General features: G+C 36.1%; 1 protein-coding gene and 1 long non-coding RNA gene across 2 annotated transcripts; one reads left to right on the plus strand and one right to left on the minus strand.

The window, feature by feature from the left end:
- Nucleotides 1-21,855: 21,855 nt before the first annotated feature.
- Nucleotides 21,856-22,560, minus strand: LOC115921478. The gene is made up of 2 exons (XR_004062891.1): nt 22,312-22,560; nt 21,856-21,972 (listed from the first exon to the last, which is right to left on the minus strand). It is a non-coding gene; the product is annotated as an uncharacterized LOC115921478 (long non-coding RNA).
- Nucleotides 22,561-25,217: 2,657 nt separating this feature from the next.
- On the plus strand, nt 25,218-51,736 carry LOC105446637 (centrosome-associated protein CEP250-like). The gene is made up of 11 exons (XM_030978624.1): nt 25,218-25,267; nt 29,021-29,998; nt 30,361-30,433; nt 31,097-31,386; nt 31,787-32,050; nt 32,381-32,662; nt 47,792-48,820; nt 49,213-49,285; nt 49,998-50,287; nt 50,716-50,982; nt 51,327-51,736. Exons 2-11 carry the CDS (start codon nt 29,212-29,214, stop codon nt 51,734-51,736), a joined length of 3,765 nt encoding a protein of 1,254 aa, XP_030834484.1. The 5' UTR covers nt 25,218-25,267; nt 29,021-29,211.
- The last annotated feature ends 11,258 nt before the right edge of the window (nt 51,737-62,994 follow it).

Raw genomic sequence — 62,994 nt, forward strand, 5'->3', positions numbered from 1 at the left:
GACGAAAGATATAGCCGCTCGTTTTTAAGACGTGTACCTCATTAGGTTGGTTAAGAAAATAAGAAGACAAACAAAAACGTGAAAAAACGTTTGCTAAAATATTCATTTTCATAAAAGGTTTATATCGCAATATATATTTCTTTTTAGATATGAACTTCTTTACTGCCATGAATTCTTTTTCATTCATTTCATTCAAAGTGACAGTAAAATTATAGTCTCAGGTATAGAGACCATATCTTACATAATATACTATATAGTAAGATTTGTAACATATATTCCCCTCTCCTATGTGTTGAATGTTAATTGTGTCGAGCTATGATGCATAAGAAGGAATAGTCACATCTATACTATAGAATTAACCATGATGGTATGCTTAAGCATTAACCGAATGGGCAAAAACTACTGGCGTGGAAAAAATAATGCCTCTAACATTAACGTGGAGAAAATCATTGTAACACTTGTCATGAATTCTTTTTCATTTATTTCATTCAAAGTGACAGTAAAATTATAGCCTCAGGTATAGAGACAATACCATACATACCATACCATATAGTAAGATTTGAAACATTTGTTTCCCTCTCTTATATTATGTGTTGATTGCTAATTGTGTCCAACTATGATGTATACGAAGGAATAGCCACATCTATATTGTAGGATTAGGTATGCTGGTAGGCTCAAACATTCACAGAATGGACAGAAACTAACGCGTCACGTTGTGCTTCTACCATTAACATGGAGATAATTATTGTAACATTTTTTTCGCATCGCGATCCAAAAATCTTTGTGTTGGTTGCGTGTCTGGTCATAAACAAATCACTAATCTTTGCGATTCGCATCGCGATCCAATTCGCAGTAAGTCTTGCGATTTTTGAGATTAATCGAAGTAGTTTGCAGGGCGCTGTGTGAGTGAATGGTATTGAAAATCGAAAATCGGTTTATTTAAACCAAGGATTCCAAGCGCGCACACATGTATTTACATCATGTCAGTTGTTCATTTCACCATGTGTTTTATCATGCTTTTTTCTTTGTAAATATGTTTTTTGTAACTATATAACCTTGCCATGTCCTTGTAATCAGTTTTGTAGATTATCATTTTTGTTTTGGTCGTAAATGTACTTTGTTTCTTGAACTTTCTTGTTTTGGAGGCTCTGCGCGCGTGAGACTGAATCGTATCCATGATGGTATCCTACTATCTTCCATTTTTTGAGCATGCGCAGATCCTTGAAACACGTTGGGCTCTTTGCCGATCATGATTGGTACATGTATGTCTCGTGTTTTTATAATAAACTGAATTGAACTGATTCACGCATGCGCAGTTCGGACGTTTTTGCCGTCGAGCGAGAATTCTTCCTGTGTATAAATGATCGCCAAAAAATCTATCTCTGCATCGCGATCCAATTTGCACTAAATTGACATGTGTGAATGATCGCCCAAAAAATAATTGATCTTTGCATCGCGATCCAAATCGCACTAAATTTTATATGTGAACGGGCCTATTGATTGAACCTCCTCATCCATGTCTCCTTTTGTGCATGATATGTGTGTGTATAGTTGACGTATTTCTTACACTAGATGCAATAACTAGACCTTTCACGTTACACGCTTACCTAGAAAGAATACGACAAATGCTATTTAGCGTGTAGTGTGGTTTTTCGAGTTTTCAGGGAGAAGTTTGTGAAAAATGGCTTCTTCAAACACGGATTTGCAGAGGAGAATCGGTACATTACGAAGTTACATATTATCGTACACACCAGGCAAAAATGTACCTTGTCATGATCAACGAATTGTGCTTCCCAATAAGGTTGCCATTGGTATAATTGATGAGACTGGGAATGCGCCTGACGTAGTCCATGCCATGAGCCGTGCTCTTACTATAAACGGCAGGCCAAGCAGGGACGATGGCAAATGTCAAACACCTACTGGGGGTCAGAAGGAAAACTTGACCAATTCTATATCTGTCATCACGAAAAAGGGTTTGTATATTTGTTTGGACATGGATATTGAAGATGTTATATATTTTTATTGTTCGCTTTAATTCAAATAAAGCAATATGCACCTCCAAGATGAATTTTTAACTATGGGATGTTTTTTTTTTCCTCATCCTGTGCTCATAAAGTCGAAGGTATATGTTTTTCGGCAAAATTATGAATTGAATGTATGGGCAAATTATACTTTTGCCTAAATAAGCTAGCATTGTGAAGAATGTCAATACACCTGCGGGGGGGGGGGGGGGTGCGGGGGGCATGTCCCCCTGGAAAATGTTTAATTCCCCCCAAAAATGCATACCATGTACTCTTGATCTCATTTTTTTTATTTACTCAAATTCATGTATTATATGTGTGTGTCTTTTTGTGTATGAATGTCTACTTGTGTGTTTTAATTTATGCATGTGTGTATGCCCTGTATGTGTGCATGTTTGGTAGGTTCACCTTAAGTAGTCTTTTACAAGAATTTTATGTGAATAGAGTTTATTCAGGTCCAAAGAACGTTATATACCCCCTGCCAGTCAATAACTGTTATATCAAATAGCGTTGGTTCGATTTTTTTTTTTGGAGGGGGAGGGGGGTCCATATTTTTTTAGGAAAAAGAAGTGCAAGAAAAATAATTGACTGAAAAAAAATATTTTAAGATAATTCAAGAAAGAAAAAAAACCTGAACAAAAAAAAATTGGGGAAAACATTTTTTTTTAGAAAAAAAAAAAAATCGAAAAAAATAATTTTTACCCGATAAAAACATTTTTGAAAAAAGAATTTCAAGTAAACAAAAATTCATGAAAAAAAAAATGAAAAAAAAAAGACCCTCAGTAATGGTTTAATGTGTGCAATTGGTGACATAAAGTCCTCAAGAGGGCGACATGCATTGATTAAAAATATATTCATTTCACCAGCTGGTAAAATACTACACTGAAAAGTGACCGGCCAGGAAATATAACAATTTGGATCCTCGCAATTGATATCACGTGACGAGCTCTTGGCCAATCACATCTCGGTATCTGTCTAAGCTATCTAATATATATATATATATATATGTATATGTAAACTTTACATTCTTTATATTCACCTATTCACCTTGCCATATTGTTAGTGTATGTATTGTGTTGACTATAGGGCTCCGCTCACAAGCTTAGCCTCCAAAGGGGTCCTTTTATGATGTATTAAATCAAGTTAATATTTGTTGATTAATGTACTGTTGCCAGTCTCTTTCTTATGTTAAACATTATATCATGTTTGGCGTGGTTTTGAATAAAAGGAGCTTGAAATATGTAAAATACAGAAACAGGACTGGTTTTCAAACATGGTCAAAAGTCAGATCACCACATTGGGATTGTTCAAAAGGAACTGTGAATAATTATATTATTAATCCTTTTCTCTCTCAAGAGCATATAGGTTTACAAATAAGAAGCCCTAACAAACATTTCTCAAATACACTTTCAACATCATTTAGCTTATACATTTGATATATACATGTAAATGCTCAATTTCATTAAATGGAGTGAATGCTTGGGATTTTCAAACATCCCCATTTTGTTGATGTTGTTATGGTATTTATATTTCTGGTTTTGGAACTGTACCTTTACTACCAACTGGAATTCTTACGAAATTCTCACATGATATTATACTAATATAGGCCTGTATTGATAAATGCATTATCATTATTTTGGCTCTCTCTTCGAAAGTTATTCCTAACCTTGGCGTCACTGTTGATCATATCGAACAACATACCAAGAATACTTGTCGTTAGTCATCTCCAGGATATGTAGACTTCCACAATATTTACACAGACAGTCTCCATAACTATTGATCCATTCTTTGTGACTTCTCATCTAGATTACTGTAACGGATTGTACTTTGGCTTTCTCCACTCTAACATATTCAGAACATGGCATACCATCTCATCACCAAAACCAGAAAATATGAACACATAGCTCCTATTCTCAGATCTCTTCATTGGCTTCATATTTTAGCTCGCATTCAGTTTATGCTCCATCATATTTAATACTCCCTTCACATACACAAACTTTTCTTACGAGTCCTTACGGATCGCACAAATTCACGGATCTTATGATTGGGCCACTTTTACGACCGATTTAAGAGGTGTTACAAGTTATTACAAGCTATTTACGATTTATAATGGATAATTAGGAGTTATTACGATGTACTAACGGCAAAATTCCACGATTTGTTACGAGTTGTCACGGATAACTACGAGCAACTTACGGGTATTTTACAACATGTTACGAGTTAGTTACAAGTATTTACGATTCCTTACGATTTTGCAGCTTTTATACCTTTCCCCACATCGTAAACAATATGTAAGAATACGTAAAGTATGCGTATCTATTTGTAAAATACTCATAACTACACGTACACAAATCGTAAACTAACCGTAACAAATCGTTAACAGAAATATTACGAGTCATTTACGGATTCTCTCAAGCAGTTTACAAATGGTTACAGATTGTTACGAGCAATTTATAGAAAAAGCAAGTAGTGGACAATTGTAAGAAGATTTTTGACACGTCAACAAATGTACTTCTTTTTTCACGGATCCTTAACAGTTTGTGCGAGTTGTGACGAGTTATTTACGGATACCAACGATTTATTTACGGATGTTTGCGATAGACTTCGAGTTGGCGATCCCAAAGGACTCGTAAGAAAACTGTGTGTATGTGAACAGGGTAAAAACGATCTTCTCAAATGTAATGTTCCATCATGTTCAATATACCTCCTTTACATACACAGATTTTTTCTTACAAGTTTTTACGGATCGCCAACTCTTAGTCAATCGCAAGCATCCGTACATATATTGCTGGTATTCGTAAATAACTCGTCACAACTTGCAACAACTCGCAGACACTTTTAAGGATCTGGGAAAGGAGAGATAAATTTGTCGACATGTCAAAAATCTTCTTACGATTGTCCAGGATTGATTGTTCCGTAAATAGCTCGTTGCAATCCTTAAGTATTATAAATCAATCGTAAACCGCTCGCAACAACACATAACCACCTGTAACATGCCCGCAAGAATCCGTAATCGACTCGTAACTATTTTGTTAACGATTTGGTACGGTTAATTTACGAATTGTTTACGGATTATTTACAAATTATTATGAGTGCTTACGTGTTGTTTATGATTTCACTCGGATCATGTAACGATGGCTTTACAGATTATTACAAGTTATTACAAGTACTTTACGAACGTATACTTTACGTATTTTTACGTATTGTTTACGATTTGGGGAATGAATAATAGCTGCAAAATCGTAAGAACTCATAAATAGTCGTAACTAACTCGTAACTATTCGTAACGATCCGTAGAAAGCTCGTAAAATACCCATACGTGGCTTGTAGTTATCCGTGACATCTTGTAACAAATCGTGAAATTTGTCGGTAAGTACATCGTAATAAGTCTTAATAATCCGTAACAAATCGTAAATAGGTCGTTATAACTCGTAACAACTCTTAAATTGGCCATTAAATTTGCCAAATCGTATGGATCCGTGAAAGATCCGTAAATTTGTGCGATCTGTAAGGACTCGTAAGAAAAAAAATCCATGTATGTGAACTTGGGGTATTAAAGTCAACTACACGTGCTAATTTCGAACGCGCCCCTGAGATGGTCCCCGAACAAATACCCTATACGGAATAGTCGTTTTTAGGAAAGTTTGAATTATTACTTGTTTGATAGTTATTTATAGGGCAGTTTTGTAAGATGTAAGATGCTAATTATCTGTAATTGTAATTATCATAATTATTGATGCATGTTAAGTATGTCGTTCCTTGATTCATTCAGCGATTATAAACATTGAATTAAGCGCTTTATAAATGTAATTTAGTATTATTATTAACATTACATAACATGATTCCACGACTTTCAAACCATTGTAAGTTTCTTTTCATGAAACGAATTATGTTCACTGTTTTTATTATCACAAAATATTGTTTTCAGTGGTTTCCTGAAATTTTATTGCACAAGCGATTCATTCGTTTGTGTTATTCTGACATTTTGCATGCAATTTATAGAACTACACACGCTTTTCTACTTTGTTCTTTCTCTACGTATGCATGTAGGCTATTTCATGTTGATTGTATCTAACCGATTTATCATGCATAATGTATCAAACACGTTCTCTCTTACCATCTTAACAGGTGCAGACGTATCAGATGTAAGTGACCTTGCTGGGAAGGCTAAGTGTGTTGTGCTGTTAGTTAATCTGTGAGTATCATTTTTTTTCGCTCTCCATACTCACATGTTTATTTTCTGGGTGATTTTGGGGTGATTTTAATATAAATTTTCTTTCTTTACCCCATAATAGTAGAAACTCGAATTGAATTGAATTGAATTGAATTGATTTATTGTCCATAATATGGAAATTCATTGTTCACTGGTACAATTGTATGTTACAAGGAAATGTACAAAATTGAACAGATTATAAAACATAATAACAACATAACATCAATGGCGTTTCATCTAAAAATAAGATCTGACTACTTGTATAGGAATGGAGGAAAGCAATAAAATAAAAAGGGTACAGTGTCTACATTGATTGCCCTCGTTTTACCATACTGTTGAACATGTGAGTTGAATCCGGTACAAATGAGCGTCTGAAGCGTTCCCGCCTAGTGCGGGGAACGCAGAGGCGAATTCCTGAACGGTTGAAATTATAATTATGGAACAAAGGATGTGACGGGTCTTTCATAATACGAGTAATCTTCAGCAATGTACGATCAACATAATATACTTTCTAAACTGAGCAATTCCAAACCGGTGATGCGCTGAGCAATTTTCCTTATTCTTTCTGTTTTCCTTTTGCTAGCACGTGTTCCATTACGAAAGTAACAAATGAGATTGAATGTCAAGATAGACTGAATGATTGATTTATAGAACAGAACAAGAAGTGTATTATCTATGTGGAGTTTCTTAAGTTGTCTAAGGAAATAAAGCCTTTGATTTGCTTTCTTCTGGATAATGTTGACATTTTTTGACCAATCCAATTTACATGATATAGTAGTGCCAAGATATTTGTACTCGCTAACCTGCTCGACTAAGGAATCGTGAATACAAAGGGGTGCATGATCCACTACAGTTCTCTTACGAAAATCTATTACGATCTCCTTCGTTTTTGCTACATTTAGTTGTAAGTGGTGCCTGTCACACCATTCAACAAACTGTTGGATCAATGAAAAATAACGTTCAGTATTATCATCTGAAATTTACCCTGTAATCACCGTATCATCGGCATATTTAATCATAGAACAATTGTCGTCAGTGCTCACGAAATCATTGGTGTAAATGTAAAAGAGCACCGGGGAAAGTACGCATCCCTGAGGTACACCAGTACTGATAGAACGAACACATGAGATTAGCTTTCCTATTTTCACCTGCTGACATCTACACAACAGAAAGTCTTGTAGGTGTACATTTAAATTACTTAACTTCCTAGTTATCAGGTGTGGTATCAAGGTATTAAATGCGCTAGAGAAATCTATGAAAACTGATCTCGTGTACGTTTTCATTGTGTCTAAGTGGGAATACAGTTTGTGCAAGAGTATCAAAACTGCATCTTCTACGCCCCTATTTTTCCTGTAAGCAAATTGCATGGGATCTAAGAAGGGGGAGACTTGATTCAGCAAACGTTTCAGTACAATTTTCTCAAGACATTTCATAATACTACATGTTAGGGCTATAGGACGATAGTCATTCATTTCTAATGGGTTTTTCACTTTAGGAAGTGGTACAACAGTTGACATTTTCCACAATTTAGGAATTGTTCCTCGATCGATAGAAAGCTGGAAAAGCTTTTGAAAAACACTGGCCAATTGAGCCTTGCACGTTTTTAATACCTTATTGCAAATACGATCAGGGCCCGGGGTTTTATTCACATTAACATCACCTAGCACCATTCTAACTTCGTGTTCAGATACCGTAATTACTTCAAAATCCCGGGTGAGGCTCTCTCTAAGGTTTTGCATGGTTTCAACATTCTTCGTTGCAAAATCACGATGGTCAAATCGACAATAAAAATCATTTAAGCTATCAACAAATGTTTGATTCACTACAGACTCATTAACAGATGACTTCCTTTTATAACCTGTAACATCTTGTAAGGTCTTCCATGCAGCTTTAGGATTGTTTTCCTGAAAGCCTCTTTCAATCTTCTCTTTATACAACTGTTTTGATGTTATAACCTGTCGTTTAATTTGTTTCTGTAGATTTCTTACTTCTGAATTATCACCGGCAACAAGTGCCCGGTTTTTTGCTTTCAACAAGTCCCTCAGTTCTTTTGAAACCCATGGTTTATTATTCTGAAAAACCTTCGACGTTTTACGCGGAATGTTCAAGTCCACACAAAAGTTGATGTATGCGCTGATCACCTCCGTTGCCTCATCAAGCGTGTCCGTGGAATTGAATAGGACATCCCAGTCAGTGCAATCTAAACAAGCTCGCAGTCGTTCTGATGCGTCATCCGACCAGTCGTATCGTTGCCTAGAAACTGGGGACACTTTCTTTAGTTTCTGTCTGTAGGTAGGTACAAGATGAAAATTCAGATGATCGGAATTCCCGAGTTGATGACATGCTTTACTTGTGTATGCATGAGGGATGTTTCCATAACAAAGATCAAGAAAAGCGTCGTTTCTGGAAGGAATGTTAATATATTGTTCGAAATTAGGCATAACGTTATCTAGTCGACATTGATTGAAGTCACCTGCGATAAAGATTGGCGCGTCTGGTGACAATGCCTGAAGATTGTTTACTTTCTCAGCAATAGCGTCACTAGCAACGGCCACGTCTGCTCTTGGATGTATGTATGTAGTGATTACAAAAAATTGCGGAAATTCCTTGGGAAGGTAAAATGGCCGAAGACCGACAGCTAGTAATTCAATATCTGGCTGACACACTAAATGTTTAATTGACCAGTTTGTGCACCATCTCTTATTGACATAAATACACAATCCCCAACCTCGTGATTTTCCCGATGCAGTCGTTCTATCACTTCTTATTAACGAAAAGTTAGGCAATTCAACAGCACTGTCTGGTACATTTTCATTAAGCCAGGTTTCGGTAAAACACATCAAACAAGCCTCTCTGTATTCGTGCATGTATTTAGATAAGGTTTCGAGTTCAGTCATTTTATTCGGTAAGGAGCGAACATTACCAAGGATGATTGTAGGAAGTGGTGGTTTGTTGCCCCTTCTTCTGATACGTGACCTGACACCCCCTTTCCTACCTCTCTTCCGTGGTTTACATTCCTTCGGGAAGTCGTCAAAGCCGGTCGGTCGAGTTGCCGCTGAAGTGTCCCGTAACTTTAGCAGCTCATCCCGTGAGTACACAAGACTGGTAGGGTGTGGTCGGGTCTCGATTGCTTGTCCTGGTCGTATTTCCACAGATATCACCAGAACCGCAACGAAAACAACTATGATTATCCTTGAATGTGCAAACGCCATTGTGCTTTCAGACAGCCACAAATTACAAGAAGATGATCCACAAAATTGACAAATTTACACAAATATGAGACAAACAAAATAACCAGTGACGGTCGCCACAGAGCAACCTCTGACAGGTTTATTCATTTGATGCGTTCATATGGATATTTTTCATACATTAGTAAACCCACTAGAATAAACGTACACTCCTCAACGCTTATTGATAATAGTTTTTCTAATGCCTTTACTAAAAAAATAACTGGAGGATTATTATGCTCAGAAGTTTCTGACCATTTACCTATTTTTGTAATATGTGAACATGAAATTTCCCAATTGAAACCACTTAATAATATTATGTATCGAAAAGTAACCCCTCATAATATTGAATTATTAAAGCAGAATTTAGCTGTAGAGGAATGGGTGGACGTATATAATGTAAACGATGTAAATATTTCCTATGCAAATTTTCATAATAAATTACAAAATTATTATGATAGTAATATTCCTTTAGCGAAAGTTAAACGTAAAAATAATAAACCAATAACCCTTGGATAACGAGAGGTATACTAAAATCAATACAAACTAGAAATCGAATGTATAAAATATATATACGTAACAAAACTGATGTAAATTTAACAACTTCTAAAAAATACCGTAATAAATTAACATTTATTCGAATATCCCAGAAACTACACTTTTCAAATAAATTAAAGAGGGCTAGTTGTAACACATATGCTACTTGGAAAGTTATTAAAGAAATTATGGGGGGAAAATAGACCCTTAACCAAAAGATGAGCTCACCTTAAATAATGTTAGAATTGAGGATTCTAGCAATTATGCTAATTATTTTAATTCATTTTTCACTAATATTGGGCCCCAACTTGCAAGTAAAATTGATAGTCCTCCAAACATTCATTATACCGACATTTTATCAGATCGAATCCAACAATCACTTTTTTTAAGTCCAACAAACCCTAATGAAATTATTACCGTTACTAAAGCATTAAGCATGTCCAACGCTCAAGGTTGTGATAGAATTAGTACATCACTTTTAAAACAAATAATACATGTTATTGCTAATCCACTAACCCATATTATTAATCAGTCTTTATTGCAAGGTGTTTTTCCAGATTTACTTAAGATAGCGAAAGTAATTCCGATCTTTAAAACAGATGATTCGCATGAAATTAGTAATTATCGTCCAATATCTATTCTTCCTAGTATATTTAAAGTTTTAGAGAAAATTGTCTATAATAGGTTAATCCATTTTTTAAATACTCACCAAATATTAAATCTTAATCAATAGGGTTTTAGGAAGAATCACTCCACTGACTTGGCCTTAGTACACATTTATGATAAGATTACCAATGCCATAGCAAATAAAGAACACGTGATTGGTATTTTTTTAGATCTCAGTGTTTGATACGCTCGATCAAGATATTTTACTCCAAGATTCTCTTTTTATGGTATCCGGGGCCAAGTCCTCTCATATCTTAAGGAATATTTAACAAATAGAAAACAATATGTTAATTTTAACTGTCTTAATTCGGATTTACTTTCCGTTAATTGTGGCGTTCCCCAAGGCTCCATTTAAGCCCACCTTTATTTCTTTTATACATTAATGATTTATCAAACACATCTTCTTTATTGTCATATATTCTTTTTGCAGATGACACAAATATTTGTCGCTCTCATATGAAATTAGATTCATTAGTGAATGTTTTTAATCGTGAAGTACTTAAAGTTTCGAACTGGTTTAAGTGTAATAAGCTCTCATTAAACATAAGAAAAACACATTTTATGCACTTTAAACACTATAATTCTCATTTAACTAATTTCCGTATTTATATTAAAATTGATAATATGGCAATCGAACAAAAAAAGACATCAAAGTTTTTGGGAGTATTTATTGACGACAATTTAACATGGAATGATCACTTATATTTATGTATCTATGTGTATATCCAGAAGTGTTGGAATCATAAATAAATTAAAATGTCTTTTGCCACATACTACGTTATTTGTATTGTATAACACACTAGTACTTCCATATATAACATATTGTAATATTGTTTGGGCAAATTGTGGTGTAACCAAACTTAATTCAATTCTTTTATTACAAACAAGGGCATTGCGTATTTGTACTGGATGTCCTTTTTTAGCCCATACAGACCCATTATTTCTTAAATTAAAAACCATAAAAGTCACTGACTTACATACTTTCCAAGTTGCAATTTTTATGTTCAAGTACATGAATAAGCAAAAATGCCACCATCATTCGATATTTTTTTTGGTTCATAATAATACAATTCATTCTTATCCAACTCGTATTTCTGAGAATGTTCATTTAACTAACCCCAGATTGTTGATTACACATAAATCAATCAGACACCATGGTCCCGACTTATGGAACAATTTGTTCATTTACCAGACATGAAAAGGGGCACTAGTAGGAGAATGAAAAAGGACTATTTTCATAGGTGAAAAGGGGATATTTATGAAAAGGCGAAGGGCTCTTTGTTAAATGAGGGCACTTATCATAAGGAAAAGGGGCACTTATTAGAAAGGAAAGGGTGTACATGTGAAAATATAAGGTGTGCTTATCCGAGTTAAAAAAAAGTAGTTATTAAAAGGGAAAGGGGCACTTCTTACAAAGGAAAAAGGGCACTTGTCAAAGTAAAAGGGACACCTCTAAGATTTGAATAGGGCAATTATCAGAGGTGAAGGAGGCGCTTAACAGGGCACTCATGAGAATGGAAAATAGACACTTATTGCAAAGGAAACTGGGAACTTGTCAAGGAAAAGAGGTACGTGTCAAAAAAAAAATCAAAGTAATAGGGGCACTTTTTATGTAAAAAGGGGCGCTTCTTACAAAGTTAAAGGGGCACTTTTCCTATGGGAAAAGGGGCACTTTTTGGGTACTTTAAAAAGTGGCTCTAGTCAACATGATACTTGATGGGGCAAACATCAAGCATCAGACCCAGCTGGTCCACACAACCACCACAAAACCTGCCCTTGCAATCTCCCAATTAATGGTGTTCAACAGTGTGAAGCATACACGGAACGTGAAGTCAAGCTCAGCACGTCATAGCCGCAGCCAAGAAACTCCACTCCCAATCTATTCATCCCTGAAGATCCATGCGGTAACACGAAGTAGAGGGCTGGTTGACAAACTGTTCAACCTGGGAATGTGTGTCTCCTATGACAGGCTGTTGCAACTCACATCTGACATTGCCGATGGTGTCTGCAAGCGCTTTAGGATGGAAGATGTAGTGTGCCCGCCAAAGTTGCGTCTTGGATTGTTTACAACAGGAGCTGTGGACAACATTGACCCCAATCCAAGCTCTGTAACTGCAAAAGATTCCTTCCACGGCACCGGAATCTCACTTATGCAGCATCCGTCACATACACATAGTGGAACTGAACGTAGTGTACCAGTGATTAGTCAGAGTGGCTCTTCTACAAAGTCAGTGACACCTCTGCCATCGGCCTACACAATTGTGCCACCAGCTGCCTTCAAGACAAAAGACTTTAGTGCGCCGGCTGTACAAGGTCCCGTGAGACCTCCCAACCTCTTGGCTGCTGCATCTGCTACAGAAGATGAGTACGTGTGGCTCAACACAGTCAAGACGGCTGTTGAAAAGGCTACCATTGATGGCTGGATATCGTGGTCTGCCTACCACGCTGACACACAACGAGCTGTAATCCCACCTGCAGCAATCAACGCACTGTTGCCTCTGTTTCTTGACAATGCACACTCCGTGGCAATGATACGGCACTCCATGAACATCGTCAAGGCAGCAGTTCATCACTTGAACCCAGGTCAAATTCCTGTCCTTGCCGCTGACCAACCCCTGTATGCTCTTGCCAAGGAAATTCAGTGGACCTGGCCAGACACTCACGGAGAGGATCACTTTGTGATCATGTTTGGTGGTCTACACATCGAGATGGCCATGTTGAAGTTGTTGGGAGACTGGTTGGAAGACAGTGGCTGGACAAACGCCATGGTACAGGCCGACATTGCAAGTTCCGGGACAGCAAATTCCTTCATACATGCCAGCCATGTCACCAAGACCCGCCATGCCCACCAGGTCACAGCTGCGAGCCTTTTTACTCTCCTCCAACAAGCTTACATTGACGAATGCACATTAGATGATACTGATGCCATTCAACCAGATAGTCCGCCTTTTGAGGAGTGGTGCGTACGGAGAGCAAAGGCCTGTGTTCACTTTGACTTCTGGCTTAAGATCCTGTCATTAGAGCTTCTGTTGCTGCGGTACATCAGGTCTCTTCGTGAAGGTAACTTCAAGCTGTACGTGGAATCCCTGACGCAGATTATGCCCTGGATGTTCGCCCTAGATCACACGCACTACTCCAGATGGCTTTCCGTACACATCCGTAACATGACAACTCTCGCTGTAAAACACCCAGATGTACTAGCAGAATTCATGTCTGGAAATTTTGTAGTGCACAAAACCAGCAACAAATTTTCTGCCATGGCAATTGGCCAGTGTAATGAGCAGAACAACGCAACAGTGAAAGGTTCTGGAGGAGCTATTGGACTTACTGGCAATCCAGGAGCACTCCGACGCTGGATGGTAGCAGGGCCAGAAATTGCCAGGATGACTACAGAATTTGAGGAACAGGCCATAGAGCAAAATAATGGTTCTGCTCACACTGGACAACATCACCATGACCAGCAACCTGGAGTGCAGGCAGCATTCCTGAGGGATGTTACGGCACGTCTGAAAGTACTGGAAGAGATGGGGAATCCATTTCTAGAACAAAGTCAAGACCTGCTAGTCATTGACACAAGCGACATCATGGACCCCCAAGTGGCTGAAACGGTGAGAAGGATTGAGACCCTCGGTGAGGAGCAGTACACAAAGTTTGTGACAGAAAGGCTTAGAGCAGTGTACAACACCTATTACACAAACAATTCCTAAGAACAAGTTGCCACTTTTCAGTCGGCAGCCGGCCAAGGTTATGTCAAAACAGAAGGCACAGCTCGCAGCACTTAAGAGTGATTGTGGTCTATTTTCGAGGCTGTACATCTCGTGTCAGACACGGGATGGAGACATGGACAATTTCTTCTCCCATGAAAACCAGGCAGCCCCGCCAGCTCTGGCAACTGGAGGAAAAATGCGGTTTGGAGTTAAAGCAGATCTACTTCGCTGCCTGGAATCAAATCTGCTCGAAAACAATAGTGCACCTGTGGCCCAAGCAATAATTCTTGATGGTGCAGCTGTGGTTCAAATGCTCAATCCTAGAACATCAAGAACATTTCAAGAGTATGGAGAAAGAGTGTTTGCCCCATACATCTTTTCTCAACTAGAGAAAAGCATCCGCATTGACCTTGTCTGGGATGTATACTTACCTGCTAGCCTGAAAGCCTCAACAAGACAGAAAAGGGAAAAGGGCACCAGGAAAAGGGTGGCTCCTTCTACTGTGCTGCCAAAAAACTGGAAGGACTTCCTCCGAGTCGATGAGAACAAAACTGAATTATTTGCTTTCCTGTCACGCGAAGCCGTTAATCTTCCTCTACCACAGGACAAGGAACTATACGCAACAGATGGAAGTGGAGTACTCTGTTCTCCTGCTGAGTCACACTTGGCAGGCCTTGCCCCATGCTCGCACGAGGAGGCTGACACTCGTCTACTTTTGCATGTGGAAGATGCTGTGCAAAAAGGGTGCAAAAAGGTAACCATACGTACCGTTGATACTGATGTGGTTGTACTTGCCGTGGCTTCATTCAGCAAGGCAGCTCCTGATGAGCTGTGGATCGCTTTCGGTGTCGGATCAAGCTTTCGGTATATAGCTGTTCACGAAATGGTTGCCACCATGACTCCGACACAGTGTATGACTCTCCCAGTCTTTCATGCGTTCACCGGGTGTGACACTGTTTCTGCATTCGCTGGCAGAGGAAAGAAGACTGCCTGGGAAACTTGGAAGTCTTTCCCAGAGGTGAATGATGCTTTTAGTGAACTCCTGTGCATGCGAAGTGAGGTCAGTGAAGGATCAATGTTACTGCTAGAGCGATTTGTAGTGCTGATGTACGACCGAACCAGTGAGAGCATGGAAGTGAATGATGCCAGGAAACAGCTCTTCGCACAGAAATCTAGAAACCTTGAGAACATTCCTCCAACCCAGGCAGCACTTAAGCAGCACATCAAGCGCACTTGCTACCAGGCCAACTGTTGGAACCAGACATTGGCCAAGAATCCAGAGATGCCAGAGCCATCTGACTGGGGCTGGACAAATGAAACAACTGGGTGGCAGCCTCTTTGGACCACTCTCCCGGAGGCATCAAAATCGTGTCATGAATTGATACACTGTCGCTGCAAGAAAGGGTGCACTGGACGTTGCAAATGTGCCAAAGCTGCACTCAAGTGCACTGCACTGTGCTCTTGTTCTGGAGACTGTTAGATTTTGATTTTGTGGACATGCAGTGCTAAATTTATGTGGATAATTATAGCTGTGGTAATGAGCAGGTTCGTATTTGGATAGCTTTTTTTGTCTTCTGGGCCCAGGTTCATAAAGCTGCTTACCGGTAAGCTAATTTTCGTGCTAACTGTAACAGACAAATTTGCTCAAGCAGGTTAGCATATAGGTCTCACATGTTATCTAGAAAACAAGGTGTCCACCTTGCGCGTTCACAATGGATTTGCATTGTTAAAAAATTCATTTTCCTGCAGTAAGCACCGTTAGGTTTATAGTATGCATTTTCGTGTGCTTATACGGTTAGCAGCGCTATGAAGTAGTAACTCGTACGTAAGCACATAATTGGCCGTTAAGCAGCTCTATGAAATTTTGCCCTGGGTAGTCAAAGTGGTGGTACATGTGTCCTTTTTATTTATTTTTTGTAAATAATGACTCCTTTATTGTCAAAATAGAGGCAAAGTTTAAACAACAACAAAAAATAAAAAAAATTGGGCCTAATTTGACCTTGACCTTGACCTTATTGCAAATCCCTGATTTCAAATGATCTCAAAAGTATTACCAAATGAATTGGCATCCCCAATTTAGTTAGAAATGACACCTCAATCGTTTTTCTAGAGTATTTAGTTCAAAAGTTAAGTGTATTAGAATAGGCGGGACTGGCGGTCATTTTTTATTTGACCTCTCAGGGTCATCAGAGGTCAAATCTGACTTCCCTCCACATCTGAAAATGAATCTAATGGTCTGCAGGGGAACCACTCTTAAAAAAAATTGAGATCATAGGGATAAACAAATGACAAATAAATTGGATTTTGTTGTTGTTGTAAACATTCAAAACTCAATTTTGACCTTGACCTTGACCTTAATGCAAAACCCTGAATTCTGGCGATCTCAAAAGTATTACTAAATGAATTGGCATCCCCGATTTTGTTGGAAATGACACCTTGAATGTGTTTCTGGACTATATGGTTAAAAAACTAAGCGTGTTTGTACATTAGACCATGCGGACTGGCGGCCATTTTGAATTTGACCTCTCAGGGTCATCAGAGGTCAAATCTCATTTCCCTCCACATCTGAAAATAAATCTTATGATGAAAACTAACAATGCTAGAAGTTTCATGCTTTTATCAAAAAGTGCACAATTTTCTTGCTAAGCTGCTGCACTATCCGAAACATATGGCTCCGAATAGTCTCATTGGACAACGCCTCCTATCGTAAGAGTCCAGCAGTCAAAACCGTTTTAAAACGAAAATCACATCCACCCCGACGTACGCTGCCAATAGCTCTTTCATTGGAACCCTCATGTCCCATTGACTTTTGAAATTTCACACACCGTAATTTGGTCAAAAAAGGTCGCTAGCTCGCCATTGCCTATATAACACATGTGAAACAAGTCGAACTTTGGACGCAATTTGCCACGCGATTGCAAGGTTATAGGTCAAGCACACGAAGGAAAACAAGCATGAATTATCATAGATCGGTTCTGATCGGTTCATCATGTCCATTTCAGCCAACCCCCACCGTAATTTGTCCATTTAGTTTAGGCAAGCATTTTGCCGAGGTAAGCAAAAACATGAATATTCATGATCGCCATGGACTATTCGATTATTTACAGAGGGGTGCAATTGTGCACCACATCAAACTCCTCTACTTTAAGTCAAGTATTCTATTGTATTATGTAGTTTGGTAGGTTTATTTTAATAACTGTTTAATTATCAGATATCAATGATAGTTTAAAGATATGGAAAATGTTCTTGTATTTTATATTTAGCAAAGCAATATCACATACAAAATCACTACCAAGTGTCGTATAATCCGCCAATTGCCGTCTGCTATATACGTTCAAGGCACACTTATCTGTGAACTATGATGTAGATCGACAGTTTACTCGTCATTGTAGAAATATGATTAGCCATCTGTCATTATTAGTCTTTAATTGTTGACACACATACAATTACCACACACACTCTCACTCTCACTTCCCCCTCCCCAACACACCATTTTCGCACACCCGGTTCACCCAATGGCATACACCCTGCAACAGAGTGGAACATTCTAGTTTGGTAGTGCCGTCGAACTAGCTACGTTTGTGCTGTCAATGGTCTGCGAGCGAAAATGTGACAACAGGAGCAATATGTACCCGCTCATCATCATCCATCTGGCTCACTCATGTCTCTCTAAGAAACGTGCTGGTGAATTGTCTTTCCCATAGGTTGCTGCAAAACTGTGGAGCCAGCTACCTACTGCTGTGCAGACGGCCTAATCTGTTGAACAGTTCAAGAAATTACTGAAGTCACCTTTATTTTCTGTGAAGTGACTTACTTTTGTTTTTAATACCCCATTCACAGTGGTTTTGAAATTTGTAGCGGCGTTGTAGCGGAGCGGCGACACCGCCATAACGCCGCTACAAATGCATTCACAGTAGAAAAGTTATCCCGCTGCAGCAGCGGGATAAATATCATGTACCCATTCACGCTGCAGCGGGTGATTTTTATTACCTCCGTAACAAACACGTGTATGCATGGCTCATGACCCGCGAGTGACCCCGATATGACCGGAAATACTTCAGCGCGGGGTTTTCGATTGCTTGAAATTGCGCGCGCTAGCTGTACTTTACACACTCTTCCTCATGTAGCTAGCTCGATCATATTACTTTTTAAAAAACTAGCATTTTTATTGCTTCCAGTCAGAATATTTTAATTTTTTGAAGTGTGAAATATTTTTATTTGGATAATTATAATATCTACATAATAATAAAATCAATTTGAATCCACTGGTTACTTTATTTCTATTTCACTTTATGTTCCCCATTGCTGGAGAAAAGAGGTCAGTGATAGGTAAGTAAACAAATCACACGTGTTTGTCGCGGTGTTATAGCGGAGAGCCTTCACACTGAGTAAACACCGCGACAGCAGCGGGACTGTCCCGCTGCTGTAGCTAGGCGAACCTAGCGATAGTTTGTCACGGCGTTATCGCGAGGCGGTGTTATCCCGCGATAGTTTATAACGGGTCCGAGCCTTCACACTGAAGACAACACCGCGACAGCAGCGGGACAGTCCCGCTGCTGTCGCGGTGTTTGAGGCCACTGTGAATGGGGTATAAGTGGCCCAAACAGTGTGGAGCGGTGTGTATCCGAAATGAAAAGCCGCTATATAAAATATTTTTTGGATTGGATTGGATAAGAATCCATGTTCTCTGTACACCTATGTGCATTACCGTACCTCACTGTGTAGCTTTTGTGTATTGTTTGCTTTAACGAACTTGAATGCTTAGACTCAGATCAAGCACAATGCAGCTTCTTCTTCCAGGACTATTCATCATTCTGTGCTGCTATGCCAGTGCTATTGACTCCATTGAGTGACCTTTGTCCATCCTTTGGGTTGTAAACCTTTCAACAGGAAACATTTCCTTAAAAGAAGGACCGCATACAGTGTTAACAGCAATGCCTCCTTCTAGCTAGAACTACTTCATGCCGGTGATGTCCACAATCAGTCCCAATTTTAAACAAACCAATGTGTTCAGTAACTTGAGTACAACATGATTTCATTTTAACAAGGAAATGTGCTTGGTCCCGAGCACCTCGTTATAATGGCAGTGGACTGTAACAAACAAAAAGAATAAAAGGAAATGTGTCAAATAAAATACATGTACTTTATTTTCGAGAGGTAAACACAATGACATGAGTTTAGTATAGTATGTGTGTTCATATAAGCAAATAAATAACAGAACTAAACTGATATTTACAATCTTTGGTTAAGTACTGTAGTGTACATGTAATAGTAATAGAGTTGTTCATGGTTTGCTATGATTATACTCTAAAAATATTTAAAAAAAACAAGACAAATGCGACTGCGTCTCCTATATGCCTCCGCCTAAAAAAAATATCATCCACCTAGAATGTAGCTTTCTATTTTTTTTCAAATAAAGTATTCAGGTGAGTTTCAGGACTATTACTGAGCCGATGCGGATATGCCAGGCGGTCACAAGCTCTCTCCCTCACTAGTAACCAAATAAGCAGTATTCTGGACATGAGAGTGTTGTTTTCTGTCTCTTTTATTACAATTTAATTACAAAGTGCTCTTAATAATGTAATAACATTTTCAAACATCAAGAAAATCATGACAAATAATATTTTTTCTCGTTATTTACAAAGATAACAAAATAAAATAAATCATAAAACGGATTTTTCAACAATGCACGCATGCTTTATAGTACAGTTGACATGTTACATAATTTTCTCAATCTCAATGGAACTGTCTTAATACAATCATCATAATCTAGAAACACTTACTACAAAATCAATGACATGTCATGTCATTGAGATATACCGTGTGAGTCAAAAAAAAGTTTACACCTAGAAGATTGCTAATTTTTTTTAAAATCATCTATGAACAGTAAATTATTATACATCTTATGAAAGAGTGTTTTATCCCAAATCATTTGGTACCATTTTTGTGTGGTATGTGTTCACGCTTAGATGAACAGGTGGCATTGTTTGCGAGAGTGCAAAAATCGACTTGCGCCAAAGTGATGCCTTCAGTATGTATTATGTTGGGATTAGCGGAGTGAGAGAATGGATTGAATGTATCAAATGAAATGCATTGCATGTTTTTTGCAAAGGGCAAAGTCACAGACACCCACAACCACGCGCACAAATGTTCGTTGATATTTGATATTCGATATTTGATATGTGTGGCATGATTAATTTTGTTAACGGTGTTATTTGGATCTGCAAAGACCGAATTAATACCCAAATCCCAATTGTTTTATTCAAACATCACATAGGCAACTTTTGCGCCATTCAATTTTTGCACTATCGCAAACAATGTCTCCTATTCATCCATGCGTGAACACATACCACACAAAAATTGAACCAAATGATTTGGGATAAAACACTCTTTCATAAGACATATAACAGTTTAATGTTCATTGATGATTTTTTTTTAATAATTAGCAATTTTATAGGTGTAAACTTTTTTTTGACTCACACTGTATATATAAACAAGAAAATGCAGACTTACATGCTACTATTTTCAAATAGTTTTACAAAGTATACCATCATTACCATGTATCACAAGTAATGGTCTTATGGTCCTTTATCTTCACAATATGCAGGCACTCATTGGCCCGAATTCACAAAGGAGGTTTGTTGATAAACCAAGGTTTGTCGACAAACCTCCTTTTGTTTCGCCAAACCTCCTTTTGTTCTTTACAAACCAGGTTTGTAAAAAACGCGTAAAAACGCGTCATATGACGTACGAAAACCAAGGTTTGACGACAAACCTCCTTTGTGAATTTGGGCCCTTGTGTACACATACATGTTGTACTTGCCTATGAATCTCAATGATTAGACATAAGAATTACATAATAAAATGGAAACAAATACTAATGTAAAGGATACAGATGTTGGTCATGCTGTTCACAGGCATCTAATCAAATGGTGGTTGTACGTTACATTGTAGCTTGATTAGTTTCAATGGATCTGTAAAGATATAAATGAAATGTGAGTTAGGGGTTAGAATAATCATGCATTGGTACATTTATAAACATGCAATTAATACTTAGTACAAGTATTTATGTATTTCATAATGAAAAATTCAAAGGCACAGAACATGTGTGTACAAAAGTATGATGGCAAAAAAGATGCCAGGCTGACGACGAACGGATGGTGAAACGACAGAGTCATCAAAGAGCTGTCAAGGTGCATGAAATGTAAACCACTCAGGTAGGCAATTAATTAGAGTTATTTTATTCTTAGATATATTGGGTGTACATACATAAAATAAAACATAAAAACACAGAAAAGAAAATAGTAAAGGAACAATTTTTTGAAGAAAAAAATAAAAAGGAAAGAGAAAAATAATGTAGATCTAGGTAGAACTTGTGCCACCTGCAAATTATTGTTCTAGCATAATGATGAGGTAAACTACTCTAATATTTTGATGTCAGATCTTTACTAACAAACATGAAATAAATATACCAAAAAAAATTATCAACAATAGATTTAGATTTCTACTTAGTAAGGACATACCTCGCAGACACATTCTCGGACTTGGAAGACTTGCTCTTCTTCTTGCGTGTTGCTTCAGCAGGTTGTGTTTTCTGATTCCTAGAAAAATAATTTGAGATACAATTTAGCCTAAAACCACATCAAAACATTATATCATGCAAGGCAATATAATTGACAGACGTAAGGTTAAAAAATCTGAAATTTCTACGTGGATTTATTGTAATCACGTTTGTTTACATTCACTCATTCACTAACGTACAGACACTAGCCTACACTGCACTTGGGGATTCACTACACCTCACTCAGAAGTTGTGTAGTCGCTACAACCTCAACACTACATGGGAATATTGATACGTAAAATAACATTCTATACTATGAAGTAGCATTATATTCAACAACAGACATCATAATATAATTAAGTTTTAGAAATAAACGTACCTTTTCAGCTGTTTTCTGGGGCCAGTTCCGCTCGTCGATGGTCCGTTATTCGACAACAAACTCGTATCTCTACGAGTGGGACTAATTAATATTTTGAAAATTTGTCGGGCTCATTTTCTTGGGAAGAATCACTAAAATGGGATAAGGAGGCATCGGAGTATGAGGAGTCACTATCTATTGATGAAATTTCATCGCTAGAATAATTGCTGGAAGACATTTTGGTGTGATTTGGAGACGTTTGATGAACGAAAATCAACAAAAGTCGATGCGCACAGCAGTGGGGAAAAAAATAACGGGTCTTTTTCAAATTACGTAGGGGTACAAAGAGATTCGATCATACACAGTATGTCCTCCGTAGAAACTTTATACACACATAGAACGGGAATACTCGATCGAATGCTTTTTTTTCCTATTAATAAAGGGGGGGGGGGGAGAATGGAATTTCTATGTGTACATTTTCTTTTTACACATGGTTTATGTATGGTTATCTTTGAGTGCACTAGTCAGTACTATAGTTTGTAAATAAAATCAAAAATACTAATAAAGGAACAAAATTGAAATTTCGTACATTTTCTTTTTACACATAGTTTATTTATGGTTATCTTTGAGCTCACTATTCAATATGTGACCCCACAACTAAAAAACACCAATAAGTCGCAAAATGAACAACAGAGATAATCGCAGGAGAAGCGGACTTTTGTAATAGGATGCCAGTCATAAACAATGAAAATATGCAAGTTTAGAAAATAGACAAAAAATAGTTTAAAAATTTGTATCATGAAATAAAAAATTAAAGTGCAAAAAATAGGAAGAAAATAGTACTCGCAAATAGGTAAAAAGAAGTCTGAAAAAGATAAAGGTGAACAAATAGTGAAAAAATAGTCTGAAAAAGATTAATGTGAAAAAATAGGAAAAAATAGTCTGAAAAAAATTAAGATGAAAAAATTGGGAAAAAATAGTTTTAAAGTTGAAAAGAGAAGAAAAAAAAATCCTATTTGTTTCATATTTTTTTTGAGAAAATAGGGAAAAAATAGTATGAAAAAGATAAAGGTGAAAAAATAGGGAAAAAATAGTTTGGTACTCGAAAATGGGAAAAAATAGAACTATTTTTTCCTATTTTCTTATACAAAAATAGGAAAAAAATAGTCCACAAAAGTTGAAGGTGAAAAAAAATAAGAAAAAAATAGTTTGTGCTTGAAAATAGAAAAAAAATAGCCCTATTTTCCTATCTTCTTGAAGGAAATAGGAACAAAATAGTCTGCATTTCCAGAAAATAGGGAAAAAATAGGAAAAAAATAGGGAAAAAATATATTTTCGCAACACACAAAACTACTAGCCTAAGGGTACTCAGGATCAAGTGTGATATTCTGATGGCAATGGACAAACAGAAAATCACTCTCCTGCTGCTTTTTGACTTGAGTAGTGGCTTTAACACTACTGAGCACTCCAGCTAGACTACTAGAAACTTTGAAGATATGTTTCGGTATCGACATCAAAAAGTTAAAGTTGATGGTATTGTCTCCGAATCTTTCCAGGTGCCCTTTGGTGTGCCACAGGGCTCTCAGCTCGGCCCTTTGCTGTTTACGTTGTACACATACGAGTAATCTAATTAAGAGCACTACAAAAATCCTCTGGACTGCCATGCATTATGGCTCAAGGCATGGGCACAAAGGGGATTTTTTATGTTGGGAACCGGGGTAAAATGCAATACAATTTATTGCATTTTCTTTGTTTTTTTTTATTTATGGAAAGTGCCCCCTACCCTAGCCCCCGCTGCGTACAGTCATGGTTCAGTGACAAAGCAATGGCCTCGTTACTGTGAGGCCCCAGGATCAAAACCGTGTCGATGTGCTATATTAGTGCCCTTTTGTGGGGCATCAATCCTCATTACTATTCGTTATACTGCAAAGGGGGCAGATCGACGGTTTAGCCCTTCCCTTTATCATTTTCATGATGGGTAACATAATGGCCTTCGCGTGTAACGCCTCTGGAAGACAGAGTATATGCAACACACGACTTTGTTTCCCTTTTTAGGAATCGAGCATCTTTTTAAAGGAGCAAATATATATATATATATATATATATATATACAATATATAACTATATATATATATATAAGTGGAAAGGTTTTCACCTTAGGAAGTCTGAAACAAATATTTCAGATATGTTGTATACTTCATTTCGTAGTAAAAATAGGCGATTGTAGCATGTCCATGAAACTCATTTAATTGTAAATGTCTGCTTGTGGTCAAATATGTATTTTTTAGGGAAAACACATGACAAGTTTCACTTTTTGTAGATCATGAGCTTCCATTAGACATGCAATACGAAAAGAAGGGCGAAACCGCATTTGTTACAAGTGAAAGCTTTACTGAAAATTATTTAATGTCTTTCCCCATCAATTGATAAATGGAAGAACCTGCCCCATTGTCCGAAACATATTAGACACATAGGCCCGAATTCACAAAGGAGGTTTGTCGACAAACCTTGGTTTTCGTACGTCATATGACGCGTTTTACGCGTTTTTTTTACAAACCTGGTTTGTAAAGAACAAAAGGAGGTTTGGCGAAACAAAAGGAGGTTTGTCGACAAACCTCCTTTGTGAATTCGGGCCATTATGTTTCTAGTGCCAAACAACACTGCATATTTTAACATTCGATGGAGCGTAGTGATAGAGCGGGAAAAAAGCTCACTTTGATATGCAGAAGGTTTTCATGTTAGAACACTATAGAGCGATTATTATAATCGGTGTAGTGCATACGAAATGCATACACTTTCTTTTCCTTGAGGTGGCCATCGGTAGGGGGCGGGTTGAAATGTTATTGTCATCAACCCTTTTATCATCACCACGTGGATAATAATGATTCTGAATCAGTGCATTTTCTCGTTTTTATCTTCAGCACGAGACGGGTTGAACGTTACCAACAATGGATTGATTTAATAAAGAATGTTACAGGTAAGTTTGCCTCTAATCATTAATGGTAATCGTTACTTAGGACAACATACTGAAGAAAAACGAAGGTGTATCTTAATTTGAATATTGGGAATTACTAAACAAAACTACACTACTGATACGCATCATATACACCACAATGCGATGATATACACCACCGAATTGATTAAAAGAATGGATAAATGAAGAGATGAATAGTTAAACAACATTACGAGCCAGTCTACGTTCACGCATGAAACTTTTATATATGCAGGATGGCCAGATTTTGTTTAAATGTATGATGATTTGTGTTATTTTCTGTGCTATTAAATGGGTAAGTATCTAACGACAATGAAACCTGCAAGACAATAATCTTTCATCAGTTATGCCTAAGACATGAAACGATCGAGGAACAACAATTATTCATGTTGCATTATATGCACATTTCTACAAGCAATATTACCTTGACATCAAGTACTTATCTTTTGTTATTTATTCCATTTTGTCATATTATCAAGCACCTCATTAATTCCGATCACGTTGATATCGTAGACTCTAACATGCCCTTCGTCCAATCAATTTAAAAACCCTTTCCTTCCTTTGTCAATTGTATTTTAATTCTTACCTGTTGTTATACAGGCCTATATTACATACTAAATCTATATGATTACAATATTTCCTCATTAAAATAATAATCATATAGCATCTATTAAAATATTTCATTTTTAAAAATAGATTTGATATGCATGCACATATCATATCATGATCATGTCCTCATTTAACAATTAAAGAAGCATGGTGTTTATTATGTACCATTCCCTCAACATATCTACACTGCCCCCGTGTTGACATGGTTGACTTTAATCATCTGACCATAGACCTATACGTTTGAGACACAATGCCATGATCTGACAATCCACAGCCAACAATTTGAACATAAAACGTATGAAACGATTGTGACGTTATATTTCGATGAAACATAAATTAGCATAAGGTAGAATAATATCTTCCTCTTATCTACTGGTAACACATACCATATAATATAATGTTGTGCTTTATATCCATATTCCAGCTATGGGACACAGATTACTAACTTTTAGCCGAGGCATGGGGGTGGTTAAAGTTAAACATAATAAAGACAATGCTCACACCGAATACCAGGTATTATACCAAATGAACACAACGTGACCATTATTTTATTCATTGTTTATTTCAAAATCATTTTTAACACGTAATCACTGGTCTTTACACTGACGACCGATCTTTCGACTTCCCAATATGTTTTTTTTAATTCAATCGCAGTGGTTGTAACTGAAATCCATAAACAATATCAATAGGCTCTGTTATATTAATTGTCCCAACTCTTCTCGCTACCATGAATATTAAACTTCATTTGCATTGTCATAGTTGTAAATGTATTAGTATTTCCTAATTGTCTACGTTTATAAGGGTGCGTTCAACCGATTTTTCGAAGCTAAAATCACAAACATGAATCACATATCAAAACGCCGTTACAAAACAAGGTCACTGCGGGAAAGCGTTCAAGCGATTTTCCTTTAGACTGATTCTAGCTCATTTCGAGCCCAGCCACTGCGCATAACACTGCGCAATTTGACCCAGGAAGTATAGGTCAACTTCGGCGCGCACTTTCTAGAATTGTTTACGGCCGACTGTCGACAGCTGTTTTGAACATAGATCGCAATAATAAAACAAAGAATGAGAAGGTGATAGAAGGAAGAAACAAAGAAAAACATAAGGAAAGACAAATAGAGAAAGTCGATAGAGTGATTAGACCAAAGAATAACATAAGAGAAAGTGATAGAATGATAAAAACAAAGAATAACATAAGAGAAGGTAAAAGAAAGAAGAATCAAAGAATAACATAAAGAAAGACAGAAAGAGAAAGCGATATAATGATTAAAACAAAGAATAACATAAGATAAAGTGATAGAATGATTACAACACAGAATAAAATAAGAGAAAGTGATAAAAGGAAAAACAAAGAATAACATAAGGAAAGACAGACAGAAAAAGTGATAGAATAATACAAAAAAGAATAACATACGAGAAATTGATAGAATTATAAAACAAAGAATAACATAAGAGAAGGTGATAGAAGGAAGAAACAAAAAATAACATAAGGAAAGACAGAAAGAGAAATTGATAGAATGATTAAAACAAAGAATTTCATAAGAAAAGGTGATAGAAGGAAAAAACTAAGAATAACATAAGAATAGAAGGAAAAAACAAAGAATAACAAAAGAAAAAGTGATAGAAGGAAGAAATGAAGAATAACATAAGGAAACACAGAAAGAGAAAGTAATAGAATGATTAAAACAAAGAATTACATAAGAAAAGGTGATAGAAGGAAAAAACAAAGAATAACAAAAGAAAAAGTGATAGAAGGAAGAAACAAAGAATAACATAAGGAAACACAGAAAGAGAAAGTATTAGAATGATTAAAACAAAGAATTGCATAAGAAAAGGTGATAGAAGGAAAAAAACAAAGAATAACATAAGAATAGAAGGAAGAAACAAAGAATAATATAAGAAAAAGTGATAGAAGCAAAAAACAAAGAATAACATAAGAATAGGAGGAAGAAACAAAAGAATTACATAAGAAAAGACAGAAAGAGAAAGCGATAGAATGATTAAAACAAAAAATAGCATAAGAGAAAGTGAAGGAATCATTAAAACAAAGAATAACATAAGAGAAAGTGATAGAAGGAAGAAACAAAGAATAACATAAGGAAAGACAGAAAGAGAAAATGATAGAATGATTAAAACAAAGAATAACAAAAGAAAAAGTGATAGATTTATCAAAACAAAGAATAACATAAGAGAAGGTGATAGAAGGAAGAAAGAAAGAATAATATAAGGAAAGACAGAAAAAGAAAGTGATAGAATGATTAAAACAAAGAATTACATTTTAAAAAAAGGTGATAGAAGGAAAAAAAACAAATATTAACATAAGAATAGAAGGAAGAAACAAAGAATAACAAAAGAGAAAGCGATAGAATGATTAAAACAAAGAATAACATAAGAGAAAGTGATCGAATGATTATAACAAAGAATAACATAAGAGAAAGTGATAGAAGGAAGAAACAAAGAATAACATAATGAAAGACAGAAAGAGAAAATGATAAAATGATTAAAACAAAGAATAACATGAGAGAAAGTGATAGAATGATTAAAACAAAGAATAACATGAGAGAAAGTGATATAATTATAAACAATTATAATATATTATTATCATTATTATATTCATAATAAATTATAAAGACTAACCTAAGAGAAGGTGACAGAAGGAAGAAACAAAGAATAACATAAGGAAAGACAGAAAGAGAAAGTGAAAGAATGATTAAAACAAAGAATTTCATAAGAAAAGGTGATAGAAGGAAGAAACAAAGAATAACATAAGGAAACACAGAAAGAGAAAGTATTAGATTGATTAAAACAAAGAATTACATAAGAAAAGGTGATAGAAGGAAAAAAAAAACAAAGAATAACATAAGAATAGAAGGAAAAAACAAAGAATAACAAAAGAAAAAGTGATAGATTTATAAAAACAAAGAATAACATAAGAGAAGGTGATAGAAGGAAGAAACAAAGAATTAAAAAAATTATAATAATTATAATAATAATGATAATAATACTACTAACAATTAGTACCCCAAAAGATGATTGGTTGATGTATGTGTAGTAAAGAGAAGCCATTTAATGATCATAACTTTTAGTGTACTCTCTATAAATTTGAATATTTTTGGGAATGTATAGGTCGCGACCCTCTCTGCTGCGTCTTTACTAGCAATGGAAGTGCAACCCATGAGAGGGCAAAACAGGAACTAAAGCATCACAGCGCCACTGACATCTACGAGGTACCTTACCATAATGACCATTTCTCAGATGGGGAACAGTTGCAGTGGCTTGATCTCCTACATGGATGCCTCTGTAAAGCTGACGAAGTGATGCTATTCAGCAATCCATCATTTCTTAAGAGTCGTGAACAAGAGAGTAAACAAGAAAGAGAAGCACGGAAGAGGCACGAAGAAGAAATCAGAGAGCGAGAAGAAGAAAAGAGGTTCCTTCAAACAAGAATTGCGAACTTAACGCAGTTACTCAACGAGTCCCGTGCAAGTTGCCAAAGCAAAGTAAGCGAAAATGCAAGCCTAACATATTATATGAGGGTTGAACAAGAAAGCCGTGAACAAAGTGATAGGGCTATGATGGAAAATGAGAAAAGAGCAAAGCAGGTTATGGAGAAGTACAGGCAGAGGGAGATACAATTCGATGAAAAACTAAAATCGAAGGATCTGCGTATCAAAACAATGGCAGAAAACTTCCAAAGAACAGAAAGCACGACAACCCTTAAAATTCAACGACTAGAGACCAACAATGAAGATATGACAAAGAAATTAAAGTCCAAGCAACAACACGTAGACACTTTGACAGAAATCGTAGGGGAGAAAGAGCGAAACGAGACGACTCTAAGGCAGCACGTTGAAGAATTAAAGAAAGGAAGAGAGGAAGACAGAGCGGGAATTGAGATGGAAAAACTGTCAGTAGAATTAAGCTGGAAGAAGGAGCTTGACTATAAGGAACAGATTATAGGGCAACTTGAGCGTGAGACCTGGAAGCTGAGAACCAAACTTCAACTAGAAAGTGAGATACGATCAGCAAAGCAGAAGAAGAAAGCAGAGACACGTCAATGGAATTTCATTCGCTGGATGACTCCTGGAAAACAAGCTCTGGGGGGTAAGACTGTTTTGCACTATTTTTCTTGAGTCTCCTTACCCTACCAAATCAATCTATTTATATTATACTCTCTGCATTACCTTAAGCCTTCGGATTTTATTGTTTATTAATGTGTATATATTATATCTTATCACACTGTTATATTGTCTATGAAGGGAAGAAAATAGCCAGTGGGCTTGAAAATGTAATTAGCATATGTATGGCATTGTTATGTGATGATACGATTCTATTATTTTTGTTTACTTATGTTTTAAAAAGAAATTTAAATTTACTGCAGCAATACCACAACCGATCTGGGAATATATTTTTATTAGTAAACTGAATTATTTCAATCTAATCAATTCGTTCTACATTCATGACAGGAATAACGTCCTCTGGAGATAATTCCATTGGAGAATTAGATCAATCAGAAAAGAGCAATGCATCACAACCAGAGTAAGTTGAAACACTTGGAGATTTACATTTTTTAAAAACTTTTCTGATAGCTTTAAGATATCTAAACATCAGCAGTTGTCGATTTACTTCACTGGTTTATAAAAATAGCTTAGAATTTCGATCATCTGTGGTGTATTTATCTTCAAATTCGAACAACAACTTCATCATTTCTTCCTATTTGTCTTCATCTCCTTATTCTCATCAATATTCTTCTTCATCTCCTTCAACTCCATCTTATTGTTCATCATGATTTTCTTTTTCTTTTCTCGTCTTCTTCTCATGTTTTTTTTCTCCTCCACCTCCTCTTTTTCCTTCTTTAACCTTCTCCTCCTTATCATCTATTTCTTCTCCGTTTCCTTCATCTTCCACTACTACTTTTTCTTCTACTTGTTTTTCTACTTGATCTTCTTCTTCTATGTCTTCTTGTTACAAGTGTTAACTCATATTACTTCCTTGATATTTTGTGACATCCTTCTGCAACCAAAACAAGGTATTGAGCTACATTTATTTCTTTCGATGTTTCTAGCATGCATATTGCGGGTGGTTCTGCGTTTTTCTATCATGACACGTTTATAATACATATATACCTGTATTTGCCAACACAAAAAGGAAAATAGCCATTTGATTTTTTTCTAATATACTGTTTTTGGTTGAACATCTCAGGGAGGAACCAACCAATGATGAGTTTGCAGATATCTTGAAGCAGATAGCTCACGATCTTTCCGATGAGACCCAGATCGACAGCTTGGGTAGTCAGTTAGGAATCCTACAGGGTGACATAGCTAGAGCTCTCAAGACCAACATGACATACGAACAGGTTACCAGTAGAGGAACCCATCTCATGTTGAAGCATTGGAGAGAAGGTGTGTCCAAGGAAGACGAGCGGATCGAAATGAGGAGAGCGCTTGAGGCTGCCAAGTTGTTAGGACTTGCTCAACATTATTTCCCACAAGGTAAGGTCATAATACAATTGGCTTACTAATTTTGATTTAATTCGTGATATATTAATAAAAACGGTAATAAATTTATACTCTCCCTGCGTTCCACATAACTATATAGAACCATGGACAACATATCGTGAAGCCGTCATAATCATGCTAATTCTCTGTTTTTTTCATCCGCCTGATAATAAACTTGAAAAGTTAACATGTCACATAAATCAGTGTATACAGGTTTCTTTTTATGTGTTTGTCTGTATGTCGTTTGTCAGATTGTTTTACTTCACTTTTCATTTTTCAACTTGAATTTGGAGGAGGGCTCACTTTAGAGGAAAAGATGTAGCATTGATTCAGGACCAGCCCGTGTTAAAGAGCACTGATGCTAGTCTTGATATTTACCATCTCCAAAATGCAGGAACAGGAAAAGGACCAGAACTCCCTCAGAAAATGGAAGGTTCTCACCAGTTACTCGGGATAGACAACACTCCATCAGCACAAGGGTACTCAGGTGGACAAAGAAATACACGGGAGACTACTGCAGCCACTGACCAACTTCGTCTGCACGACCGGTCCTCCAAGAATCCTGGGGAGGCGGGTGAATGCATGGACCAACTTTCTGAACAACTATCAAACCAGAGCACTGTTGGTGTACATGGTACATCCGAAGACAAGCCCTATGGTGAGAAACTTAGCAACGGTATACTAAGTATTAAATGTTATCATTAATTAATAGGGGATTTAGGATTATCGAATGATCTAAAGATGATATGCGTTTCATTTCAATGAACATTTTCGACAGGGAACTCTAAAACAAATACGAACACATTTCATGATATCCTGAAAACACGTTATTATGGTGAGATTTATGAATACACGTTGATGAAGTTCATCATAATGGATAACGTTCGAAAATATGGTGTGGACATACTTGTTGAAATTAAAAATGTTATAAAATTTGTATCAAATAACATCGACATTAATCTTATTAATTTTCATTTCCTTTTGGTAGGGGGGTTGACAGGACTAGAACACCCTCAGAAAATAGGAGAAGCACCAGGGTCCTCAGGAGGACAGAACAAGACCAATAAGCCTACAACAACAACTCACCAAGCTCTTGACGACACGTCACCCAAGAACCAAAGGGATGAAGGGATTGAAGGTATGAACCAACATTCTGAAGAATCATCAGTCAACAATATCGCTGATGATGTACAAGAAACATCCGTAGATGTGTCTTCTAACGAGCTGTTCGGCGAGGGAACTGACACATCGGATGAAAGGGGTGTAGAATGTACCACCATCAACTATAGCGACTTACTTTCTAATATCGCCTTGACCGAGACATCTTCGGAGAAACTATTGATCATTTTGTTAATGAAAGTAATCATTGATATTCCTCTGAAAGTATTTGGTGGATAAACATATACAGACAACTTTTCTTGTGAATATATACATAGTTCTTACAAATTCATACGTCTAACTTGCTTATACATTTATCTGATACGCAAGTGACCTTTACAAAACTTGACCTTTACATTGTCATGTCAATTACTATGACTATAATAATAATAATAATATTCAGCTATTATATAGTGATTAATACATCTCGGACGTCTCTAAGCGCTGTACAGATATATTATTACCCGGTCATTGAATTCAATGCTTGTCCGCACACAATGTGTGCACAATCTTCACTCCCTGTGGAGCATTCCAGCCAGGCGTTACTTGACGCCAAAAAATGTTTGACCAACCGAGATGTATTCTGGATCTTGATTAATCCTGACTATGGAACCATTATGCTTCCTTTGTCGTCTCAAGAAAAGTGCAAGATAGTTTGATGGACTATTCGATTTGTTTTACTAATCAAAACCTTGGTGTCATAACAAAAAACATAACACTCGCTCTGTATTCACCATAAAAAGTTGTAACAAACTATATTTGACAAACTGAGAATCAAATTCAAAGAATATAAAGTCAACGTAGTACGCCCGTACGTATATGTCCTCGCAATTAGATTTAAAGCTATGCAAATAACCTCATCAAAGGAACGCTAATAAAAAAAGATCCTACGAAGACTTTAATTTACTTTTTTTATGAATGTGTTTTGGCTTGATTATGTTTATGTTAAGTTAGCGTTGGACCTGCAAATCTCAATACCTGATATAATTTATATGCAATTTAAGGACATAAAGAGGAGGAATTTAATGTATAATATTAATATCGAGGAATAGGAGCAACACGATTGACGTCGATCAAAAATCAGGAAAATCAGATTCTGCCACAAAATCTCGTAGAAACCTTATTTTGAAATATATGCCATGCACTATGTGTACATAATGTTTAGAGTGAACTAACTCTCTGTAGAAAAATAAGTTGTAATTCAATTAATAATGTCTGTATGATAAACAAGTTTAATAAAAAGGAACTCAAAATACATACAAATCATAATGGTCTTACTGTCTGCCATTGTATATAGTTTTAAATGCATTGAATATCAAATACTCTCTGTACGCTTAACAAAAGTTTGCTTGAAAGCGACTCATATTTCGTAAAAGTTTCTCAATTCATATTGGTATTACTGTTTTCAATGAATTATATTTCTTTTATACTTTATTGTGATATATTTATGAATGAATACATTACATATCGAATACTCTCTCTACGGTAAAAGAGTATGCTAGAAACGAACTCATAATACATGCATGTTTCTCAATGTTTCCATTGCATATATTTCTTTTATATCAAATTATGACAAAAACATGCTATTAGTAAATGCATTGATTTTAAAATACTCGCTGTACGCTAGAGTTTGCTTGAAAGGAACTCATAATATATGCATGTTTCTATATTCACATTGGTCTTATTGCTTCCCATTGATGGTATTCATTTTCTTTTTTATCACATTGTGACATGAGCATGTTATGAATGAACGCATTGGATATCAAATACTCTGTGTAACGCTAACAGAGTTTGCTTGCAAGGAACTTACAATACATGCACGTTTCTCAATTTATATTGGTTTTATTGTTTCCCATTGTTGTTATATTACATTGTGATTTCAAAAGGTTATGTATATGTTTATCGTAAAAGGTCTTTAGATTTCAAATTCGATTTAATTTCCGATGAGAGATTGTGGGGCATACATATAGCAACAAAAATGATATGTTTGGGGAGAAACAGGTTGAACACAATTAACTTTCCAATGAAATGTAGAATCATAAATTAGTCTATGCATAATGTTTTCATGATTATGTTATTGCTTCTCATGTTATTCGTATGCTGTACGTTTTCTATTTTTTAATGACAATCTGAGCTAGCTAGTACTGTATCTTTAACATTAGACATAATACATGAAAGTTTCTCAATTTGTATAGGTCTTACTGGTTCCCATTGAATATATTGTTGTTATATTACATTGTGATACCAACTGGTTATGTATATGATTTATCGTAAAAAGTCTTTAGATTTCAAATTCGATTTAATTTCCGATGAGAGATTGTGGGGCATACATATAGCAACAAAAATGATATGTTTGGGGAGAAACAAGTTGAAAACAATTAACTTTCCAATGAAATGTAGAATCGTTAATTAGTGTATGCATAATATTTTCATGATTATATATTTCAATGCTTCTCACGTTATTCGTATGCTGTACATTTCCTATTTTTATGCCAATCTGAGCTAGCTAGTACTGTATTTGTAACATTAGACATACCACCACAACCATAAACCTTATAGAATAAAGTGACTGCATTTGCAATATATTCATGTAACTACAGGTACAAATAATTCTCATACGATAATGCGTATACTGATTTTATACCTATATAACACTGGCAAAGCAAACGCATATTATTTGTTATATAGTATACATACATATAGTCCTGTAGAGGTTTTTTCAGACCTGGAAAAGTTGATAAGTATTCCTCATCATAGAAAACCCGTGAACACATACAAGATACAAGATACAAGATACAAGATACAAAATATTTTATTTGGTCTTTGCAAACAAGTTACATAGAAAATTGTTTTCCACTGGCGTTACAGTCATATTCAACAAAATATTTAATTACAAGAAATAAATACTTCACGTTTATAGAATGAAATAGATGAAATAAGGAACAAATACATGCAAAATATAATGAAGCGACAAAAATGGTCATTGGTACATGTACTTCAAATCATGAGTTTCAGAATTAAGCCTTGGTCATTGGTATTTCAATTCATACAATTAATTTCCGACGCAGAAGTTTATCGTTTAACCTGTGAGTTGAATTTATGAACAGAGTCGGGTACAAATGAATATCTGAATCGTGAAAGCCGGTTGGGGGTGGTGCGAAGTCGGATACCAGAACGATTAAATGAATAAAATAAATTAAGTGGATGGGTATTGGCTTTCATGATTGCACAGACCTTATCAACAATTTGCTCAGTACAATGAGACTCGACAGAAGCTAATTCTACCCCAATTATAAGTCGTATTATCCATGTGTTCAGGCTTCCTGGATTGAGATTAGCAACACTATTACATATTGCACATATGCTAATTCGATGATTATGCTAATATGGCTATTAAAAAAATGCCCAAGGTTGCCAAGCTGGCAACCAAGCTGAATTTACTTCAATACCCATCTAGAACACAAATCAACAAAAAAAAACCTTGTACTTATCAACTTGTCCAGGTCATGTACATGGTATATGGTACCGTCTACTGGACTAATAGTTTCTCTGTATGTTCCAAGACGAGTAATGGATATTTGATGATAAGTATAAGCTACACTTTTTACTGGGTTACGTTGGATTCGTACGTCTAGCTTTCAATGTGAAATCTTACGTATGCGTCATTAACTCGAAAGGAATCTTCAAAATCGCATTTGATTTGCACACTTTAGTGTGCATATGGGGTAGCCTTAATTAAAAAAAAATGAAGAAGCTAGATTTAGATACTTTATATAAATCGTCGCTGTTTTCACAAAGTGACAGTAGTGAAAAAAAAATTGCTTTCACTTTGCGTTACGATTTTCCTCACAACCGTCACTTCGTGAAAACAAGGACGAAATAGTTATTCATCCTTATTGAGATGTATGATGAATATTGACGTGTAACTGTGTCTGAAGCTTCTGAGGATGAGAGCCAAAACTAAAAATGTTTGCTAGTTTTTGTAAGAAGAATTTTCTTTTCTCCTAAAGTTAAAAAGACGGCTCCTTAATTTTAATCAGTCCACGAAAAACGTTTAGCTGTTGCTTTTGCATTGTAAATGATTTGTTGGTTTCCAAAATAATTAATCTGACTCATAATCCCATAACGTAGTCAAAAATCAAACATTTTATTCAGATCGGTGTTTAATTTGTAAAATGCAATAAAATATAATCCAATATCATTTAATGTTACTGATTTTTTTTTCTTCTTCAACTTATTATATGTCATTCATTCAATTAGAATTACTTGTGTAAATCTTCAGATATCCATTCAATGAGCGTAAGGCAAAAAACTCCAATACCAACAAACATTTAACTACTACATAATCATAAGATCTATGAACATTGTTTAAAATTCCCCTCGGGTTTTTTCTATTTCTTTTGTGGGGGGGGGGGGTCGATTTTATGTGAAATTACTACTCTACATTTTCTATATTCTATATGAACGATAAGAAATGAAAAAAATAACGGTTGTGTTTATAAAATAATTGCAACACTCCTTTTTGAAGACAAATTTGAATTAATGTTAGAGACTGACACAAAATGTTCAGAAGACAGGTATTTACTTATTGTACCGATCCCATTGAGAGCACTATTGTTGTAACATTTAAAAAACTTGCTACGTTTTACAAAAACATATTTAATTTTCCACTTTTACCCCAAATCTTTACGACATTAACATAACATGTATATTATATTATTGTTATATGATCTACGAATTTTAATTGAAAAATATGAAATACCTTTTAGGATAATACCAATCAAATTCTTGTTCTAATGTTTAAGACAACACGTATGTGTTGACAAAGACTACTTATTCTATAAACAAGCACATAGTACAATTACCTGAAATATTCAACTATGTTCATTTCAGAATAATCACTGGCATAGACATGGCGGTACTTCTTGAATACTTTTATTTTTGCCATCTGGAATATATATATTCACGTGCACATCACACGATATACCGTCGTTGTTTGAATGAATAATGATTACTTTAATTTCATGAATACATATCCAGCATTTGTCTGAATGAATTTTTACAGTTTTTTACAATCCTCATGACCTTTCTCTTCCTGTGTGCAGGTGAAAATCTCTGAACTGGGTTATTACAATTGAACAAGTAAATGTATTTACAGGTGAGGAATGAATTTGGTTAAAAGAATATAAGCCAAACTATCTGCATGATTCATGCAAAGGGGACTGGTTTCATTTCAGAGTTTGATCAAATGAATGACATGTTCGAGCAAAGTATAAGAGGGAACGATTACCGAGAATACGAATTGTCGATACAGAAACTAACAGAGAGAGATATATATGAATATGAAGAGAGAGAGAGGGGGTGTAGAAGGTAACTCATATTTGTTTTCCCAAATGGAACTTCTCAATGACAACAAGTGAAATAACCCTGTGATGACAAGCAATTTGTTTCCGCCCTATATAATTCTTTGCGAAGGCAAACAAACAAAGAAAGAGAGATCGTGTCGCGTTTCAATTCACTGTCCTCCGCTACCCTTATAGATCTATGTAATTGTTATTCAAAGTATATAGGTAAAACTGTGTATGGGATATAAATGTTACGGTAAATCCATACTTCTACTTTCTAGTCATGTTATATTATGTTATTCGTGCAAAGCACACTGATATGTCTTGGGACAGGAATTGCGCTATGTATGTGGTACGTATTATTATAATGATACACAACACACTAATCTTCCCTAACGTGTGCATGGTACAGTGGTTGTTTGTGTACAAACAATGCGATATATACACTCATCAAATTGGCAAATCAACAGGTTGGTGCACTTTAAACAGGCTACATTTTGCATGCGTGAGTTGGTGAAAACTAGCTTCAACTGATTTAAATTTCTTCCCCTGCTTTTGATCTGGATTTTCCGAATGTCATGTAACACGACCATGCGCGTACGCAGGGGGGGGGGGGGGGGGTGTTTTGGAGCAACCCATCCCCCCCCCCCCCCGCTTATTCAGCGGCTGGCTGGGTCAAGAAATATTGATTAGCTCATATATTTCAGTTAAAAAGAGAAATTATCTACAATGTGAAATATGATAGTGTTTCTTCCCTCAAGTTGTAAATGACCGATACGAATATACATTCGCGGGTACCATTCACCTGTACACTTTAACACTCCACCAAGTTGTGAGAAAATTCAAATTTCTTAGCTCGAATTTGTTACCCTAAAATGACGTTATTTACAAAACCGAACAAATGCATGCATACATCAGTATACAACCGGACAAAGTTAAATAACATGGTAATATAATTTACTTTAAAATAAGTATGATATCAAATATGATAATATACCTGTAAAGTAATAGTAACATAAAATATGTATATTGGTGAAACTCTTAACACGGACAGCGAGAAGTCAATCGTTTTTTTTTTGGAAATTATTAATAGGAACGAAGCCAGAGGATTTAATGAATGTATGGTGTAAACAAATTAATGTTGGGGGGGGGGGTCAAGTGTTGAAGCTACTTGAGTAACGTGCGTTATGTGAAAAACAGTATTTTATGTGGCAAAAATTTGGAGTATATGGCTAGTCTTTAAAATCAGTCACCTGCTTACAGATGCATACGAAGAACTAGCCAGATCTATATTATAAGATTAAGTATGATGGTAGGCTCAAATATTAACAGAATGGACAGACACTATCGTAGAACATTGCGCTTCCACCATTAACATGGAAAGAATGACCATTTAATTGTAATATTTGTGCTTATACATGTGGGCGGTGGACAGATTGTGTGATTCAAATAATGAATTGTGTTTCGTAACTTAAGTTCAAAGTCTGTTGATAATTGATTGAAATTCCTCATCCGTTTCTCCTTTGTGCATTATACGTCTATATAAATAACAAATTTCATACACCATACAATAACAATACCATCTATGCAACACATAATAGGACGACTGTGTATGCTATTAAGCGTGTAACGTTCTGGTTCGAGTATTCGGGACGACATGTGAACACAAATGGCTAGTTCAAGCTTTGAGATTAGGAATAGGAATGATAAATTACGACATGAAATCTTGTCGTACAAACCAGGAAAGGCTGTACCTTGTGATGATGAACGAGTGGTGTTTCCTGATAAGCTTGTCATTGGTATGCTATATCCGTACGGATGTGCTCCCGATACACTCCCTGCCTTGATTAGACGCGCTCTTCATGGAGGCGTAGAGCCAAGCAAGATTGCTGATAAGTGTGAAACATCTACAGATGATCAGGAGGAATACCTCACCGATTCTATATCTGTCATCATAAGAAGTCGTTTTGGTTCGTATATTAAAATAAAATGCAACGTTGATTAATTTGTGTTTGTTGAAATTTAAATGAAACTAAGCTTCTAAAATGAGACTATTCCCTTATCCTGAAATCATAAAATCTGCATGCTTTTTTTTTTTTACTTGCCTGTTGCAATTAGTTTGGAGAGTACCTATTAGGGTATTTTACATGATCATGCAAGTGTGTATGTAAATTGCAGAAACGCGTTTTCGAACATGGCTAAACGTCAGATTACCACATTGGGATTATCACGAGGGCGACATGCATTGATTAAAAATATATTCATTTCACCAGCTGGTCAATATAACCATTTAAAGTGACCAGCCAGGAGAATATGACAATTACGATCCTCGCAATCGATATTACATGATGAGTTCTGGACCAATCACATCTCGGTATCGGTGTAAGCTATCTAATATTACAATAAATTAGGTGAGGCAATATTATACTCTTCTATACAGTATTACGAATATTCTGTGGTAAAAAGTATCTTAACATAGATAATGCAACATTAAATATTGTCAATTTGAGGTTTACAGAATAAAAACTCATTCAACATTAATCCAAAATATTAACATTTTCAACTTTGATCATAATACTTCCACCAATTATTAGTGGGTTTATGTGGTGGGGAACCCTCTTGTTCCTTGATCTATACATGATATAATTAGATTTGTCAAGATTTAAAGATAATTTATTGCTACAAAACCGTAAGTAGAGTTTCTCAATTTTCTTGTTTGCTAATGACATCAATTCATGTATGTTGCTATGTGACACAATGGCACTAGTGTCATCAGCAAACAAATAATAATCGAATAGCCTGGTAGAATGAACAATATAATATATATAGAATAACATGAGGGGGTCCAATATACTCCTTTGAGGAATTTCATAAAAGATTTAGCTAGACCGAGATCTGCCACCATTGACCGCCACATATTGTTTTATATATATCAAATAAGTAATTCATAAACCCTAAGTTCTAGGAAAGGTTAACATCTTCTGTTTCATATCCTTCACTTCAATCTATGTCTTTGGTGTTTTATATAAATCGAGATATTCTCTCGTGATTGATCAACCATCATCCTTTTTTATACCAGTATACCAGTATACCAGTATTGATACAAAAAATGGAAAATAATCAGATATGTCTCGATATATCAGGCCATGTTTCACATTAACTGGGATAGCATTTGTGAAAATGTTATCAATTAATGTCGCTGTGATATTCGCTATACGATTAGGCTATGTTATTAATGGAAGTAAGTCATATGAAAATATAATGTAAACAAAAGTCACTGGTTTTTGTTATCAGAGTTATAATTGAGCAAGTTGATATTAACATCACCGAGAAGATAAAGTTCTTTCTTCTCACACTAACAATTTTACATCATTGAGGTGTTTGTCAACTCTAGCATGAAAATTAGTAATATCAGTATTTGGATTTCTGTATATAATGCATACAACAATTATGGACTTTTTTATCCCGTGAAATTTTAATAAATACAGATTCACATATTGTATCACCATCAGAGAAGTCACTATGAACATTGAAATTCAGATAAAGCATTTCGATCATCTACCTATGAGTTTCTGAAAGTTGTTGATGATCCAACCATTTCTTAATTTTCCTTAGTGTATTTTCAATTTTTATTGCTTAACCATGTTTGTGATCTATTATTTGACTTTGCATGTTTTTAGGAAAGTGATGACTAAATTAAATTAAAAACGAGCATTTCTCAAAGACGTGTTAATATTATAAAGCTCAAACATCCTAATGTTGCTGTTGCTATTCTGGTGTTTCTACTTCTTGTTTCGGAATTGTACCATTATTACCCACTGCAATTCTTTAAACAATTCTTTCATGAAATTATACTTATATACCCATATATATTCATAAATTAATCATTACTCCCATGGGCTCCCCCTTACTAATATGATTATACAACTCTCAAACCAATGTATGATTCTATTCGTTAAAGGTACTGTGTCCCATTTGCAGGCCAAAAAAATGAAAAAGTTAAATTCCAACTGCATTTGAAAGATAATACTAATTTAGAACTTCCCTACAAAATGTGGGGTTTGAAAATGTCTTCAAGAGGGAAAATAACGACTATTAGTTGTCAAATCGACTTTAGGGCTATAGAGCCCAAAAGTAAAATAGTCTTGATTTTCAGACAATTGTACCGAATGGTCATACGTTTTATGCTGCGCAAAAATTCAATCAGTTTAATCTTGGCCATCACAAGAAGTGGGTTATTGATGTAGACAAATGCTCATGTAACCTTTACAACTCTTTTCATGTATGTTATTACCAAAGAAGAAAAAAAGCCAGTCAGTCACTCAATAGTGTCTGACAGTGAAGTCTAGCAAGTAAACGGGTTTCCTTGCATAATTTGAATATGAGGACACTGCTATATACGTTTAAATTTCACAGATAGGACATACATGACATATTCATAATTCCTGCAAAGTTCTACAGAATTTGAGGTTGGCTGCAAAAGGGACATAGTACCTTTAAACGCTTTATGCTCAATGTTTTTGTTACCACAACAATTTGTTTGTCATGGTTTCCTCAAATGTTATTGCACAAGCAGTTAATGTATTCGTGTTATGCATTCATATTGCACCCAATTAGTACCACACAACTTGTATTTTTCTTTAAAAATTCTTAAAAAAACATGTTCATAGTATCTCAGATGTCCACCATGCATATTGTATCAAACACGTTCTTTTTTACAGACAGTTGGCTCGATTTCGAAGAAGCTGCACAAGACCTTACTGGGAAGGCTGGATGCCAGGTGCTGTTGGTGAAGTCAGTATTAATATTTTCTTTGTCCATATTCACATATATATTTTGACTGAAATCAAATATTAGACTGATTTATCGCATTTTTTGAAATTGTAAGTCGACAAGAAGAAAAAATGGGTGCTCGTTTGATCGGTATTATGCAAATACGCTTAATAAGAAACAGGTGAAAATGATTGATTGGGTAATAAATCAATTACTGACACCATCAACTACCATAAACGTGTATTCCCTTTACAATTGTGTCACTACAGGTTCCCGAAATCCTATTTTCAAAAGAGTTTGATTAATATTATAAACAAAACTAATTACAGTGCGTCGCAGAAAAAACGAAACCGAGAATTATCGATGTTTTATCATAACTTAGTCCCAATTATAATTAACAAATGACACATATTGGTAAAGCTTAGATCCTACTCTTTCTTTTAATGCTACTAGTTTAATGAAGAAGAAGGAGGGAAAGTGCCATTTTTTTTAAAACTCACCACCCCCACCCCCACCCCACCCTTGAGCACAACAAAATTATACAAAAATTGCTAGGGGAGGGGACTCGTCTTCTTGTTTTCCCACAAAAAAAGGTAAAACATAAATGTGTTTCACTTGTTTTGGGGCCAGGAGACCCTGGATCCGCCACAGTGACCGGGTGTGGGGTCAAACATAGAGAAAGAGACATATAAGTAGATTGACAAAGGAATGGGATATTGGACAGGAGATACGCTAGAGAAACTGAAATATGAATATTGATTTATGTCACATTAAAACATAACTAGGAAATGGGGACAGAGGTAGAGAAGATAGAGAGAGAGATAGAGAGGGGGCGGGGGAGGGGGGGGGTAAGGATAACGACTACAGTTTCCATACTCTTTATATTCATTCGGTACAGACAGCTTCTGGACATCGTAGTTTTTAAACAAAGCAAAACAAATCTTGAGCAATTTTTAAGCAACAAACTAGGAAAGATTATTCAGATCCTCCATTTACTTTAGACAGAACATGTCGGAAGGGGGCAGTAGGGTCAGTTTAGAGCGATCTTAGCGACTGAGAGAAAAAAAACACACGCTTCTCTGTCAATGTTACAGTAGTAAATTTTAATCAAAGTTACCTTTACACGCACATATAAATCACAACGAATTTCAAAACATCCACCCCCGGATTACCACTCCTGGGACAACTATCCTCTAGGACAAATACCCCCAGACAACTACCCCCTAGGACAACTACCCCTAGGATAATTTTCCGGGGGTAGTTGTCCTAGAATAAGGTTGTTGTAGAAGGTTGTTGTTTTGGGGTAGTTGTCCGGGTGGAAATTGTCCGGGGTAGTTGTCTCAGAGGGTATAGTCGTGCTAGAGGGTGGCTGCCCTAGAGGGTAGTTGTTCTAGAGGGTAGTTGAATGGGGGGCGTTATCCGGGGGTAGATGTCCAGTGGGTAGGCGTCCTAGAACCAGATTGAGCATATGCAAACCTCAGCAGATAGGGCTTTAAGCTAAATAAAGCTAGTGTTTTACTGTGAGGGGGTGGTGAAATTAATCGCACCTACCCTCCTTTTTTGGATTGAAACGCTAATAAGAAATTTTCAATATATTAAAATGCAAGTTGCGTAGCCACCGGGTGCACTAAATGTGCATTTTGAAAAGTTAGAATTAGATAAATTACATGTCAAAAAATGTTGTTTCGACTGCCGGGAACACCCCCTTACTGCACTTTCCTTACCGTATAGCGTGCATCTTTGATAGCAGTGTTTGTTTGCACTAGAGCGTAGAGACAAAGTGAGGAAGAACAAAATAATCGAATTGTAATTTTTAAAATACTTTTTTTAGCACTAATTTCCAATTGGATGAAGGAACAAAATGATTGTAATTTCATCATTTACAATTGCAAGCGAGACGAAGGAAAAAGAATCCTCCATTGTTTTTGTATAAAGATTAGCCATTATCCCTTATTTTGGGATCTATTCGATAGTGTATATGTAACGTAAAAGGACTACTGCAGCAATTGATTAGGGAATGAGCTTATATATTAGTGGCCGAGCGAGAAAATGTCGAATTTAGAATTAGAAAACTCATTAGGGGGATCAAAATCGTTTATCAGTACATGTAATTTGAACAAACTAACAATAAGTTAGATAATCTGATGTTGAAGTGTTATATTTTCCAATTAACAGTTATCTGTTATACTGCAGAACAATGGTATCGCAAAGGGGGCAAACACTGTTTAAATGGCCATTTACTAGGGGGAAATGCATAACCTCAATATTATCGCCTCTGGAAGACAGCGTGTCGGCAACATTCGCCGTATTTTGGATGTAAGGGAGCACAGTGTCCAATTAAAGACGAAATTAGGTTATGAAGGGTTGAAACTGCATTTTCGAGAACAAAAAATACGATAGGTTTACTTTGAAATTGTTTATTGTCTTGTGGGGAAAGAAATATTACTTTCGAGGAAGCATGGTGACCGAGTGAGGATCTTTTTTTTAAAAGTTTGCATGTTCTAGCGGGTACTTCAATTGTTTCAGTAGTGTATAACAAATACATTAATTTTATTTCAGTGTGAGGGAGTTGAATTCATTTAGGGAGGTGAATTTGATTACTATGCAATTTTTAAACATTAAAATGTGAATCATTAACACGTGAATAATTATAATTCTGAATCGTACCATTGTCTTCTTTTTGTTTTCTTTAGCCCGAAGGATTTTCCGTTTTTTCCTAATGTTATCGAGACGATAAAGAAGATAACACGTAAGTTTGATCGTAATCCATTATGATAGTTAGGACAATAATATAGACTAAAGACATGGAAATACGATTTTTAATTCGTAAATAATTAGTCTTTTGATACCTTATTTTCCTTCACTTGGGAGGCTTTTGTATAATGACAGTTAATCTCTTTTTGTGTACATATAATGAAGTTTGTTGGTCTTATTATCAGTGCAATTAAATTGGTAGGTATGTAACGATAATGACACCTACATACGAATACATTTTATAAGTTATGACTAGGACAAGGAACCTACGATGATCTACTATTATTCATGTCATATGCACTTTCTACAAGTAATATGACCATGATTGTAAGTATTTGTCTTAGTTTTCTATATTAATATTTCATATTACACTATTCCTACAAAACACGTAATCCGCCTCGTATTGAAATGATCGACGTTAATACTCTAACCATGGGCTTTTGTAAAATACATGAGGACAATCAAAAGCCAACGATGACAAAAAAGACACGATTTTACTTTCGTCGATCGCAGTCGTTATAATCTAACGATATCATAAACAATGCCATTAGGCTTTTGTATCCCGAATGTCCCAAGTCATTTCCCTACCATGAATGCTACATTTATTTTTCATTGTCACAGATGTAGATTTATATCTCCTGACTCGTTCGTTCGTGTCTCCTTAGATCAAGATTAAATCTTGATCTTCGGAGTAGTTGCTACAACCGGCCGTGTCAGACACGTTGCCCGGGGGTGCGAGATAGGACTCTTGTAGCGTGCCCCCATTTAAAACAATTATACAATAACAATTAACATTACATTTAATTAAAAGTATGAAACTATTTCAATTACTCTCATGTTACGGGAAAGATATTATTTATATATATATATATATATATATGTATTATGAATCAATTGATTTGGTCGATCCAGTTCGATGACACAAACACGGCACTACTGGACAGAGATCCTAATAATTACAGAGCTTGGTCTTGTTGCTCTCTTCGCCAGCAGTTTAAGGATATGGAATCCCGCGGCACATTACTCACAGGCCAAGCTTATACAGAGCCTATAACAAGTAATGTTGTGCATGTACCACCCACCCGATCGATCAAAAACTCGAAACTCAGAACTGAATGAAATTTAAAAATTTTTAAAAAAAACATGAAATGGTAACCATCTAAAATTTCATAATTGTGATAAATATCTATAAAGATTTATCAAGCAACAAAAATAAATAATATCATGTTAAAGAAAAGGATGTATACACTTTGTATTCTTGAGACTATGGTAACACCATCTGTCTAGAGGGCTCTGAAACAACTGGCCTCTGGGGTTGGAGCAACTCATTCTGCGTTGAGTATCAACCTCAAAATAAAATGTGCAGGTTCAAAACCCGCAAGTTGCAAAAGGTATATCCGACTGGACGGGGGCGTTGCATCATGGGAACATGCTACGGCTGCATCTGCACGTAGGCCACATGCTCGAACCATTCATAACCCCAATGCATGTGAGAGTATGACTAACGAACAATAGAGACATGCAGAGGACAATGCATTGTAACAAAAAACGATACAAAAAGCTTCTTTTTCTGCAGAAGAAAGATACTGTCTGCCAATACAATATGTGACCCAGAAAGGGATGCACAAGTTAACAGTAATTGAATAGTCGTACAAAGAATCTGTCAGACTGTTGCTTCTTTCCAAAAAAAGAAAAGAAAAAAAAGTGCTGAATCAACATGTCTGAGTTTCCTTTGCTGTAATAATTTTTTTTTTTTTAAATCCTCTAACAACATCCTCATTGGCATTTGCCAGTAATGTCGCTGCCCCCGCCCTAAAACTCAATGGGCAAAGTGTAGTACACAACAAAAAAATACTGCCCCTTTTATTTATTTTTTTGTAAAACTGTGGTCCTTCCTTTTATGAAACCCTGGACCCTCCACTACGCTATTACAAATTTTGGTTCTGATAAGACCTACACATGTACGAGTATGGAGAGATTGAGAGCTAAATATGGCTGATATTTGCATAACATTAAGATCACTAGCTAGCTCTGTAGGTGTAATGCTCGTTTCATCTTCTCTGTCTTCCTTTTATCCTGTATTGCCCCCTGCTTCTCTAATTCGATTTAGTCCATTCAATTAACAATTCAAATATGGCGGTATACTCATAATGATGCCACACAACCATTAAGGATAGTTTTATACAACACAAACAGAGATGAATGAAGCATTGCAGACAATCTCCATTATTTTATGTCAAAGTACACACCCCCCCCCCAAAAAAAAAAAGGAGATTAGGCGACGTATTGTGTAAAAAAGAAGTCAAAACATCATCATCACTTTGGACTTAATTTCTATATCACTCATTGCATATGTTTCGAATGGATAGGTTGCGTCCCTCTCTGTGCCATGCGCTCTACCGGGAGACGTGGAGCCATCGAAAAAGCGAAAACTGATTTGAATCATCTCGGGATCACTGATATTTACGAAGTAGATCTGGATGATCACATTCTCTCAGATGAGGATCAGTTGCAGTGGCTTGCCCTAATACATGGATGCCTTCAAGAAGGTGACAGAGCGTTAGCAATTAATGAACTGGAGAACGTATGCACGAATCCGTGTGAGTTGCTCTATGACGAAACCAAGAAAGAGGCAGAAGAACTAAACCAGACGATGTTTAAAGAAGTCCAAAACGTAAAACAGGAAAAGAGGTCACTACAGTACGAAATTAAGGGCATTGAACAGAAATATGAAGAATCCTTAGCAAGTCATGAAAGCCTTGTCAACGACAATGCAATACTTATGAGCGAGATGGTACGCGAAAAAGAAAAGCGAAAGCAAGTTGAAATGAATTTGAGTAGAAGTGAGAAAGTTGCAAAGCGCGATATGTCGATATACAAACAACTAGAGCTAGAGCTGAAGGAGAAACTTAAATCAAAAGAGCTGCGCATCAGAACATTGGAAGACAAATTACAGAATACAGAGGAGACGGCAAGACGTGACGTCGAGCGACTACATACCGAAACGGACGACGAAAGAGCGAGATCAGAGAAAGAGAGGCACTCCTTGGCAGCAGAAATGACGAAGAAACTCGAGTCTAAGCAACAACACGTAGACAATTTGACAGAAATCGTAGAGGAGAGAGAGCGAAATGAGACGACACGAAGACAGCAAGTTGAAGAGCTCAGAAAAGAAAGAGAGAGAGACAGAGTGCAATGTGAGAAGGACAAACGGTCAGGAGAATTAAGCTGGAAGAAGGAGCTGGATTATAATAAACAGCTTGAGCGTGAGAACTGGAAGCTGAGAACTAAAATTCAACTAGAAAGTGAGATACGATCAGCAGAGCGGAAGAAGAAAGCAGAGACACGTCAATGGAGTTTCATTCGCTGGGTGACTCCTGGAAAACAAATTCAGGACGGTGAGACCGTTTTGCATTATTTTTTAAAGAGTTTCTTCACTCTAGCATGTCAATTACTTGAGATTAAGTTTTTTTTTCTTTTCAGCCTTTAAAAAATATATTCAATACAATCTATCACTTTTATTCTATCTTATCATGAACACTGTTAAACTGTCTTTAACTGAAACAATTCTAAACATAGCCCGGGGAGTTGACAAAAAAACTTAATGTATTATTTGTAATACATTAATATTGTGTGATGTTACAATTCTATTATTTTAGTTTTAATTATAATTTAATCATAAATTTTTACTTTACTGTCAGAATACCACAGCCGATTTGGGAATATAAAATGTTCCTTTTGTATAACTTAATTAATTCAATCAAATCGATTCGTTTTACATTCATGACAGGAATAACTTCCTCTGAAGATTATTCAAGGGGAGAAGTCTGTTCATCAGAAGGGAGCAATGCATCAAAAGCTGAGTAAGTTGAAACTTTTGTAGTTAAACTTTTTGTTCGCTTTTCTGATAGCATGAAGTACTCTGAAATTCAGCAGTTGCCAATTTACTACACTAATTTCTAACAATAGTGCTTTTTAACCATTTCAGTCATTCATGGTATATTTTAGCTCAAAATTCGAAACATCAACTAAAATCACATTAAACATCACTTCTTCGTGTTTTTTTCCCCCCAACTCCCTTTTATTCTGTATTGTTCTTTATGATCTTTATGATTCTCTTCCTCTTCACTTTTTTCCTATCTTTCTTTCTTATTTTTGTTCTTCTTCTCCTTCTTCACCTTCTTCCACAACTTCTTCTTCTTTTTATCTTGTTCTTCTTATTATCCTCCTAAATCCTCCTCATTATTTCTCTTTTTCTTTTACCTTCCCCTCATAACTGTTTGATTCTTTTCCTTATTCTTCTCCTACTACTTCTTCGTCTACTTCTAATTTGTAGTTTTCTTTAATCTGTGTGTTACATCATATTATGCATCTGTCAATGTTGGGACATCCTTCTGCAAACGAAACCACGTATTGAACTTCATTTTTGTGTAGATATTTCTATCATAACATATTGTGGGTGGTTTCGCGTATTTATTTCATGACACGTTTATTAAATATAATTTATATACCTGTATATGCCAAAACAATAAGAAATGTGCCCTCTAATTTGTCTAATTTGTTCATACAATTCAGGGCGAAACTATCCAATGATGAGTTTGCATCCATCTTGAAGCAGATAGCCGATGATCTTTACGATGAGGCCAAAATCGATAGCTTCGGTAGTCAGTTAGGAATTATACAGGGTGACATAGCGAGAGCTCTCAAAACAAACATGAGATACGAACAGGTCACCAGTCGAGGAACCCATCTCATGCTGAAGCAATGGAGAAAAGGTGTGTCCCGAGAAGATGAACGGATTGAACTAAGGAGGGCGCTTGTGGCTGCAAAGTTGTTAGACCTTGCTGACCATTATTTTCCACAAGGTAAGGTCACCCTGAAATTGTTTTAATAAATTCATTCAATTCGTGATACTAATAAAAATCGGTAATGAATGTCTACTCTATGCCCCCTTTCTACATAACCAGAACCAAGGACAACGTATCGTTATTAAAGCAGTCATTATAATGATAATTCGCTGTTTTCATCTGCCTGGTAATGCCACTTGAAAAGTTTACATGTCGCATGATTATACAGGATATACAGGTTCATGTTTGTATGTGTGTCATTATGTCTTTTGTCAGATTGTTTTACCTCACTTTCATTTAATTTGATTTTGCAAGTTGATTTTCTTTTTCCGGGGGGGGGGGGGGTCCACTCAAAGGATAATTTCTATCATTTATTCTGTACCAGCTCGTGTTGAAGAGCACTCAGTGAAGCTAGTCTCTTGATATTTACTATCTCCAAAAAGCAGGAAGAGAAGCCGGACCAGAACACTCTCATAGAATAGAGGGTTCTCAAGAGCTATTCGGGATAGGTAGTATATCTGCAACGCTAGGGTCGTCAGAAAGACAAACCAAGACACGAGAGACTACTGCAGATACTGATCAACCTCGTGCACAGGACCAGTCAGGCAAGAACCACGGGGATGAGGCGAGTGAATGCATAGAACAACTTTCTGAAGAGGTATCAAACCACACCACTGATGGTGTACATGGCTCATCCGATGCTATGCTCTATGGTGAGAAACTTACCAACTGTACACTAAGAATTAAATAAAAGTTATCATTAGACAATACTGGATTAAGGATTATCAAATAGTATAAAGAAGATATGCCTTTCATTTAAATGATCGGTTTTCGACAGGAAACGCTTAAACAAGTTCCAACACATACATGTTATGATATCCTCAAAACGCGTTGGTATGGTAAGATCTGTGAATCTACTTTGACAAAGTTCATCATGAGGTGTGTGTGTCACATTTGTTGATATTAGCCCAAATTAGGGGGAAATAGAATAACATTTTAAGATTTGTATCAAATAACACCGATGTCAATATTTGTATTTTCTATCCCTAAAAAGAAGGAGGAGTAACTGGACTTAAACACCCTCACGGAGTAGTTGAAGTACAAGGGTCCTCTGGAGGACAAACAAAGACACAGAAGACTAGATCAACCAGTGATCAACCTCCTGAAGAGGACAAGTCCTTCAAGAACCACAGGGAGGAAGTGAGCGAAGGCATGGACCAGCATTCTAAAGGATCACCAACCAACAGTTTTGAAGATGATTTACAAGAAACGTGCGTAGATGTATCTTCTACCAAGGCGTCTGACGATGGATCTGACACATTGGATGAAAGGGATGTAGAATATGTCACCATTAACTACAGCGACCTGCTTTCTAATCTTGCCGTGACCGAGACATCTTCGGATAATCTATTGATTCTTTTCTTCCTGAAATTAATCATTGATGTTCCTCAAAAAGCATGTGGTTGATAAACCTGTACAGACACTCTATATTGTGACCGTATACATATTTTCTACCACTGTATACGTCTATGAAACTTGCTAATACCCAAATAACCTTAACAACACTTGGAAGTATATTGACAGGTCAATCACTGTGACTACATCGAGATATATTCTGCATCTTGCATAATAATGGCTATGGAACCATTAAGATTTCTATACAGTCTCAATTATCAAGAAAGTGTTTGATAGATTAACATGATTTGTGTTGTGGACACCAATAACGTATAGCCATGAAAGAAAACACAAATACATAACCATGTTTTACAAACTGAGAGTCAAATCTATAAATCGTAAGGTCAACATACTGTCCGAGCCCGTACGCCTGTGTCCTCACAATGACGGTGGCTCTGAAGTTCAAAGTGTTAGATATAAAGTTATGCAAAGGACTTCATCAAAGGAACGCCAAGAATTAAAATACTCCTAAGGATAATATATTTAAAAAACTGAATGTTCTTTGGCTTGATTATGTATATATAATTTAGCGTTAGACCTGCGAATATCAATGCCTATAATAAACAATGTGCATTATGTTTATCGTCTGTTATCAGCACATTTTGCATTAGCATAATCATTGCTTTGGACATTTATAAGTGGAATCTAATGTATAATTTCAATATAAAGGCATTGAATCAACACAACAGATGTCGAATTAAACAAAAGCAGTAATCAAATTTGGCAACCGCATCTCTAAGGAGTCTTCTTTTCAAATATAAGCCACGCACTACGTGTATATTCATGTCGTGGCCATGTGGTTTAAGGCGCTTGACTTGGAGATGCAAAGGTCGAGAGTTCGAATCCCGACACGGCACTAATATCCTTTGGCAAGATATTAACCTGCACTTGCTACTCTCCACCCAGGTGTTAAATGGGTACCCGGTAGGATGCGTCCGTCATTGTTGGTCAAACAGTTTTTGAGCGTCATGATGATGATGATGAACAGCATTTGTATGGCGCCATATATCTGTTTCAAAAAACATTCAAAGGCGCGAGCTCCTCCAATAAAATTAGCGTCATGTAACGCCTAGCTGAAATGCTCCCCAGGGAGTGGAGATTGTGCACACGTTGTGTGCGGGCAAGCACTAAATCCAATGACCGGGGTAATAGTATATTTGTAAAGCGATTAGAGACATTTGTATTAAGCGCTATATACATATTATTATTATTATTATTATTATTATTATTATTATTATTATTATTATTATTATTATTACAAAGTGAACTAACTCTATGTAGACAAAAAAACATAATATATTGAATATCAAACACTTTCTTTATGCTTAAGAATTTTATAGAAAAAAAGCTCTTAATACATTAAAGTTTCTCAATGTATATTGTTCTTACTGTTTTCCATTGTAAATATTTCTTTTATATCACATCGAGATATAAACATGTTAGAATGAATGCATTGAATATCAAATGATCGCTGTACGCTAAAAGAGTTTGCTTGAAAGGATCTCATGATACACGGAAGTTTCTCCATTTGTATTGGTTTAACTCTTTTCCGTTACATATTTTTCTTTTATATTACATTGTGATATGAATTTGGTATGTATATGTTTTACCGTAAAAAAATCTTTAGATGTCCAATTTGATTTAGTCTCCGAAGACAGATTGTATCACATGCATATATTAACCGCACCGATATGTTTGGGGAGAAACAGGTTGAAAACCATTATTTTCCCCATGTTTCGTTACAAATCATGGTTGTAGAAACGTAACTTAGTCCATGCATACTGTTACCGTGATTATATATTTCAATGCTTCTCACGTTATAAGTATGTTGTACGTTCCTAATTTTGTTGAGGACAATCTAAGAACCATATCAAGATCAAGAACGTTTTAGAATATAGTGACTGACGTGTAACCAAAGAACAAAACAATTCTCATAGGAGAATGCGTATAATGACTTACCTATATATCACTGGTATTGCAAACATAAATTATTTTAGTTACATACATTCTTTATCTTTGTAATGGATATTGGATGACAAGTATATGTTATACCTTTTACTATGTTACGTTAGTTGCGTTAGTCTATACATTTCAATGTTGTAACATTTAAAATCATGCTACATTTTACCAAAGCATATCTCAATTTGTACTTCTAACCAAAATCTTTACAAAATTAAAACAAAATGTACAATATATTTTTGCAATATGATCTAAGAAATTTAATGGAAAAAAATGAAGTACCTTTTAACGATATAACCAATCAAATTCTCGTTCTGATGTTTAAAATATCCCGTATGTGTTGACAGAGACTGTTGATTCTATGACAACCTCTGAACTGGCTTATTCAAATTCAACAAGTAAAGATATGTACAGGTTTTTAGTAAAACTTGGTAAAAACTGTTTAAGAATAAAGGCAAAATATTTTCATTATTCATGCAAAGGGGTTTGGTTATATTTCAGAGTTTAATATAATGGTAAGATAATGACTAAATGAAAGAAAGTATGAACAGAAAAGATAACCGAGAATACGAATATGCGATAAAGAAACTGACACAGAGGGATAGTATACGAAGAGAGAAAGAAAAAAGAAAGAGAGAGAGAGAGAGAGATAGAGAGAGGGATTAAGAAAGAACCTCAGAGGGGTCCCCCCACAATTTGTTTTTTAAATGGGACTTTTGAATGCCAACAAGTGAAATAACCTTATGACAATCACTTTTCACCTTATATAATTATTTGACAAGGCAAACAAAGAGAGACAACAACAAAATGGGTCGCTTTTCAACCCAATGTTCTCAACTACCCTTAAATCATCGACAATACCTCCTGCTGCTCATAAATGAAATAAATAAAAAAAAGACCATTCGTATTTGCACTGAACCTACTGTCTCTCAAGCTACAACTAGGCGTTGTGGCTTGCGCCTGTAATCCAGCTAAAAGTGGAAGTTACAAACTGATTCAGCCGAGGACGCAGGTTCGAAACCGAGTCACGTCTTTTGGATGGTGACGTTTAAAGATCGGTCACCAGACGTAAATAAAGAGATCTGATTTATACAAGTCTGTGAACACCCAATACACACACACACACACACACACACACACCACCACCACCACCATTCGTGAGAAGAAAGAGAGAGACAGAGAGAGAGAGTGTGTTTGAGGGATAGGACGTGATGATAGACACCAAAGAGGAAAAGATGAGAAAGAAGGATACGTAGAGATCAACTAACTTTTTGCACATATCAATTTATTTTGATGGATATTGATAATAAATGACAATTATGATACTGATTTAGGGTGTATTTAATGCCATACATTATAACAACTTTAAGATTAAACACTGGTGTCGATAGATGGCGCAGTGGAATTTGAATCCACCAAATTGCCCCTGATTGTCAAATACTTCATATCAAGTTAAGTTTAAATTCAACAAAGAATTGTAATGAAAACGTACAAGTTGTATTATTGCCAGTGGGGCACTTGTAGGAACGCTGCCCGTCCCTCATCAAGGGGGTATATGCCTTAGCCATATGAAGAGTATCAGATCCGCCCTATCTGAGGACGATTTCTACAAAGTATGGTTAGAACACAGCCATGGATTTCAAGAATATGTGAAATTGCAGTAATTATTAACACTCGGGGAAGCGGCCCCACTCCAAGCTCCCCTATTCGTGAAGCTTCCTCATCTGATCAATTTCAGGTGCCGTTGCCCGAAGGATGGCTCCCATCAAGCCGATTTGAAATACAACAATGAGGGATTAAACGATAGAGTAATTGCAGCGGCTATTTTTCTGTTAAAAATTGTTAAAATTGTTAAACTAGGCTATGTCTTTATTTTCTTCAGCATATGGTCTTGCCTATTGTGAGCTATCCTTGCACACACAACGCGACAAGGCTGACGAAATTCACAGTCCTATCTCCCACCATGCATGGCACCAGTGGCGGATCCAGGGGGGGGGGGCGCCCCCCCCCCCTGGGAAAAAAACCGTGTAAAAACACGTTAATTTAACCTTTTTTTTTGGGGGGGGGGTGCAAATTTTCTAATTTCCGAGGGCCAAACAAAAAATGTGCTCACAACCCCCCCCCCCCCCCCCCCTACTGAGCGAATTTTCGGCCGGCGCGATTTTCACATTTTCGGGAGCAAAAAGAAGAAAAAAATGGGTCCCCACCCCTAATAAATGCTGGATCCGCGCTTGCATGGCACACTCAACGTGTATACATTTTACAAATCGGTAAGCATAAGCAAAGTTATATATTTTAAAAGACGCTTAACAATTTAATGAATAGAAATAACACAACATTTTTAAATGAGAGTAATGCATGAAGATTTAGAAGACAATAAAACTATAAATTATAAAGTGTATGCATATGAAAATTGTAGGTTTACGCATTAGTGGATGCATATCATTTCGCATTAAATATATAATCATATAGTATTAAATTATTTCCCCTTTGGCGTGGCATATGAACCTGTCACCTTTTTGTGACAATGTACCTGATCATGCCTAACATCATTGAAAATGGATCAATGGAAATGTGAGGAGTTCCTCTTTACTTAGACGGTGTAAATAAACTGCCAAAGGCAATGTCCTTGAAATACCAACACTCTTAATTTGGATTTATTCTAATACACACTGTACATCCTTTCCTTTCCGAGCGTACTTCAGCTAGGTGTACCTTAGAGTAATGATAATAACAATCTGACTTGATATAGCGCTTACTACGAAATACCGTCTCTAAGTGCTTTACATATATTATTACCCCGGTCATCGGATTATTTCATTAACAATGTGCACCATCTCCAGTCCCTGAACGCATTCCTACCATTCGACATCATACCAGGTCCCCATTTATTTCCTGGTTATCGAGTGACAATTGGAAATTAATGCCTTGCCAAAGAAATGATGCCATTCAAAACAATTATGAGTATAAAGATTCTTTGTTTGAGTCATAGTTTATACAAAACGCTTGCAGACTTACAAAACATTAGTATTTACCCTTTTAGTTCATTATTCACCCCCCCCCCCCGACAAAAAAGAAGTAAATACACATCAGGCCCATTTTGGCAACGATAGCTGCGTTGATGCCTGGTGGATGTATACACAACACACAGAGCGTACTTAACATGTACATGGTACAGTGGTTGTATGTATACACTGTGATCTACACACTCATCAAATTGGCAAATCCACACGTTAGCGCACTTTGGATGGGCTACCCTTTGCACGCGTGAATTGGTACAACTATCGACGGCTATTATCTCACCGCCGCGTTTGCTCTAGTTTTCCCCAATTTCATGTAACAAGACCAACCTATTGTGTGTTGATGGTTTGTCTATATTTTCCAATGCTGATAGATTTACGCCTCAACTTTATAAGGGAATCAATAACTTACTCCAAGATTTGGCTGACATTTATTCAAAGCTTTTGCGGCTATACTTTTAGAAAAATATACGACATGGCTGTAAAACTAGAAATTCTAGGCAAATTGAATCAACCACTGCTGCTACAAGAGGAAGAGGGGGGGGGGGGAGGGGGTGTTGCTTTAGGTACTTGACCTACAGCATATCTTCTTGTTCTTGTCGTCCAACAGGACTAGTCAATTTCTTTTGACATCGCCAAAGTACATTTGCTATAAAAAGCAAGATTTATGGAGAAATGCAAACATGCTTGAAATAAAAAAATATCTAAGATCAGACGTTTATTAGAAATTATAATTTTGCTACATAAATATCGAACTTTTAAAAGCACAATATGCTGCCAAAAAAAAGATATAGCCGCTCACCATTAAGAAGTGTACATACTTTATGGGCTGGGTGAGAACAGAAGAAAAAGATAAAAACAAATATATGCTTTATTTGTTAGCTTAAATTAAAAATCACTTTTTTAACCCTGATTAAACTAAATGGACAGGTACATATTGCACTACACATTTTCTTTTAGATATTTTTGCTTTTATAAAATAAAATGGGTTTCATTCCCCTAAGTGACAAGAACATTATAGATTTAGGCATGAAGACCATACACTACACATGATCGATACCTTACAGTAATATTTGTAACATTTATTCCCCTCTCCTATGTTTTGATGGTTAATTGTGTCGGACTATGATTCATAATTAGAAATAGAATATAGGATTAACTATGATGGTAGGCTCTAACATTGGCAGATTGGACAAACGAATATATGGCACAAAATTTGCCTCTACCATTAAACATGGAGATAATTATTGTACTATGTGTGTGTGTGCGCAGTCGGCAGATTATGTGATTAGAATAATGAATTTGTATTTCATACCGTAAGTCTTTGGGTTGAATATTAATTGGAATTCCCCATACGCCTCTCTTTGCATGCATGAAACGACAGTGTCTATAGAAAACCCTACACCATGCAATAACTAGACCTATTCAGCGTGCGTACATAGAAAGAATACGACGGATGTATGCTATTGAGCGTGTACCGGGTTTGTTCGCGTATTCAGGGCGAAGTTTGTACAAAGATGGCTACTTCCAACGCAGGAATTAAGAAAAAGAGGGATGCATTACGACATGAAATATTGTCGTACAAACCAGGCAAGGCTGTACCCTGTGAAGATAAACGAGTGGTGTTTCCTGAGAAGCTTGTAATTGGTATGATTGATCGTTTTGGGTATAGGTACAATATAGTCCATGCCCTGAGACGCGCCCTTCATGGAGACGTAGAGCAAAGACAGCATGTTGATGAATATCAAACACGTACTGAGCATCAAGAGGAATATCTCACCGATTCTGTATCTGTCATCATGAGAGAATCCAGGGGTTAGTATATTGAGAAAATACGCAATATTGTTTTGTTTGTCTTTGTTGTAATTCAAATGACACTACACTTCCACTATGAACCTATATCTCCGGAATGAAAGCTATTTCTTTAAAGGTAAACTTCAGTTTTTGTAAATTTAGAAAATAGAGTTTTACAAAATCAAACGAAACTTACACTGCTTGTTAAAGTTTACAAATAAATGACATGTGCCAAATAATGTTGGTAGAAAATATAGAGTGCCTAAGAAAAGAGCACCTGGAAAGGAAATCCGGTCAGGTAGGCCCGACACCATTTGCTCATACTTGGGTCACTACCCTGATAGCAAAAACAGGTAAAACTCACGTCTTTTTTAGGTCTTGTATTACGTCACTTTACGTCAAAAAGACGTAAACTTGCACCCGCGTACGTCGTCATGGGGACGTCATATTTTGACGTGTTAACTTGTATCAATAGTTACATCTTACGGAATTAAATCTTTACATAATCTTATTGGTTAAGAAGGGTCATCTTCAAAACGTAAGCTTGCACCAATGAAGACGTCATACAGACACCGTTTCGATGTACTTTTTATCCTTATATGATCGTTACGTTTTTTTTGTCCTCTAAATGACATCTATATGTCCACCTGATCAAGGAAGAAAGGAGCCCTAATATGCGTTTCTCAAAGACATTTTTAATAACATGAAGCTCAAACAGTGTTGATATATAAATGCACTATTTTATCACAGGGGGAGGGGATGTATTTGGTTTTTCAAACATTCTTATTTATAAACATTACTATGTTCGGTGTTTGTTTGTATTTTTTTGTAATTTTTCTCTGTGTTTCTATTTCTGATTTTCTTCATTAAACGCATTATTTTAAAAACTGTTTTGGTTATCACAACATATTGTTGTGCTATATTTAAATATTGAACGCAATTTAAAGAACTATATAATCTTATATACGCCGTTCTTTGCTATGCAGGCTAAATGTCATGTTTATAATATCTCAAAGGTCCATCCCAACATGCACAAGTGCCACAATGTATGAAATACGTCTTCTTTACAGGTTCAATGTTTGAATTGGAGGAAGATATAACAGACCTTGCTGGTAAGGTCTGGGTAATGGTGCTGTTAGTGACGTGAGTATTATTGTTTTTAATTTTCTATATTCACATTAGCCATATGCATATTGACTAACAACAAATATTATATCTTTTTATCTTAAAACTCCCCCCCCCCCCCCACTAAAAAAAAAAAAAAAAAAAAAGCCGGGGGGGGGGAACCCAATAATCAAATTCACGTGAAAATCACGTCAATATCAAGGTATCGATTCTTCGAAGATTTGTCATTTACGTGATTGTGTTAACAAGTTTCTTGCACTAGGTCACTTAAAAACACGTACCCTAAATCACGCAATTGTCACTGTAATATCACCATTATAATAACGAAATTATCCGGACATCCCAGAAAGAAAAACTAGTCCAGTGCAATTGGTCCAGTTGAAATTGTAACCCTGGAAATTGAAATGGGCTAACTGATCCAATTGACCCAGGCCAACTGGACCAGTATAACTGGACCAGTTATAAATTTGTATGGTCTAGCTGAACCAGTTGAATCATTTGGTAAAACTCCCAGGCAGTTGACATCCAGTTGAAACACTTAATTAGTACTTTAGAGTATAATTATAGCACTTGTACTAATTGATTTTGCCAATGTCAACATCACTTCAACACTGGAATTGGAAATATGCCAACAGTCAGTTTTCAAGTTGTGCAACTGGAAATGTGCCAACAGTCACAGGGTTATCAGCACGGAACTTAAATGGTAACTGTGAAACCATTTTAAAACGTGTTTTGAGACACCTAAGAATTACTTTAATATTTTCCACATCTAAAAATATCGGATCCAAGCTTAGATTAAAAATCCGTTTGAGTCACGAGATCATCACCGAGGAACTTATGGCAACTTTGACTACCATTTAAAAAGGTGTTTTAACCTTAATAAGGCCGAATGGGGGGGGGGGGTGGGTATAATGTCCCCCTGTCGAATTTTTGCCGCTGTATCAAATCCTTGTGAATCTTTGGGACTGAAATTTCATGATCTTTTTTTTCTTATGTCTTCCACACATTTTATTACCAAATTCGTTATGGGCGGACCTATGGTTCGGGTGTTAGGTGACAAAATATCATCACATATCAATACAAATATGTAATTCTCACAAATGTACGTGTGTAAGTAATTATTGCAATTCTATAATCTTTATCAAAATCAACATCATGAGTGATTTATTTCATGTTATGAAGTCATACATTCATGATTATACTTCTTTAGTATTGGCCGTGCATTTTTTCCTTCACATGATGAAATTCATAAGAAATTAAAAACAATGGAAAACATAAGAAATTGGTATTTATAAACATAAAAGAAACTGACGCTTTTCACCCGCAAAGTATTGTACAAACTATAGTTTTATATGAAAACAACATGTAGCAAACATATTTGTACCTGTGTGTGTTTATTTGTATTTTTGTATTAGAAACTCTTATATTTCAATTGATAAATGTTATTACTCAACTAAAACAACAATTTCATTAAGTCAAATCTGACCATGCATTGTTCAAAATCACGCAATTTTGATTTTTTTTTTTTTTTGGTGGTCATATTATCATAAAAATATGAATAACAAAAACATTAAAAAACATAAAAGAAAATAAACATTACCATCTTATATAATATACTTCAATCTATCACCATGCCAATTTCCACATTAATTGGACCTTCCTAGGCAGAGATCGTATGCCCCCCCCCCGGCCGTTTTAGGGTTAAGACACCTAATAATTCCTAATTTTTCACACCTAAGTATCACGGATTCACAGCATTAGTTTGAGCCACGTGATCATCACCAAGAAAATTATGGTAACTTTGAAACCATCTAAAGAGCTGTTTTAAGGCACCTAAGAATTACTACTTTTCACACCTAAAAACCACAAATTCACAGCTTATCAATCGCAGCCAACTTCAAAAATTATGATAAAGAGATCGAACATGTGCCAGTCTCAGCAGATAGAGCTTTCGGCTAAACAGTTTCGTATCCTCCCTTGTGAGAGGGGTGCTGAAATTAAAGGTGCCCTTACCCTTTTATTACAGTGAAAAATAGATGAGAAGTTTTACATCTATTAACATTCGAGATCACGTAGCGACCGGGTGCTAAACTTTTTTTTTGTCTGTGGAAACTTGAAACTTTATTTGAAGGCGCTAAAGCTTAAACATATAGTAATAAATTATCAAATGAAACAAGTGTTTTAAAATGTTGTTACGCCTGCCGGGCGATACAACGAGTTTAAATTTCCCCCTTTATACGGGAAACCCCTGCGTTCAACCTTTTCACTCTACACACTTTCTTTTATAAAGCTGCTCGATAGTTTAGTACCCAAGAAAAAAAAAAGATTGTGTACTATCAAAGACTGTATTTTAGAGTCCTAGCAATCTTTTTCAAGTGGTAGTTCTGCTAAAGAATTAGTGTAGTGTAACTATCTTATCTAGGAAGGTGTACGAGAAAAAAAATCCTACCTCCTCTTTGCAAGATATGCACTTGACCCAGAACTTTGGGGGCCTTTTAATATAAAGTTTGTGAATAAATGTACACATTTAAAGTACTGCATCACCTAATTTGGGAGGAAGCGTAATGACCGAGAGTACAAAGTTGAATTTTGAATGTTAACACTTTATATTCTCGAGTCAAAGATAGCACATTATTATATAAAGATTACTTCATGTCATTTGCTTTATTTCTTGATTTCTTCGGAGGGTGCTCGTTGAGGGGACTACAGGCGATTATTAGTAATTGAAACTATCAAACTAACAAAAAGTCAGATAATTGCATGTTGAAGTGTTGTATTTCACAGTGACAATAGGTATTCGTTATTCTGCAAAGTCGGCAGAATCGATTTGGCCGTTAATGGATACAACATTATGGCCCTTACGTTTAATACTAGTGAAACACTGGGTACCTGCAACATACGCATTACGCTACATTTACACTATGTTCCCGGCGGCCACGGCAACCACGTTTCAGGCCACTGTGGGCGGAACGGGGTGGACGTGAGACAACGCGCGGGACGGAATGGGCAAACGTGACAGGCCGTGATTGCCGTAGATGTCGGGTCAGATTTTTAAACTGTCAACAAATTTGCCACAGCGGTCAAGGTGCGGATAAGAGACCTAGTAGACCGCAGTAAAACGGGGTGAACGCAATAAAACGTAACAATACGTAATAGGCCGTATAAGAACTTGGAGGTGGTCCGTAGTGGGACGGAAAGCCTGTACATTCCCGGCATTTTACGGTCCCTTCAAGTTTTGCCACGTTCTGTCACGTCTCGGGCACGTTTTTTTACGGTCGCTTTACTGTTGCTGCGCATTTCGTCTCGTTTTGCCAAGTTTTGCCACGATTCTCACAGCAAGCTAGGGTGTATGGTAGCCGTGTTATCGCGTTC

The sequence above is a fragment of the Strongylocentrotus purpuratus genome, unplaced genomic scaffold (genome assembly GCF_000002235.5).
Source record: "Strongylocentrotus purpuratus isolate Spur 01 unplaced genomic scaffold, Spur_5.0 spur5_scaffold_1, whole genome shotgun sequence".
NCBI classification, from domain to species: domain Eukaryota; kingdom Metazoa; phylum Echinodermata; class Echinoidea; order Camarodonta; family Strongylocentrotidae; genus Strongylocentrotus; species Strongylocentrotus purpuratus.

Coding starts and splice junctions, on each gene's coding strand:
- LOC105446637 (XM_030978624.1), top strand. CDS start 29,212: ATGCTATTCAGCAATCCATCATTTCTTAAGAGTCGTGAACAAGAGAGT. Junction 29,999..30,360: donor TGGAAAACAAGCTCTGGGGG/GTAAGACTGTTT, acceptor CATTCATGACAG/GAATAACGTCCTCTGGAGAT. Junction 30,434..31,096: donor AGCAATGCATCACAACCAGA/GTAAGTTGAAAC, acceptor TGAACATCTCAG/GGAGGAACCAACCAATGATG.